This window comes from Gigantopelta aegis, chromosome 9, assembly GCF_016097555.1.
Source record: "Gigantopelta aegis isolate Gae_Host chromosome 9, Gae_host_genome, whole genome shotgun sequence".
NCBI classification, from domain to species: domain Eukaryota; kingdom Metazoa; phylum Mollusca; class Gastropoda; order Neomphalida; family Peltospiridae; genus Gigantopelta; species Gigantopelta aegis.
In genome coordinates this window covers 202,501-253,953 of record NC_054707.1, presented here as the reverse complement: position 1 = coordinate 253,953, position 51,453 = coordinate 202,501, and the positions used below count along the sequence as shown (strand labels likewise).

The window sequence follows — 51,453 nt, the reverse complement described above, 5'->3', positions numbered from 1 at the left end:
CTGGATAAAAATCCCAAGCCTCGACTGGGATCCGAACGCAGTACCTACCAGCCTGTAGACCGATGGCCTACCACGACACCACCGAGGCCGGTTTCTAGTTAATTAAGTCATGACTGCATGGAGGATGTTAACATATGGCTGAAGGTGAGGAGTTATGTACTCCACTACAGGGAGACAGTCATGTGTCTTTGTCTACATACTTTGTGTATAATACCTTATTTATATTTTGTAAACATGTCTTGTGTGTTGGTCAGAAATTTGAGACCAGTGGTTAGGGTGGGGGAGAATTCATTGGAATGTGACTGGCGGAATAAAGTCTAGTCCTGGAATACATTTGACAAATTATGTATTTAACTATAAAAAATTGCAGGACACCCAAGTTGCATATATGAATAATGACATGAATTTATTTCACAAAATTAAACTAAAATTGACCAGTTGATTTTAAAACTGACAGTTGGCTAATTTGGTTAGCTCTGAATTATTCCACTGGACGACCCACTAAAGATTTAACCCTTTCAGGTTCCTCGTGGTCACGTCTGGCTGGAAGGCGACAATAAAGACAACTCAACGGACTCACGGACTTACGGACCAGTTCCCTATGCTTTGTTACGCAGCAGAGTTTTCTTCAAGGTTGGTATAATGTCTGGGTCGTGATCTGAAGTGAAGGTGTTAAAAAAAGATATATTTGGTTAAAGTATGTTTTGTTTAATAACATCATTAGAACACATTGAATAATGACTGGGGCGGGATGGAGCCCAGTGGTAAAGTGCTAACCTGATGTGCAGTCGGCCTGGGATTGATCCCCGTCGCTGGGCCCATTGTAGTGGTCTCGAGCGAGGCCGGTTACAAAATTTGGTTTGTTTAATAACACCACTAGAGCACATACCCAATAGCTCATGATCAGTACATCAGAGAATGTGCTCTAGTGGTGGTGTTAAGCAAATCAAACTTTAATCATTTCCCCAAAGGCTGTGGTATGTGCTGTCCAATCTGTGGGAAAGTGGATGTTCATGATCCCTTGCTGCTAATGCAAACATAAGCATACAAGACAGGGCACAAGGGGGTACTTGAGCAAAACCTCAAATTCGGGCAAAACGTATACAGATATTCTAGAAAAATGTGCTAACCTGAGACCTTTTTACCATGTATTTCCATCATTCTACCCTCAAAAGTAGTTGTAATCCATGTAAAAATGCATAGTGATTCCTTTGCAACCCTATGCTAGTAATGCTAATATGAATAAATGAAGATTCGGGCATTTTCGTTTAATTCGGGCAAAAGCCAGTCTGCCCCATACAAAAATGTGCACCTGTATACCAATGAAAGTAAAGTTTGTTTTATTTAACGACGCCTCTAGAACATATTGATTTTTATCTTATCATCGGCTATTAGACGTCAAACATATGGTCTTTAAGACGAAACCCGCTATCACCACATATGCTACTCTTTTATGACAGGCAGCAAGGGATCTTTTATTTGCATTTCCCACAGGCAGGATAGCACAAACCATGGCCTTTGTTGAACCAGTTATGGATCACTGATCGGTGCAAGTGGTTTACACCTACCCATTGAGCCTTGCGGAGCACTCACTCAGGCTTTGGAGTTGGTATCTGGATTAAAAATCCCATGCCTCGACTGGGATCTGAACCCATGACCTACCAGCCTGTAGATCGATGGCCTAACCACGATGCCACAGAGGCCGGTCCTTTAACCAAGGATTACTAATAAACAAAATTGCATTAGTGGTGTCGTTAAACAAAACAAACTTAACTTTAACAGTTTTAACTTGTGTGTATTCTTCTTACACAACAAAATCTTATTTTTGAAAACAGCACATTTCATCATTTAAAATGTTTATTACCGTATGTCTGTAAAGAGTGTTTTTTTAACTGTAAGTACTACTGTTTATTTAAATGTTTGTTTCAGATCTGGCCACCTAAGGACATTGGTACTGTGAAGTTCTGTCCAGATGAAATGAACTAACAGTGGTGTGTTACCATGAAACACGTATTACTGTACCATATATACACAAACTATATAAACACCTGGGATGTATGGCCACTGTGACACTATTGTGCACCATGGTGGTACTTGGTGGAGATATCATTGGGTTACAGTCCCCCACCCCACCCCACCCCACCCTCGGATATGAAAAAGTGCTTGTAGTTTAAAAGTGCTGTTTTGTCTACATGGAGTTAGCCCTATATTAGTGCTGTTTTGTCTACATGGAGAAGGCCCTATATTAGTGCTGTTTTGTCTACATGGAGTTAGCCCTATATTAGTGCTGTTTTGTCTACATGGAGTTAGCCCTATATTAGTGCTGTTTTGTCTACATGGAGTTAACCCTATATTAGTGCTGTTTTGTCTACATGGAGTAAACCCTATATTAGTGCTGTTTTGTCTACATGGAGTTAGCCCTATATTAGTGCTGTTTTGTCTACATGAGAAGGCCCTATATTAGTGCTGTTTTGTCTACATGGAGTTAGCCCTATATTAGTGCTGTTTTGTCTACATGGAGTTAGCCCTATATTAGTGCTGTTTTGTCTACATGGAGTTAGCCCTATATTACTGCTGTTTTGTCTACATGGAGTTAGGCCTATATTACTGCTGTTTTGTCTACATGGAGTTAGCCCTATATTAGTGCTGTTTTGTCTACATGGAGTTAGCCCTATATTACTGCTGTTTTGTCTACATGGAGTTAGCCCTATATTACTGCTGTTTTGTCTACATGGAGTTAGCCCTATATTAGTGCTGTTTTGTCTACATGGAGTTAGCCCTATATTAGTGCTGTTTTGTCTACATGGAGTTAGCCCTATATTAGTGCTGTTTTGTCTACATGGAGTTAGCCCTATATTAGTGCTGTTTTGTCTACATGGAGTTAGCCCTATATTACTGCTGTTTTGTCTACATGGAGTTAGCCCTATATTACTGCTGTTTTGTCTACATGGAGTTAGCCCTATATTACTGCTGTTTTGTCTACATGGAGTTAGCCCTATATTAGTGCTGTTTTGTCTACATGGAGTTAGCCCTATATTACTGCTGTTTTGTCTACATGGAGTTAGCCCTATATTACTGCTGTTTTGTCTACATGGAGTTAGCCCTATATTAGTGCTGTTTTGTCTACATGGAGTTAGCCCTATATTAGTGCTGTTTTGTCTACATGGAGTTAACCCTATATTAGTGCTGTTTTGTCTACATGGAGAAGGCCCTATATTAGTGCTGTTTTGTCTACATGAGAAGGCCCTATATTAGTCCTGTTTTGTCTACATGGAGTTAGCCCTATATTAGTGCTGTTTTGTCTACATGGAGTTAACCCTATATTAGTGCTGTTTTGTCTACATGGAGTTAACCCTATATTAGTGCTGTTTTGTCTACATGGAGTTAACCCTATATTAGTGCTGTTTTGTCTACATGAGAAGGCCCTATATTAGTGTTTTCCGATGAATATTTCTCCCCATTTCACAATTCCCTGAGTTATTTTAGTCTTACAGATTCTACCCGGCATCGAAACAAGCACACTGCGGGATTTAGCTAGACACAGTGGGGCATTCAGCTAGACACAGTGCGGTATTCAGCTAGACACAGTGGGGTATTCAGCTAGACACAGTGCGGTATTCAGCTAGACACAGTGCGGTATTCAGCTAGACACAGTGGGGCATTCAGCTAGACACAGTGCGGTGTTCAGCTAGACACAGTGGGGCATTCAGCTAGACACAGTGCGGCATTCAGCTAGACACAGTGCGGTATTCAGCTAGACACGGTGCGGTGTTCAGCTAGACACAGTGGGGCATTCAGCTAGACACAGTGCGGTATTCAGCTAGACACAGTGGGGCATTCAGCTAGACACAGTGCGGTATTCAGCTAGACACAGTGGGGTATTCAGCTAGACACAGTGCGGTATTCAGCTAGACACAGTGCGGTATTCAGCTAGACACAGTGGGGCATTCAGCTAGACACAGTGCGGTATTCAGCTAGACACAGTGGGGCATTCAGCTAGACACAGTGCGGGATTCAGCTAGACACAGTGGGGCATTCAGCTAGACACAGTGCGGCATTCAGCTAGACACAGTGGGGCATTCAGCTAGACACAGTGGGGCATTCAGCTAGACACAGTGCGGTATTCAGCTAGACACAGTGGGGCATTCAGCTAGACACAGTGCAGTGCGGTATTCAGCTAGACACAGTGGGGCATTCAGCTAGACACAGTGCGGTATTCAGCTAGACACAGTGGGGCATTCAGCTAGACACAGTGGGGCATTCAGCTAGACACAGTGCGGTATTCAGCTAGACACAGTGGGGCTAGATTCAGCTAGACACAGTGCGGCATTCAGCTAGACACAGTGCGGTATTCAGCTAGACAGTGCGGTATTCAGCTAGACACAGTGCGGTATTCAGCTACACACAGTGGGGCATTCAGCTAGACACAGTGCGGTATTCAGCTAGACACAGTGGGGCATTCAGCTAGACACAGTGCGGCATTCAGCTAGACAGTGCGGCATTCAGCTAGACACAGTGCGGCATTCAGCTAGACAGTGCGGTATTCAGCTACACACAGTGCGGTATTCAGCTACATACAGTGGGGCATTCAGCTAGACACAGTGCGGCATTCAGCTAGACAGTGCGGTATTCAGCTAGACACAGTGCGGTATTCAGCTAGACAGTGCGGTATTCAGCTACACACAGTGCGGTATTCAGCTAGACAGTGCGGTATTCAGCTACACACAGTGCGGTATTCAGCTACACACAGTGGGGCATTCAGCTAGACCGTGCGGTATTCAGCTAGACACAGTGCGGTATTCAGCTAGACAGTGCGGTATTCAGCTACACACAGTGCGGTATTCAGCTAGACAGTGCGGTATTCAGCTACACACAGTGCGGTATTCAGCTACACACAGTGGGGCATTCAGCTAGACCGTGCGGTATTCAGCTACACACAGTAGACAGTGCGGTATTCAGCTAGACACAGTGCGGTATTCAGCTAGCTACACACAGTGCGGTATTCAGCTAGCTACACACAGTGCGGTATTCAGCTACACACAGTGGGGTATTCAGCTAGACTAGACAGTGCGGTATTCAGCTACACACAGTGGGGTATTCAGCTAGACACAGTGCGGTATTCAGCTACACACAGTGGGGTATTCAGCTAGACCGTGCGGTATTCAGCTAGACACAGTGCGGTATTCAGCTAGACACAGTGCGGTATTCAGCTACACACAGTGGGGTATTCAGCTAGACACAGTGCGGTATTCAGCTACACACAGTGGGGCATTCAGCTAGACACAGTGCGGTATTCAGCTAGACACAGTGCGGTATTCAGCTACACACAGTGCGGTATTCAGCTAGACAGTGCGGTATTCAGCTACACACAGTGCGGTATTCAGCTACACACAGTGGGGCATTCAGCTACACACAGTGGGGCATTCAGCTACACACAGTGCGGTATTCAGCTACACACAGTGGGGCATTCAGCTAGACACAGTGCGGTATTCAGCTAGACAGTGCGGTATTCAGCTACACACAGTGCGGTATTCAGCTACACACAGTGGGGTATTCAGCTAGACACAGTGCGGTATTCAGCTAGACACAGTGCGGTATTCAGCTACACACAGTGGGGCATTCAGCTACACACAGTGTGGCATTCAGCTAGACACAGTGGGGCATTCAGCTAGACAGTGCGGTATTCAGCTAGACACAGTGGGGCATTCAGCTAGACAGTGCGGTATTCAGCTAGACACAGTGGGGCATTCAGCTAGACACAGTGGGGCATTCAGCTAGACACAGTGGGGCATTCAGCTAGACAGTGCGGTATTCAGCTAGACACAGTGGGGCATTCAGCTAAACAGTGCGGTATTCAGCTAGACACAGTGGGGCATTCAGCTAGACACAGTGGGGCATTCAGCTAGACACAGTGCGGTATTCAGCTACACACAGTGCGGTATTCAGCTAGACACAGTGCGGTATTCAGCTACACACAGTGCGGTATTCAGCTAGACACAGTGCGGTATTCAGCTAGACACAGTGCGGTATTCAGCTACACACAGTGCGGTATTCAGCTACACACAGTGCGGTATTCAGCTACACACAGTGCGGGATTCAGCTAGACACACTGCGGGATTTAGCTAGACACAGTGGGGCATTCAGCTAGACACAGTGCGGTATTCAGCTAGACACAGTGGGGTATTCAGCTACACACAGTGTGGCATTCAGCTACACACAGTGCGGTATTCAGCTACACACAGTGCGGTATTCAGCTACACACAGTGGGGCATTCAGCTACACACAGTGTGGCATTCAGCTAGACACAGTGGGGTATTCAGCTACACACAGTGGGGTATTCAGCTACACACAGTGTGGCATTCAGCTACACATTGGCATTCAGCTAGACACGGTGGGGTATTCAGCTACACACAGTGTGGTGTTCAGCTAGACACGGTGCGGTGTTCAGCTTGACAGTGTGGTATTCAGCTAGACACAGTGCGGTATTCAGCTAGACACAGTGCGGCATTCAGCTAGACACGGTGCGGTGTTCAGCTTGACAGTGTGGTATTCAGTTAGACACAGTGCGGTATTCAGCTAGACACAGTGCGGTATTCAGCTAGACACAGTGCGGCATTCAGCTACACACAGTGTGGCATTCAGCTAGACACAGTGGGGTATTCAGCTACACACAGTGGGGTATTCAGCTACACACAGTGTGGCATTCAGCTACACATTGGCATTCAGCTAGACACGGTGGGGTATTCAGCTACACACAGTGTGGTGTTCAGCTAGACACGGTGCGGTGTTCAGCTAGACACGGTGCGGTGTTCAGCTTGACAGTGTGGTATTCAGCTAGACACAGTGCGGTATTCAGCTAGACACAGTGCGGCATTCAGCTACACACAGTGTGGCATTCAGCTACACACAGTGTGGCATTCAGCTAGACACTGGTATTCAGGTAGACAGTGTGGTATTCAGGTAGACACAGTGCGGTATTCAGCTAGACAGTGTGGCATTCAGCTAGACACAGTGTGGCATTCAGCTAGACACAGTGTGGCATTCAGCTAGACACAGTGTGGCATTCAGGTAGACCTACACTAACACTGCAGACACCAAGAGTGGACTGATATTGGGACTGTACGTACAAACAACATATATACTCCTCACAAATAGTTAAGCAGCAACCACTAAAGTATGAAAATAACATATTATTCTGTAAATGATTCCATGTGGTATTAAACTTCACCATACTGCTTAATGTGTGGCACTGTGTTTCATATTGGGTGGCAAGAATGTTCACTGAAAACTGGCACAGATCCAGCAGTATAGGTGGGGGGGGGGGGGGGATCACCTTGTTCACAATAAATTTTTGTTTTCTTTTTCACTTAAAAGTGCATTTACCACTAATATACAACTTCCATTTAAGTGGTTGCATGTAGACTCCACCCCTTCACCATCCCTGCACCCCCTCTTTCCCACCCATGCACTTTGAAAATCTACAGCCACATACTTTTGATTTTTAAATAGTCATGAATATGGCCACCCACTTGCGACAAACTTCCCAACACTGGAACATAACAAACACTGTACATACAGTAATGTTAATATGTACACTAGTACCTGATTTTAGGAAACACTTTATAGTTGAGATTATTAACTCTCAACACACATCGTTCCATTACCAATAGAACTGTCATTTTTTATGTTGGAATTTTTAAATATTTTTTTTTACAATAAAATATTTCATTGTTTACAGCAAATGTTTTGTATTATGTTGAACTTTGTTAAACATGCTCATTCTGGAACTATGTTGATAAAAATAATGCTATATTTAACGTGTTCACATTTTCTCTTCCTCTATTGGTTTGGACCAAGAGTGGATGAAGAAAAACTGTAATGTTATTTAACAAGATTGTATTGTTGCCATTTTAACAGTTAAAGTTTGTTTTGTTTAACTAGATCACATTGATTTATTAATCAATGGCTATTGGATGTCAAACATTTGGTAATTCTGACATATTGTCTTAGAGAGGAAACCCACTACAATTTTTCCATTAGTAGCAAGAGATCTTTTATATGAACCATCCCACGGCCTGAGAAATAGCCCAATGAGCCCATCAACAGGAATCGATCTCAGGCTGACCATACATCAAGTGAGTGCTTTACCACTGGGCTACATTCCCCCCCCCCCCCCCCCCCCATCAACAGGGATCGATCCCAGGCTGACCGTACATCAAGTGAGTGCTTTACCACTGGGCTACATTCCCCCCCCCCCCCCATCAACAGGAATCGATCCCAGGTTGACCGTACATCAAGCGAGTGCTTTACTACTGGGCTACATTCCCCCCCACCCCCACCCCCCCCCCAACAGGAATCGATCTCAGGCTGACCGTACATCAAGCGAGTGCTTTACCACTGGGCTACATTCCCCACCCACCCCCATCAACAGGAATCGATCTCAGGCTGACCGTACATCAAGTGAGTGCTTTACCACTGGGCTACATTCACCCCCCCCCCCCCCATCAACAGGGATCGATCCCAGGTTGACCGTACATCAAGTGAGTGCTTTACCACTGGGCTACATTCCCCCCCCCCCCATCAACAGGAATCGATCTCAGGCTGACCGTACATCAAGCGAGTGCTTTACCACTGGGCTACATTCCTCCCCCCCCCCCTCCCCCATCAACAGGAATTGATCCCAGGCTGACCGTACATCAAGCGAGTGCTTTACCACTGGGCTACATTCCCCACCCACCCCCATCAACAGGAATCGATCTCAGGCTGACCGTACATCAAGTGAGTGCTTTACCACTGGGCTACATTCCCCCCCCCCCCTCTATTTTAACAACTACACTTCCCTGTTACAGACCTTGCTTTTTAAGGTGCGCGGGTGCGATTGCACTTGTACAGCGCACATAATTTCAATCTGATGAGTGAAAAACAGCACACGGCGTACGTAAAATAGATGGGTATATTTATTTCCACTGTTTACAAAAATCAACAGTTTTTATAGCTCATTTAGCTGATAGGAAGGTATTTTTATTAAAACAATAAAAATTAAAAACATGGCAGTGGCTTCCATGCAGTCGTTAAACGGGTATTTCTCTTTGTTGAACAAATCGGGAAATACTGGTTTAATAGACAATTTTTTAGACATACCAGTCAAAATCCAATCGGAGATAAGACTGCCTATTTTATTTATTTTGGAGAGTGATTTTTCACTCGCCTTAGCATATTGAGGTGTGCGATTTTCCACTCGCCTATAATTTTCAAAAACCAAGGACTGCTATTAAATACAATTTCTTGTTTAGATTCATCAGTGTATGTATTTAATGTGTTTCTGGTCATCCTAATGTTTCTAGTCGCTAAACGTGGATTTTACCTTACTATAATTTTGTATGTATGAAAAAAATATATACTCTTCAAAAGAAGAAACGCAAAACCACATTGTCGTAACATTTGGAGAATTGATTTAATTATTGAATGGCGAGTCCGATAATTACCAAATGTTGCAGGATCGTTCACAATTCATTCTAGTCCATTGTGAGTAAGTGATAGGACACACCACCAAGGTCAAGGTCATCTGGAGTCAATACCGGGTGTGGCCTCCGCGTGTGTTGACAACTGCCTGGCACCGCCTGCCCATTGAAGCAACCAGAGTACGGATGACGTCCCGGGGGATGGTGGCCCACTCGGCCTGCAAGGCTGCTGCCAGCTCGGGCAGGGTCTGAGGCTGTGGTTGTCGCTGTCGGAGGCGTCGGTCCAACTCGTCCCATAGATGCTCAATTGGGTTCAAATCCGGTGATATCGATGGTCAAGGAAGGACATTAATGTTGTTGTTCTGTAGGAAAGCCGTTGTGAGACGTGCTGTGTGAGGCCTGGCGTTGTCATGTTGGAACACTGCGTTGGCGTTGGCCATAACTGGAACGATGTGTGGCCGGAGGATCTGGTCAATGTAGCCCTGTGCATTCAGGTTGCCCTGCACGTGGACCAGGTCAGTTCTGCCAGTGTGTGAGATGGCTGCCCACACCATGACACTACCCCCGCCGAATCTTTCCACTTCCTGCACGCAGTTTGCCGCATAACGTTCACCACGACGCCTATACACGCGACATCTTCCATCATGACGTCGGAGCAGAAATCGGGACTCGTCACTGAACCACACCCGTCTCCATCGCAGTTGAGGCCATTGTCGATGAATCTGGCACCACTGCAGTCGGAGTCGACGGTGTTGTGGTGTTAAGATGACACCTCGAACTGGACGTCTGGCACGAATTCCTACCTCACGTAGGCGGTTCCGTACGGTCTGGTCGGATATCCTGCGCAAACCTGGTATTGCTGCGGCTGTGGAGGTGGCAGTAGTCAATCGTTCCCGAAGGTGGCGTACCCGGATGTAGCGGTCCTGCCCGGGGGTAGTGACCCGTGGTCGACCGGATCTAGGGAGGTCACGTGTTGATCCATGTTGCTGGTAACGGTCCCACAGTCTGGAGATGGTGCTTGGGGACACATGGAATGCCCTGGCAACGGCCGTTCTGGATTCGCCTGTGTCTAGTCGGCCGATGGCATTGTTTCTCTGCGGTTCACTGAGACGTGGCATGTCCTGGATTGTCAACTGTCGGCCAGATACAGAGGCCAGGCAAGCGAAAACCCTGCACTTTTATACTGTCGGTGTTCATGTTGCACGTGCAGACAACGCACGTGCAGTGGTGACATGGTTTGCACGTGGCTGCGTTTTTGCGAATATTCACATTTTGAAACTTTATTTTACAGTAGCTGCGTTTTATCGAATGTAACCGTGGGAATGTGTTTGGGACATGTAATGACCTTATATTCACAAAGCATGAACCGGTAGGAAACATAAAATCGGAGTTATAACCCATTTGTACCCTTTTGCGTTTCTTTTTTTGAAGAGTATATATTAGGAAATGGACTGAAGCTTCAGCTAAAATATTTAATATGACCAGAACCAAAATGGATATATAGATACTAATATTCTAAACAAGAACATATATTTAACATGTATATAATTTTGGTAGTTTAAAAAGGTTCGGTTCATAGGGAAGATGTTAGTAATGGCAGCAGATGACTGGGGTCACAGGGGCTATCTCCCACCACCACCCCACATTTTCCCTGCTACTGTGCTCACCAGGCTGGAAATGCTGTATTTGTACACCTGAAATTCAAAATGTTTTTGAGGGAGCATGCCCCAAATCGCCCCCTACTTCACCACCCTACACCCCCGCCCCCAGGACCCGTTTTTAAGAATATTATGGAGACTTTAACCAACACTAACAACAGAAAAGGACAAATAAACACAGAGTATCAAAATATCATTTTATTTCATATAATATGGTGTTGGTTTTAAAGAAATAAAATTTTCTAACATTTTGCAAACATTAATAAAGGCTAAAGAAAGCTGTGAAAGGAGATCTGTAAGAATGATGGTAAATACCCATTTCACCAATACATATGTTACAGATATATATATATGAATTAGAAACTGACAGATAAAATATGTAAATATATCAAATAAAAATGTTATGTTTTATGTGGGGTTTTTTAATTTAACGACGCACTCGACACATTTCATTTACGGTTATATGGTGTCAGACATATGGTTAAGTACCACAAAAGTATTGAGAGAGGAAACCCGCTGTCACCAAGTCATGGGCTGCTCTTTTCGATTAGCAGCAAAGGATCTATTATATGCACCATCCCACAGACAGGATAGTACATATCACGGTCTTTGTTACACCAGTTGTGGAGCACTGGCTGGAACGAGAAATAGCCCTATAAATTGTAAGTATACACAATTTTATACATGGTTTTCATTTCTTATTTATTATCCATATTGTTAAAAAAATATCTTGGTTCATACCAAACAAGTTGAGTGATATAAATAAACTGAAATGAATTACGGGTACGTAATAAATAGGATATTAAACTTGCTACCATTTCGTATCATGTTTATGTCCCTCGTGAAACAATTATCAATGTCACTCACTAAAGTTTGTGACAGCTGAAACTTGCTTCACTTGGGACATATACATTATATAAAATGGAAGCTTGTTTAATATCCTATAAATATTACACGTTTGTTGTCTGCAAACACACTGAGATGACATAATGATGAAGTTGTATGTTGGCTTGTGCAGTAAATAAGAAAGCAAACCCTATGTGTTAAATACTGTGTTAAATGCATACCTTTTTTATCATCACACTGATGCAATAATCAAACCCACTGTATTCTACTACATACCAAAATGCCATGTATCAATTTTAACAACACTAAACAAATTAATTAAGCCTAACTAGTTCATCACTTTCTGCCACTTCCAAATGATGCGGCATTGGGTCTGTGTGTTTGTTTATCTTTGTCTAATACAGGCCTCCGAGAATTGAAAAAAAAAAAAAATATATATATATATATAAAAAAGATAAAGTAATGTACAAGGAGTAAAACATTTCATCACAACCTTACTAACTTGGAATGTACTGAAATGACTAAGTACAGCTTTCAACTAGTCAAAGCATTTTAATAAGTCATCTGATTATCATACTGAAAAGCTACACATATAGTTGTAAACATAAAGAAAAACTACACAAATTTATGGAAGCTCTTAGTTTTATAAAATATTATAGAACAATAGAAAAATTTATTTTAGGGTACAATGAAGACCGCTTCACAGAAAAATGGGGCGTTTTACCTCTTTAAAATTAATACTTTAAATAATAATAATAATACATCCATCAATTCCACTAAGTTTATTTTTATGCTAAGGGAAACATCCTTTCAGCTGGAGATAAAACATTTCCTTAATTTTCTTACTAATATAACTGTCCTGCATGACACTGCCAATCCCTATTACATAATATTTTTTATTATTATTATTTTGCAATGTTATTTCTTCTAATAAAATGTCTAATATTTATTATGTATGTGTGTGTGTAGTATACCCAAACCACGTGGGTATATAACACGGATGTAAATGTGGCATTTCATGGAAATAAACTTTTGAAGAAAAAAAAGTACAGCTTTCAAATGTAAAATATCCTTGGTAAATAACTCATTATGCTGAAAGATCGAAATTTGAGTGAGTATTGACAGTTAAAGGCACTAATAAATAGTCACAAGTACAATATTTTGCTATTTTTACATTTATTTGTAACAAATAACTAGAAATTAAGTAATCCCATGCATAATCTTTGTATAAATAACTTGTGGACATCGGAATTGTTTGTGCTTATGTGCTGTATAAACAGATTATGTTTGTGTTGTTTAACGACACTACTAGAGCACATGGATGTATTAATCATCGGCTGGATGTCAAATATTAGTAGCAAGGGATCTTTTTATATGCACCATCCCACAGACAGGATAGCCCATATAATGGCCCTTGACAGTCCAGTCGTGGTGCAGTGGCTGGAACAAGAAATAGCCCAGTGGGTCCACCAACAGGGACCCAATTTCTGACTGGTATATCAAAGGCCATGGTATGTGCTGTCCTGCCTATGGGAAAGTTGATATAAAAAATACTGTATGATATCCATTAGTTGGCGATTGATTAAGGAAAACAAACTTTAATCATTAATTGTCTGTTAATGATAAAATGATAGGATGACTATTTTAATTGTCTGTTAATGATAAAATGATAGGATGACTATTTTAATCATTAATTGTCTGTTAATGATAAAATGATAGGATGACTATTTTAATTTCTTAAAATATTATTTTTAACTACTTTATACACTCTGACCTTTAAAAACAGACAACTGTCTGCATTATTAGATGTCCAAGATTAAAGTCGTCCCATATCTTCGAGCCTGTATAAACAGAAGGTTAGGTTAGGTGTTTCTATTATGCACTGAATATGATATCATTATATAAGGAAGTAATCAGGTGTGGTGGATTTAGGTGACAAGCCAAGTTCTCCTTAATTTTCCTCCAGTTTATCAACACCGACCAACTTTACTGTGTTAAAGTTATGTCCCCTTCCCTATTTAAAAACCCTAGACCCCCCCTGCCTTATTCCCCACCATTTACTAGATACCCACCTTATTCCAGATCCCCACCCTATCAGAGACCCCCACCTCATCCCAGATTCCCACCCTGTCAGAGACCCCCACCCTGTCAGGGACCCCCACCCTTTCCCAGATCCCCACCTCATCACAAATCCCCACATTAGCCTAGATCCCCACCTCATCCCAGATCCCCACATTAGCCTAGATCCCCACCTCATCACAGATACCCACCTCATCACAGATCCCCACATTAGCCTAGATCCCCACCTCATCACAGATCCCCACATTATCCCAGATCCCCAAATTAGCCTAGATCCCCACCTCATCACAGATCCCCACATTATCCCAGATCCCCACCTCATCCCAGATCCCCACATTAGCCTAGATCCCCACCTCATCACAGATCCCCACATTAGCCTAGATCCCCACCTCATCACAGATCCCCACATTAGCCTAGATCCCCACCTCATCACAGATCCCCACCTCATCACAGATCCCCACATTATCCCAGATCCCCACCTCATCACAGATCCCCACATTAGCCTAGATCCCCACCTCATCACAGATCCCCACATTAGCCTAGATCCCCACCTCATCACAGATCCCCACCTCATCACAGATCCCCACATTAGCCTAGATCCCCACCTCATCACAGATCCCCACATTAGCCTAGATCCCCACCTCATCACACATCCCCACATTAGCCTAGATCCCCACCTCATCACAGATACCCACCTCATCCCAGATCCCCACATTAGCCTAGATCCCCACCTCATCACAGATCCCCACCTCATCACAAATCCCCACATTAGCCTAGATACCCACCTCATCCCAGATCCCCACATTAGCCTAGATCCCCACCTCATCACAGATACCCACCTCATCACAGATCCCCACATTATTCCAGATCCCCACATTAGCCTAGATCCCCACCTCATCACAGATCCCCACCTCATCACAGATCCCCACATTAGCCTAGATCCCCACATTAGCCTAGATCCCCACATTATCACAGATCCCCACCTCATCCCAGATCCCCACCTCATCCCAGATCCCCACCATATCCATGTCTATAAAGCTGTTAGAACAGCGAGTTAGAAACTGGATTATAGTGTGAGCAAACTTGTGTACATTACATCAATTTAAACTCTTCTTTTCTCCGGAAATATTCTTCAAACCGAATTACTGCATATCTGAAAGAGAAAAGAACAAAATGTTGAATACTTTTCACAACAGTACAGGTCTAAAAAGGTGGATGAGATGGGCAGTTGCATCCGGCAGTACAGGTCTAAAAAGGTGGACGAGGTGGGCAGTTGCACCCGGCAGTACAGGTCTAAAAAGGTAGACGAGGTGGGCAGTTGCACCCGGCAGTACAGGTCTAAAGAGGTGGACGAGATGGGCAGTTGCACCCAGCAGTACAGGTCTAAAGAGGTGGACGAGATGGGCAGTTGCACCCGGCAGTACAGGTCTAAAGAGGTGGACGAGATGGGCAGTTGCACCCGGCAGTACAGGTCTAAAGAGGTGGACGAGATGGGCAGTTGCACCCAGCAGTACAGTTCTAAAAAGGTAGACGAGGTGGGCAGTTGCACCCGGCAGTACAGGTCTAAAGAGGTGGACGAGATGGGCAGTTGCACCCGGCAGTACAGGTCTAAAGAGGTGGACGAGATGGGCAGTTGCACCCGGCAGTACAGGTCTAAAGAGGTGGACGAGATGGGCAGTTGCACCCGGCAGTACAGGTCTAAAGAGGTGGACGAGATGGGCAGTTGCACCCGGCAGTACAGGTCTAAAGAGGTGGACGAGATGGGCAGTTGCACCCGGCAGTACAGGTCTAAAGAGGTGGACGAGATGGGCAGTTGCACCCGTCAGTACAGGTCTAAAGAGGTGGACGAGATGGGCAGTTGCACCCGGCAGTACAGGTCTAAAAAGGTGGATGGGGTGGGCACCCAGCAAACACATCGCTTCCAAAGAAAGTACTACAGTAACTGTTTGTGTTCACATGGAGCACACCCAATGCTACTGTGCCCCGATTCTTTTTGGTAATGTTAAAAGTTTATTTTGTTTAATGACACTTCTAGAGCATATTGATTAATTAATCATCGACTATTGGCTGTCAAAATTTGGTAATTCTGACACGTAGTCATCAGAGGAGACCAGCTACATTTTTCCATTAGTAGAATGGGATCTTTTATATGCACTTTCCCACAGACAGCACATACCATGGCCGTTGACCAGTTGTGGTGCACTGGTTGGAACCAGAAAATATTGTTCACAACACCTACAATTAAGAAAATTACCATGACAAATAATTTTTCGTGGAAAAATAGTGTCCACAGCAATTTTACCATTAACATGTTTGCAACTCTAGATTGTAAGTAATGATGAGTTTATTTGTTTTGTTTTCTAATATGCTGTAAGACACACAAATGTGTCAGTGTCAGAATATATTTAATGCGATATAGAATTAAACTTATTTTCTTTAATAATGGCATAATTTCTGGGGGGTTTTAAAATTATTATTAGGCCACTGGGCACCAGAAAAGGGTTGTATATTTTGCCAATATAAATGACGAACAAATTGTGATTAAACTACAGGGCTGTTAGCAGTCGCTCAGTCGCCCACTGGGTCACCATCGATTTTAGGGTCTGGTGAGTATGGTACCAGTTGAAAAAAGAAAGACATTGAAACTGAACTGAAGGTAACAAAACACACTGCGTCCGTGTTGGTGCGAACTACAGATCTGGTAGCAGAATACATAGCACATGCTCTATATTTTGACAGCGCTAGACTCGGCTTCATTGGCTTTGGGTCAGGTCTTTTTAAAAATAGAGCTCAAAACGTACTGAAGAAACTGCATGCATTTCTAAAATCTGGAAGTTGTCAGCTTATTGGAATGGACTGGATACACCATAATTATCTAGTAGAGCTACTATTTGACAATTGTTATTCAATGTTATGGTGAAAAGGAATAAAATATAATTAGCGTACATTATTCCGGTACAAAATTAAACTCTTGTAGTTTGAACACACTAACATGAGCGCATGTGCACATATACAAATAACAATGACATTTTTCATTACTACAGGGCTTATTCCAAAGGTCAGTTAACTGATTGTTGTTGTTGGTATTTTTTTAAGTTTAAGTGATTTCCATGAAATAAGAACTGATCTAAAGTGACACGAAGACTTACATGATGACATAACCGTCCAAATATTATTGTAATAAACATTAAGTACATTTGTTATGCTTTGTAATATGATAACTAAGTTACATCGTATATTTTGGTCAAATGTTTTGTTTTGTTTTTTATGGGGGGGGGGGGGGTTCACAGATTTATTTTTCTTTTGATATTTATTTTATTAGTAACCTTCTACTGTAGCATTTACAATATTCACATTAAACATACACGTGTGGGTTATTCGTCTATAGGAGGGCAGCCACTCCCGAGAAAATCCTTTACTTCAGATTTTACCCTTACATCCCCATAAAGAGGACTGTCACCCCATACTAGTTTTATATACTACAGCACGCGCAGTTCTACCTTTATTGTCGTTGTACTGCATTTTTTTTTTTCACTTCAGAGGCAATGCAAGTAAAGCTGTATTATTTGGCTGTTCTACTATTTTGTCTTCACCCCTGTTGGTATGGGGTTAAAACTTAAAATGTTTTTATATGAATTTTAAATTTATTCATGAAGTTACATGCCAATTCGTCAGTTTTCTTTTGACTATATACAGTGTTCAACAAAGAACATTCTAGTTTTCATTTTGGCTGTGCAGTTAAATTTCAATGTGATAACTGGAGGGCTAGTTGAATTTGAGAAGGTTCAGTGAGATTTTTCTTCAACTGGCCCTGCTGGTGACTATGGTTTCCATGTTCATTTTCAACCTTGAAACTATTGGAAAAATCTCTCATCATCTCAAATATCTCATCATCCGGCCAACCATAACACATCAAGTGACTTGTAGGAGTGTATGTTGAACATTTTACTGAAAATAAAACACCCATAACACACCATAGCCACGGTTCAACAATGTATACGCTGTCACCCCCCATCCCACCTGCAATACATGTGCTATGAACAATCAACATAGTTCAATGACCTAGTTGAAACTTGCTTAATGCATTGCGTTGCGTGTCATTTTAACTTGCTCATATACCACGGAGATTTCGAGCATGGGACAATTTTGATTATTACAGCCTAAAAATTTATGGTGGACGTTATATAATTTTTGTGAGGTTGGTAAGGGAAGTTGGGCCCCAGCCACAGGAAGTTAATTATTGGTTGGGGTATGGAGGGGCATCCATCGATTTTGGAACATTGGTGTGACCCACCAGAGGGGGGGGAAGAGGAGGGGGGAGGCACAGGCCCTCGGACAGACTAACACTCCCTACAACCGAAACCGCCTACTCCTAAGCACCCCTAGTGTCTGCTGGAGTACCCCCCACACAAGACCCCCCCCCCCCAGCTGATCTAACTGCCGTGCCCTCTAGTCTCGATGCCCCTCAAGATTGTTGAAAAAGATCCAATGTTGGTGCCACTAGGAGAGCGGCAAGATCCATCGTTGGTATTGTCCAGGAAGGGAGGGTTTTTAGGAAAGTTAAGCGTCTGGTGAGCTGTGGAGAGCGAAACGTATTCTGGCGATCCCGGAGAGCAGAGGCGCCTCTCTGTCAAGCAAGAGAACAAAAAATTTACGTAATTCATAAGACGCTGTCACCACTTTAATGTTTAAAAACCGAACGGAAGGGGGGGGGGGGGGGTTGAACAAGGTAAAGTACCAGGTCTTGCCCGTCGGCATAGGTGCAGCATACTGCCCTATTGAATAAAAAAATTCTTTTTATTTCAATGTATAATAAAAACAGGATAAAATATATAACAACTTATTAAAAAGAGCACGCTTTGTAAACGTTAATAATTTTAAAAAACAATAATACCAAACTATTAATTAATTAATTATATACAATATATGGTGAAGCCAGCGAGCGGGGAGTATATTACTGCCAGGTAACCCGGGCTCGCGCTGTCGGTAGTCAAATTAGCCACTGGCTAATTTTTACAAAAAATGGCTAATAAAATTTGCAAGTGGCTAAAATTTTGGCTAAGCCATTTTCTGTCTTCTGATGTCAACACTCAAACATAATAATAATACCAAATATTCAATTAGCGTAGGCCTAATAGCGATCTCGCGACCAGTAACAAGAAACGATGTCATCCAGAATACAGCATGGGCCTAATGAAGTTTGCTTATTTTAAAGGGACATTCCTGACTTTGCTGCATTGAAAGATGTTTCCGACTAATAAAATATTTCTACAATTAAACTTACATATTAAATATATTTTGTTGTTTAGTATATCAGTGTCTGTATATTCAATATGTTTCTGGTCGTCTTAATATTTATAAGAAGCCCAAACTGGATTTTGTCTTGAAATAATTTCGTACGTACGAAAAAAAGATATTTTAGGAAATAAAATGAAATTTGATCTAGTACAAATATTAGAACGATCAGAAACACGTTTAATATACAGCCACTAATATTTTATGCAGAAAAATATATTTGATATATATATTTACATTCGTCAAAAAGTCTCTGTTAGCTGATAACATCTTAAAAACTGCAGCAAACTCAGGAATGTCCCTTTAATAAACACGGTTATTAATTTTAACGGCATGCATTCAACATGTATAAAATCAAAGTCTGTAACGTGTTATTTTAACTTTGTAAAGTCTTTGGACCAAAGTAATAAAAACAGACCGACAATGCGTGTCAATTTGAATACACATGCCAGTTCAGCCAGACCGAGCGAAAAGAAAACGTTCGCTAGACTGGTTTGTGCGCTTCACAGTTAAACCAAATGGACACGACAGACACCAATCAAATAGTTCGCGAATGTTAGGAAGAACGTTCGTTGGCTGAACTGAGGAAAGTTCTCGGCACAAATACGTCAGGCTTCAGTCAGCTGACACCCACGTGTCAAGAGACATTGTTGCGGACATTAAACAATACGATTACAAAGGAGTAAATCTTGGATGTAAATTTGTAGAAAAACAATACTTGTTCGCAGCAATGAATACCTAACTGCAGTTTCGGTTATTTCTTTGTCTTTGTTAATTTCGTACCCATGGTCGAGAGCACGCATGCAGATCGCGATCGCGGGAAATGAACATGCGGTATTTATACAAATTGCAGTTCAATGTACACTGAATAAAATTAGTTTACAATAATCATATTTGTTAGATATAGATTTGTAAGACTGTGAGGTGAAATTTAATAAGTTAGCTGGATTTTAAAAAGACCGTAACTTTTTTTTTTTCGGGGGGGGGGTGGGGAAGAGTATTATTGTTTTTTTAATAAATGGAATATATACGTCAGCATTCTTTGCCTAGGTATTTTACAAGCAGAAATCACAAGCATTTAACAATTATGAAATTGTTAGGGGTGGGGAATTGATGGGTCACTTTAAAAAAAAAAAGCAAACCTGACATAAAGATAGCTATTTCAAGAAATAATGAGCTCTATATTAAAAAAAAAAAAACACTCAAGTTTTTTATTTGGGGAAAAAAAAGGAAGAAAGAAAAAACAACACCCTCCATAAACATTCTCCCACCCACATATTTCTGTATGATTGTTAATTTAATGTCATAGGCCTTAGAAGTGGGGGTGGGTGTATGGGGAGACCCCCCCCCCCCACCCCAGCTGAAAAATCAAAGTAATATATTAACTGCCCCTATCCCCATTGCTGTCTTTGATTTTGATCAGGTAATACGGTTTTGTTATTCAGATTTATTTCAGTTTGTACACAATTAGCTGAAAAAGATGCATTTTCATATTCATATATAAATACTCTATACAGTACTAGGTAAAACAATTTTGGCTAAAGCATTTTCAATATGGCTAATAAAAATTCCATTTGGCTAATATTTTGGCTACAGGTATTTTTGATCCAGGGTGAGCCATGGGTAACAATCGCCCCCTCGTACAAACCTGAAACTGACACTTTCATACACTTACTTACAACACCAACAACACAAACAATAAAAAAGATTTACAACCGATAAAAACAGTATATATAAACATATATTTTAATATATAATAATTTTATTATTAAATGTAATGTATTTACAAAATATTAAAAAGTTTTTTAAAAGTCGGATAGAAAAGTTAAAAATCTAGTTAATAATAATAACCTGCCAGGGGCGAAGGTGCAGCAGATTGTAAGGGAGGAAAAGCAGGTCAAGGCCGTGACCTTAAAACCAGACCAAAAAAACCTGGTAATTTACATGTAATTTAAATCATGTCCGATGGCGCTAAGATTCAGATATTTAGTAATAACGGTGCAGTTACTCTTTTATTATTTACTTTTAATCTGTTTTCAGCTCACAAAGTATATTTTATTTTTCACAATAAGGAAAAAATACATCTTCAACATAAACATCCAAAATAGTCCACGGCAAATGAAAATGCCACAGAGAACGTCAACCGTCAACTCCACAGGGATTGGTTTATGATGCTAATACTGGAGCTAGTGCAAAAGTTGATGTTGTTGAGAATAACCTATATCTCGTCTTTTGACTTTGTTAGGTATAGACAATGAGAGACATATCGGAGTTTTGATAGCGGGTTTCTTCCCTCGCTTTCTAGATCGAATGTCACAATTACCATGATGGACAGCTAATCACTACTGCATTTTAAAATAATCTATGTTAAACAAATGTTGTTTTCCTTTCACATTTTAAAAAACAAAGAAGCAAACAGACTTTTGTTTATTTAAAAACACTCACCCAAGATAGTCGAAGTCGATTTTGGAATATTTGGCCTGTAATAACGCCCAAGTTCCCCAGAAATAATGTGATGCCTGAAATGAAAAATAACAAACTTGTTCACTACAACTGTACAAGTACATAGTGATTACACAACATATATGGCTATTGAAACCTTTTAAATTCAGCGTTTCCAGATAGAGTTGGGTGTGTGTGTGTGTTATTTCTTATTCTGTGATGCCTGTAATTTGTGATGCCTGTAATTAAAAAAGGTGCTTCGCTATCAAAAGGGGCGGATGCTGGATTTTGTAAGGGAGGGGGGAGGGTTCACAAAATTCTAAAAAAGGCAATTTGAGCTTGTCGATGGTACATGAGCCGAGCTCCCACAGAGAGAGATCTACTAGGCGTTCAGGGGTGGGGGGATAACATGAGTCGAGCTCCCACAGAGAGAGAGATCTACAGGGGGTTCAGGGGTGGGGGCATAACATGAGTCGAGCTCCCACAGAGAGAGATCTACTGGGGTTTCGGGGGTGGGGGGATAACATGAGTCGAGCTCCCACAGAGAGAGAGATTTACTGGGGGGGTTCGGGGGTGGGGGGATATCATGAGCCAGGCTCCCACAGAGAGATCTACTGGGGGTTCGGGGGTGGGGGGGATAACATGAGAGCTCCCACAGAGAGAGAGATCTACTGGGGGTTTGGGGGTGGGGGGATAACATGAGCCGAGCTCCCACAGAGAGATCTACTGGGGGTTCGGGGTGGGGGATAACATGAGGAGAGCTCCCACAGAGAGAGAGATCTACTGGGGGTTCTGGGGTGGGGGGATAACATGAGGAGAGCTCCCACATAGAGAAAGAGATCTACTGGGGGTTCGGGGTGGGGGATAACATGAGGAGAGCTCCCACACAGAGAGAGAGATCTACTGGGGGTTCGGGGTGGGGGATAACATGAGGAGAGCTCCCACAGAGAGAGATCTACTGGGGGTTCGGGTGGGGGGATAACATAAGGAGAGCTCCCACACAGAGAGATCCACTGGGGGTTCAGAGGTGGGGGGATAACATGAGGAGAGCTCCCACACAGAGAGATCCACTGGGGGTTCAGAGGTGGGGGGATAACATGAGGAGAGCTCCCACAGAGAGAGATCCACTGGGGGTTCGGGGGTGGGGGGGATAACATAAGGAGAGCTCCCACAGAGAGAGAGATCTACTGGGGGTTCGGGGGTGGGGGGATAACATGAGGAGAGCTCCCACAGAGAGAGATCTACTGGGGGTTCGGGGGTGGGGGGATAACATAAGGAGAGCTCCCACAGAGAGAGATCTACTGGGGGTTCGGGGGTGGGGGGGATAACATAAGGAGAGCTCCCACAGAGAGAGATCTACTGGGGGTTCGGGGGTGGGGGGGATAACATAAGGAGAGCTCCCACAGAGAGAGATCCACTGGGGGTTCGGGGGTGGGGGGGATAACATAAGGAGAGCTCCCACAGAGAGAGAGATCTACTGGGGGTTCGGGGGTGGGGGGATAACATAAGGAGAGCTCCCACAGAGAGAGAGATCTACTGGGGGTTCGGGGGTGGGGGGGATAACATGAGGAGAGCTCCCACAGAGAGAGATCTACTGGGGGTTCGGGGGTGGGGGGGATAACATAAGGAGAGCTCCCACACAGAGATCCACTGGGGGTTCAGAGGTGGGGGGATAACATGAGGAGAGCTCCCACAGAGAGAGATCCACTGGGGGTTCGGGGGTGGGGGGGATAACATAAGGAGAGCTCCCACAGAGAGAGAGATCTACTGGGGGTTCGGGGGTGGGGGGATAACATGAGGAGAGCTCCCACAGAGAGAGATCTACTGGGGGTTCGGGGGTGGGGGGGATAACATAAGGAGAGCTCCCACAGAGAGAGATCTACTGGGGGTTCGGGGGTGGGGGGGATAACATAAGGAGAGCTCCCACAGAGAGAGATCCACTGGGGGTTCGGGGGTGGGGGGAATAACATAAGGAGAGCTCCCACAGAGAGAGAGATCTACTGGGGGTTCGGGGGTGGGGGGATAACATGAGGAGAGCTCCCACAGAGAGAGATCTACTGGGGGTTCGGGGGTGGGGGGATAACATAAGGAGAGCTCCCACAGAGAGAGATCTACTGGGGGTTCGGGGGTGGGGGGGATAACATAAGGAGAGCTCCCACAGAGAGAGATCTACTGGGGGTTCGGGGGTGGGGGGGATAACATAAGGAGAGCTCCCACAGAGAGAGAGATCTACTGGGGGTTCGGGGGTGGGGGGATAACATGAGGAGAGCTCCCACACAGAGAGAGAGATCTACTGGGGGTTCGGGGTGGGGGATACTCCCAGGAAATGTTTTAAATACACTGATGCACTTGTTGGAATGAGAAATAGTCCAATGGGTCAACTGACGGGGATCGATCCTAGACTGACTACACATCAGGCAAGTGCTTTAGTAGTAGGCCATGTTCCGCCCCACTAGTGAACAAAGGGAGATAAATATTACTGATGAACAAAGGGAAATAAATATTACTGATGAACAAAGGGAGATAAATATTACTGATAAACAAAGGGAGATAAATATTACCAGGGAACACAGTTGGACGTTCAGATGGAAATTTCGAACTTCTTCATCCGTCACCTCACAGCAAGATGGCTGTGTTAATTTCTTGTAACATTCCAGGTAGGTTCGTATCCATGACAACTGGTACTCGTCGTTAGGGTACAAGTTATAATCAATCTCGTCAATACCTAAACGAAACAAAGAAGCATGAAATACACACAGACTATAATTTATAATGAAAAAATAACATGGACATTATAATTTATAATACATGAATAAACAAAATATAAAATAATTTATAACTGATGCAAAATACACAATTTATAAAGAAAACTCAAAATACACACTAATATATAACGCAAACACAAAATGCACAATAAAGGTAAACTGATAATCATTTATATCAAATGGAAAATAATTTACAGTAAAAAACCCACAAATAACAACACAAATGCAAAATGTAATTCACAAGTAACCGACTCATTTACAGTTACCGTAGTAATAATAGGATTCTTATTTTAGTAGTGGGAATCGGTTGGAAATTCATCATTGATTATGGGTTGAAACTGATTTGTACTAAATGTTAAAAGTTTGTTTTGTTTAACGACACCACTAGAGTACATTGATTTATTAATCATCAATTTTTAATTATAAATCAGTTAAAATTATATAAACTTAAGAAAGATTTGAATTGTCAGGACTAAGCAGCTATTGTTGTGTTTACCAGAGGGACCCCACAGATCACTGATTTCACATTTAATACATCAGTTTTCTTTATTTACATACGAAAAACAAACCCAAATCAAAACATATTTACATCAATTCCAAGCTGTAGTAATAATTACAGTTAACATTTTACACGATAGTCAATTATGGATTTTTATAATCGATAATCACATCAGTAATGCCTAACTGATCATTTTTATTTTTTTTAATCACTAGAAGATCACTATCTTATGTTTATGTTCCAATTTTAAACTATGAATGAATGAATGTTTAACGACACCCAAGCACAAAATATATATTGGCTATTGAGTGTCAGACAATGGAACACAAATTAAAATGTGTGAACAAAAGAAAACTGAATATAAATGGTGTTTTATTCTCAAAGAATCATATTTTATAGACATTTAAACTATATTTTCATCCACAGTCTCCTATAGTACTAACCTGCATATTCGTTGAAGTGATTGCCAATGTCAAAAGCTTGAAAATTGTAAAAACAGTATTCATAATCAATGAAACCAATTTTATCTGAAAAATATAACAGTATTGGTAATCAATAAAATATAGAAACATCACCAATGTTTAAAGATACCAACAGTATACAGTAAACAAACAAAAAATTACTAGAATTATTTTACAATCATTTTGAAAGAGATTCTAGGTGCCATTATTGTGAGAAAACAAAATGTACCCAAGTCGCTTCCACTGACAAAATGATTAGTTCCCTCCCAGTCCAACTGGATGGGAGTACTGGTTTCTTCTCCATCTGTCTGTTATCTGTCCATTTTTCCAACAACCCCCCCCCCCCCCCCCCCCCCACCACACACACATACACACACACAATGCCTCAACATAATGAGCTGACACTTTGTGAATAGCTTTATCATGTACAGTTACACATCAAGTTTGACTTCCATGAAGATTTAAATTACCCGTTTTTGACAGTTATGGTCTCCGGACTCTGATATATGAAAACGTTTTGGGCCCGGTAGGGGACATGTATTGCTTTAGCAATACTTTCAGAATACTAGTTTTAAATATCCTGTGTGTTTTGTTAGTGATTTTAATTATTAAACTGATAGTGCGAAAACATCAATTTTAATCCAGTTTCAAATAAGTTCCTTCTAGCAGTAGAAATGAAGGAATGTTTTATTTAACAACTAATCAACACATAATTAGGGTACAGTGAAACCCCTCTAAACCGGACACCCTTGGACCAAGAAAAATGTCCGGTTTCAAGAGGGATCCGGTTTAGAGAGGTTAAGTTCTGTCCTGGTTTTCTTAAAGGGACTCTGTAAAAGTCCGGTTTTGAGGGAATACCGGTTTACAGAGGGTCCGGTCTTGAGAGGTTTTACTGTAATATGGTGTCGGACATATGGTTAAGGACCACAGAGATAGTGAAAGAGGAAAGCTGCTGCCACCACACAATGGCTACTCTTTCCAATTAGTAGCAAGGGATTATTAATATTAATCAATGCAGTATTCCACAGACAGGATAGTACATATCACAGCCTCTGTTAAAGGAATGCTTAAGCAAGGCTTTTGGACTGGTGTGCATATACAACGATACATAATGCACATTATTGCTTAATATCAACAAGTATAATTGTATAGTTAATTAATAAAACGGTTAAATGCGACGGCTATTATATATAACAGGCGCAGCCATTTTGTACCATCCCAGTGAATACGCACTCTGGCAAGCTAGTGGTTACGTAATACCTAACGTGTCACATCAAGTCTTCGAACTCAAGAAACAAAACATACCTGATTTTTGCGGATGCATCGCAATGTTCTGTAATAATATTCATCCCATAACACAGCAACGTGTAGGCTATATGTGGTTTATTTTTCAATACAAAATAAACCACCATTGTCAAAGTGTTGAAATAACTATTATATTTTGTATATAAATTAACCCATGTACTGAAATAATAGTTGGAGTGTTTTCTTGCTTAATTGGTCTTTTCTTTCCATGGCCTGTACCTGTGGTTCTTGATTGGCAGGTGTATATTTAGACGGTCCCTAGACACTGTGTCTAGACACACTAAAAAGACGTGCCTCTTTTATGAAGATCACAGGGTATTGTGTGATAACCTCAAATCGTAATGGACTTTACCAGCTTTATTACTGTAAGTAATTCTGTAAAACCCTCGATTAAGTAGACTTTCCCATCTAAAATGACAAAACTGACCAATTACGTAGTCCCAGAGAAAAGAAAATTATCATTTGGGTATTGTGAGTGGTCATTTTTGCTCAAACGTACCCTACCAATAGGCCTAATAATATGCATTTTTTCTTTGGATTTTTAAAAAAACAAAACAACTATAACGCCATTTCGTTATACTGATGCAAACTGAAATATATTTAAATAGTTTATTATACTATCAAGTCATTTATGTTGTTTTACAAGTCAGGTTGATGAAAGCGAAGTGCCTTGTCGTAACTTAGAGCATTTGTTTACACTGTGCATAATAGAGAAGTTGGACCTGAGCTGACGTCACTTCGCTCCAAGCTATACCACCGGACATCACAAAAACGAAACAAAATGGCTGCCCCCAGTTAGCAGGAATAATCAAGTTTTTTTATTAATTCTAAAATTACGCGTTTTTCATTTGTTAAAGTGTCAGTATGTCTTGGTGGTCTGGGTATGCATCTTTCCAACACATAAGGCTCTTGTTGGAGTTTAGTCTACCTTTAAACCAGTTGTGGAGCACTGGCTAGAATAAAAAATAGCCCAGTGGGCCCGCCAATGGGGATCAGTCCTAGACTGACCAATCAGCCAATACACATACCAGCGATCAGCCAATACACATACCAGCGATCAAGCAACACACATACCAGCGATCAGCCAACACACATACCAGCGATCAGCCAACACACATACCAGCGATCAGCCAATACACATACCACCAGCGATCAGCCAATACACGTACCAGCGATCAGGCAATACACGTACCAGCGATCAGGCAATACACGTACCAGCGATCAGGCAATACACGTACCAGCGATCAGCCAATACACGTACCAGCGATCAGCCAATACACGTAACAGCGATCAGGCAATACAGCGATCAGGCAATACACATACCAGTGATCAGCCAATACACATACCAGTGATCAGCCAATACACGTACCAGCGATCAGGCAATACACGTAACAGCAATCAGGCAATACACGTAACAGCGATCAGGCAATACACGTAACAGCGATCAGACAATACACGTACCAGCGATCAGACAATACACGTACCAGCGATCAGACAATACACGTACCAGCGATCAGACAATACACGTACCAGCGATCAGCCAATACACATACCAGCGATCAGCCAATACACATACTAGTGATCAGCCAATACATATACCAGTGATCAGCGATCAGGCAATACACATACCAGCGATCAGGCAATACGCATACCAGCGATCAAGCAATACGCATACGATCAGGCAATACGCATACCAGCGATCAGGCAATACGCATACCAGCGATCAGCCAATACGCATACCAGCGATCAGACAATACGCATACCAGCGATCAGACAATACGCATACCAGCGGCTTCGTCGTAGACGATGTTCTGTAGCAACAAGTCGTTGTGAGAGTAGACCACGGGACAGTCCATTTTCTCGAGGCGGGACCGCAGGACATCATACTCTTCCTGCACAGCTTTCTTTGAACCCAATTTTGTCTGAAATCTATGAAACGTATCAATCACAGACAGAGAATTTAGTCAAAGAAAACATGGATGAATTAAAACGGTATGTTTGTCTCGTTTAATAACATCGCTACAGTACACTGATTCATTGAATGGCTATAGGGTGTCACATATTTTACAATTCTAAGAAAACATGCCACATTTTTCAATTAGCATCAGGGTATCTTTTATATGCACTTTTCTAAAGACAGGACAGCACATACCACAGCTTTTGATATACCTCTCGTGGGGATGGGAAAATCTAGTTGATCCTGACTGAGCTAGGTCTCACCCCTTATTAATGATGTACATGCAGGGCTGGCATTATCCTAAAATTTTCAATTGCCCACCGGGCAAGTAACTCTCAATTATCACTTGCCAACAAAAAAATTAACTAATCCCAAAATGTAAGCAGTTTAAATCAAAATTTAAACTCTATTTGTCAAACAAGTTCATATCATACAAAACACTTGTAAGCCCTGTATCACTAAATATGTTTTCTACCTTATTTTAGAATAATCATAAAAAATATGCTACTTTGTTTGTTTTGTTTATGTTTTTGTTTTTTTGGAGGGGGGCGGGGGGTTATAACGGATGAGTGTACCAAAGAGATCTTTTGTTTTTAAATGATAAAAAAAAAATTCATGATGAATTCTCCTTGTAGAATACAGGACATTGCATTTCAGGTTTTTCTTATAAACACCAGCGTTTGTAGTGCAGGGCACTCATTAGCAAATTTAAAATGGAGGGGCAATTTTTTATGTTGTTTGTGGAAGATTTATTTTGTTAATGATGAAAGTACTTCAATCGGGATTTAGTGATGGTAAGTGTATGGTAAGTTATACATTTTTTGTTTGTGTGTCCATTTGTCGCACTATTTCAGTTAAGAAATGGTTGAAACATGGTGCCACAAGTTTTTGAATACCAGCTATATATATATATATATATATATATATATATATATATATATATATATATATATATATATATATATATATATATATATATATAAATATATATATTTAGGGTATGTAATATTGGGATGTAGAAAGAATCACACTTTCTATGTCACTTCGGACTACGGTGTTTGGCGCTCTCGATGTGAGCCCGACACAGTCGGAGACTGCTTAGATCCTGTTACAAATTTTCCTGCACACGCCTACTCACAGTTCTTTAACAATTAGTCAATTAAATGTTAATTATATGTACATTGATACATCAATTTAATTGGGAAACAATGCGAAAATTTGCAGATGAACAACCTAATTTTGTAATACGAAACACTGCTATGTTAGTGAAAAATAGACTGTGCTGTGGGAATTCCGACCTATTTTTACGTCACACATGTGTTGCGCGAGCTCACACAGATAAAGCAAAAACTAACTTTACAAAGAGTCTACTTATCCATTTTGGTAACATGCTAGATCATAACGTTGTAAACAGCTTTTCCTCGATCCTTCAATGCACCAAAAACTGAGTGAGATATAACTTTTTTTACTTGCACCACCAACCAAAGTCTGTGAACAATCTCACGGTCTTGGCCAAGCTTTGAAATGGTGGACGACGCTTGCTGCAGGCTACGGAATTACAAAAATGGCAAGTGTAGGCTACAAAAGGGATAAAGAGGCAGTTTGTGTTCAGAAATTTTGGTTGCCCGGCGGACAACTGAATTGTAATATTTACTCGTCCGAGTAAATTTTTACTCGTGCGGACGAGTACTTTTGGCCAGCTCTGTACATGTATTACTAAAGAATTTTAATAGTTAAACATTATCAGTAAAAACAAGTGGGTGAGATTGTTAATTACAAAATTAAATGAACCGAGTTTGTTGCCATTGTTGAGACATTGCTGACCAACAGAAATGTTTTATTAACTATAATTACATATTAAATGATTTTCACTAGTTCTGTATAAACTATCAGTGGCTGTATATCAAGTGTGTTTCTGATCATCCTAATGATACATTCCTAATGGATGTTTTTCCGTAGGTATGAAATTATTGAGAGACCACACTATGAAAACAAATAGATTATTCAGGCTGAGTCTGTGACCTACATTTTCTGTTTCTCAGGATCTGGAAAGCTGTCTGGACAGAGGCTGAAGAAAATATCCATCTTCTTAAAGAAAAACAAGACTTTCTTCCCATCTCCCTCAGGTCCATTGAGTGAATGGAGTTTGGCCATTTCTTGAGCTATCAATCTGAAAACAATAAACAATAAGCATGCAGCAAATTTAGCTTGATTCTGTGCTTGCTGTACAAATCCCTGAATTTGGTTCAGAAGCAATAGATTATGAGCCATAATCCCAAAATATCTATGTTAAATTATATTTATGGTTCTGGAGGAATCCTAGAAAACAATCCATAAATACAATGTCTGACAAGTGAATAGTTTTAGTCGTATCAATAGGTTACTGAAAATATAGCAAATATGAAGTTCTCAAATAACATTAAATGTGAGTGTAGAAACTGTGATGTAATATACAATATATTAACCCAATGTGTATGTAATACATATATTACATCAATGTGTGTAATACACAATATACTACCCCAATGTATGTGATACATGCATTACGCCATTGTGTGCAATACACAATATATAACCTCAATGTGTATGCAATACATATATTACGCCATTGAGTTTAATACACAATATATATCCCCAATGTGTATGTAATACATATATTATGCTATTGTGTGTAATACACAATTATATAATCCCAATGTGTATACAATACATTTATTATGCCATTGTGTGTAAAACGTAATATATGTATATTACCTCAATGTGTATGAAATACATTTATTACACCCTTGTGTGTAACACACAATACATTACCCTAGTTTGTATGCAATACATTTATTACTCCAATGTACGTACTACACAATACATTACCCCAATGTGTATGTAATAAATTCTTTACTCCATTGTGTGTAACACACAATACATTACCCCAATTTATATGTATACACAATACATCACCTCAATGTGTATGTAATACATTTATTATGTCACTGTGAGTAATACACAATACATTGCCTCAGTGTGTAAGTTATAGTGTTCAAAATAAGTACTTGTCCATTTGTCCAGACAAGTGAGAATCTATTTGGACAAGCAAAATGTGCCTCGGTGGTTATTCAATGCAATCTCAGTTTGAGCAATCACAATCATCATCCTGGTACTTGAACAAAACAAACCATTTATTTGGACACGTGAAAATATTGGCTGACAAGTAGATTTCTAGATGTATTTGTGCGCTGGACTTGTAAACAAATTTGCTCATTTCTATCACTGTTATATATTGATTACACCACTGTGTGTAATACACAATATATTGCCCCATGGTGTATGTTATACATTTATTACGCCACTGTGTGTAATACACAATATATTGCCCCAGTGTGTAAGTTATACATTTATTATGCCACTGTGTGTAATACACAATATATTGCCCCACGGTGTATGTTATACATTTATTACGCTGCTGTGTGTAATACACAATATATTGCCCCAGGGTGTATGTTATACATTTATTACGCCACTGTGTGTAATACACAATATATTGTCCCATGGTGTATGTTATACATTTAATACGCCACTGTGTAATACACATTATATTGCCCCAGTGTGTAAGTTATACATTTATTATGCCACTGTGTGTAATACACAATATACAGGTGTGCAGAAATAGAAAATATTTCACTAGTCCTCTGGACCAGAACCAACTAAAATTTACTAGCCTGGCATATATAATGACAAAAAATTAAGGACATTTGGTAAGTGATCAACATCATATAACAAACGAAAACAAGACCCAGACCTTGACTGACAAAAATCAATACATTTTTAAATACTCTGGTAAATACTAAGTTTTCACATTTCTTTTATATAGATTTACAAAATTCAAGTGACATCCTGAAAGAGTTTAACAGAACAATCTATTCAGAACACATCGCGGATTCAATGCAAAGACAAAATATGTATAGAACAAATTAAATTAGTCAGTCAGAAAAAGACAGATTGCCCGTTGGACTTGTAGTTGCATTTTGTATCTAGTCCATCAGAATTTTTACTTGCATTTGGCGACCGGGCGAGCACTTTCTGCAGCCCTGGTATATTGCTCCAGTGTGTATGTAACACCAATTTAACATACTTCCTAATATTTTCATCATGGATGGCCATTTTCTGTGTGAGTGGTTTCCCCTTGAGATAGCCGTATGCCATGCCATTATCGAACGTACAGTACATGGGGGCAGAGAGCCCTGCTTGGTGGAGAATATTGAAAGCTTGTCTCTCAGCGCTGCGGTCGGTGAAGAGTTCCGAACTTTCGCCGTAAATCCGAATTAGAACAATGTCGTCTGGCTTCTCCGGGAGGTAGCAGCCCATCAGGAAGTTAGAGATGCCTGCCGTGAAGTACTGGAAAGAAAGCAGTCAAACAGTATTTATTGATACCTTATAGGCTCAATATCAGGGTTAATCAACAGCCAATACCTATATTAAGTACTGAAAAGAAAGCAATATATATCAACTGTATTACAGGCTCTATATCAGGGTTAATCAACAGCCAATACATATATTAAGTACTGAAAAAAAAGCAATGTATATTAATTGTAAAAGCCCCAAATTATTAAACCTTACTGCATCTGTTATTACGCGGTCAAAACACATACCATTTGCAACACACAACACACACACTACTGCAGAACAAACAACAAGATCTTTTGATCAATGTAGTCAAAGTTCTCAGTTCAAAACAAGTCTATTGATCAATGTAGTCAAAGTTCTCAGTTCAAAACAAGTCTATTGATCAATGTAGTCAAAGTTCTCATCAACAACAGTTCTTGTTTATGCATGGCAGGCTGGAATGGCAGCGGGAATTGCACACCAATCTGGCTTTGAAGCATTTACATCGATTTGTCTGACACCTCTTACTTCCAGCACAGTTACATCTTGTGAAACCTTGTCCACCGCATCTTGACTCCAGTTGCACAACTTGACACAGGGAAATTCCTTATCTGTACAGACATCATCGGGTGAATACAATGTCGTAGCACACACATCGAATTGGTTTCTTGATTACTTTCGATCCAATATTCCTCCTTTTACAGCAATTATGTACAACTCGTTCTCACTGCACTCTGTCACAACTCCAATGATGTTCCTAGGATCTGCACGTCCTCTGTCAACTGAAGGAATGGGCACTGTCACATTGCTTTTGATTTGCACACTAGAAAACACAATGCGACTTCGTTTGACCATTCTCTCTGCCTGCTGGAACTGGGCATCTCTGGCACTCTCTCTCTGCAGCCTAATTTCCTCCTGACGTATAGAGATGGGTGAGACTGGTACAGGTTCTGCTTCCTCGCTGGATTGCTCGACTGGGTTTGGATGGGATACTGCAGACAGGAGGTCAACTTGCGCTCTGGAACTGAAGTCCTTAGACAGGATTGGTTTGACGACAATTCCCTTGGTAGTTGTCCGTTTCTGTTTTCTCTGGCACTCGATGCACATGGACTTGAACAAGGTAATAGCATCCTGGGTGATGTTGGCATACTTCTTGTTGATCTCCTTGATCATCTTGTCTCGTCCTCCATGACCAGTAGCGATGTGGGCACGCTTGATGATGTCAACGGTCTCCTCGATGGTAGCGAAGTACAGTGGATTTTCCTGACACAGTGATTTCTTGGGTGCCTGGGTGGCTTCCAGCAACTCGCCAACAGTCTTAATGTATTCGTCCTTAGGTAGCAAGATACACTTATTCTCTCCATAACTCGTGTACAGCGAACGCCTGAAAGTCTCCTCTACATCCATTTTGCTAGTGACAGAGAACACCATTCACCAGGATATTTATACCTACCAATCAAATGAAGCCAGTCAAAGGAAATTAGCAGCCTAAATCAAGCATTGTTTTTCCAACTAATCCCATCTGCATCCTAGCAGGTTGGCACATCTTGATTGTGCTCTACAGACAGGATTAGTTAAAACAGCAGTGGTGGATTATACAGATTAACTGTAACATTGTCTATGAAATGATTTAACAATGAACATGTACATCAAAGGTATTGTGACCAATCAAGGAGAACTTGGACTACATTGATCAAAAGACTTGTTTTGAACTGAGAACATGGACTACATTGATCAAAAGACTTGTTTTGAACTGAGAACTTGGTCTACATTGATCTAAAGACTTGTTAATACCATTCTGCACGTTTCAGGTAATCTGTATAAATTAGTGAAGTATATTTCAGGTAATATGTATATTACCTGATTTTTTTCAGCTAATATACATATTACCTGATTATACAGATTAACTGTAACATATATAGACAGTTTTCTTCAATGGGATACACAAGTTGACAAGGTATACAAAGCACTAACTTCAAAAATAACTCTGCTAGCAAAAATAAAGAAGTATCTTCCTCTAAACATTAGAATAGTGTATTTTAATGCTTATATTCAACCATTATTCGATTACTGCTTGACCATATGGGGAAATTGTTCTAAATTAGACTTAGAAAGAATAAATAAATTACAAAAAAGAACAGCACATATTATTTTTGACAAATCACCTGATGATCCAACTGATTTACTTTTTCATGAACTAAAGTGGTTAAAAATAAACAGAAGAGTCAAATATCAAAAAGCCATTCTTGTATATAAAACACTAAACGGACTTACTAATCAGGACCTCAGAGACCTGTTCAATCCAATATCATCAATTTATGAACTTCGCTCCATTGACGATGGAAATATGTTAGCTCCCCGACCAAAAATAGAGCACTACAAGAAATGTTTTCAATTTTCTGGAGTCGGTATCTGGAAGAGTTTATCTAATGATGTTAAAAAATGTACTAGTTTAAATATACTTAAGAAAATGTTTTACAAACACTTCTTAGAAACATGATTGCTCTACTACATAATTATGTCTTAATATCTTGTATGGTTGTATATATTGTACATACATGTATGGTTTTCTTAGTTTTTATTTTTAATAATTAATATGATTATTGTTATTATTATTATAATTAGTAAGAAGGCCTCAGAGGAGAATAGTCTAGAACTAACTGAGTTATCTTCTATAAATAAAGATTTTATTATTCTTCTTCTTCTTATTATTATTGTTTTACAGGCTCTATATCAGGGTTAATCAACAGCCAATACATATATTAAGTACTGAAAAAAAAAGCAATGTATACTCTTCAAAAGAAGAAACGCAAAACCACATTGTCGTAACATTTGGAGAATTGATTTAATTATTGAATGGTGAGTCCGATAATTACCAAATGTTGCAGGATTGTTCACAATTCACTCTAGTCCATTGTGAGTAAGTGATAGGACACACCACCAAGGTCAAGGTCATCTGGAATCAATACCGGGTGTGGCCTCCGCGTGTGTTGACAACTGCCTGGCACCGCCTGCCCATTGAAGCAACCAGAGTACGGATGACGTCCCGGGGGATGGTGGCCCACTCGGCCTGCAAGGCTGCTGCCAGCTCGGGCAGGGTCTGGGGCTGTGGTTGTTGCTGTCGGAGGCGTCGGTCCAACTCGTCCCATAGATGCTCAATTGGGTTCAAATCCGGTGATATCGATGGCCAAGGAAGGACATTAATGTTGTTGTTCTGTAGGAAAGCCGTTGTGAGACGTGCTGTGTGAGGCCTGGCGTTGTCATGTTGGAACACTGCGTTGGCGTTGGCCATAACTGGAACGATGTGTGGCCGGAGGATCTGGTCAATGTAGCCCTGTGCATTCAGGTTGCCCTGCACGTGGACCAGGTCAGTTCTGCCAGTGTGTGAGATGGCTGCCCACACCATGACACTACCCCCGCCGAATCTGTCCACTTCCTGCACGCAGTTTGCCGCATAACGTTCACCACGACGCCTATACACGCGACATCTTCCATCATGACGTCAGAGCAGAAATCGGGACTCGTCACTGAACCACACCTGTCTCCATCGCAGTTGAGGCCATTGTCGATGAATCTGGCACCACTGCAGTCGGAGTCGACGGTGTTGTGGTGTTAAGATGACACCTCGAACTGGACGTCTGGCACGAATTCCTACCTCACGTAGGCGGTTCCGTACGGTCTGGTCGGATATCCTGCGCAAACCTGGTATTGCTGCGGCTGTGGAGGTGGCAGTAGTCAATCGTTCCCGAAGGTGGCGTACCTGGATGTAGCGGTCCTGCCCGGGGGTAGTGACCCGTGGTCGACCGGATCTAGGGAGGTCACGTGTTGATCCATGTTGCTGGTAACGGTCCCACAGTCTGGAGATGGTGCTTGGGGACACATGGAATGCCCTGGCAACGGCCGTTCTGGATTCGCCTGCGTCTAGTCGGCCGATGGCATTGTTTCTCTGCGGTTCACTGAGACGTGGCATGTCCTGCATTGTCAACTGTCGGCCAGATACAGAGGCCAGGCAAGCGAACACCCTGCACTTTTATACTGTCGGTGTTCATGTTGCACGTGCAGACAACGCACGTGCAGTGGTGACATGGCTTGCACGTGGCTGCGTTTTTGCGAATATTCACATTTTGGAACTTTATTGTACAGTAGCTGTGTTTTATCGAATGTAACCGTGGGAATGTGTTTGGGACATGCAATGACCTTATATTCACAAAGCATGAACCGGTAGGAAACATAAAATCGGAGTTATAACCCATTTGTACCCTTTTGCGTTTCTTTTTTTGAAGAGTATATATCAATTGTATTACAGGCTCTATATCAGGGTTAATCAACAGCCAATACATATATTAAGTACTGAAAATAAAGCAATGTATATTAATTGTATTACAGTCTCTACATTGGGGTTAATCAACAGCCAATACATATATTAAGTACTGAAAAGAAAGCAATGTATATCAACTGTATTACAGTCTCTATATTGGGGTTAATCAACAGCCAATACATATATTAAGTACTAAAAAGAAAGCAATGTATATCAACTGTATTACAGTCTCTATATTGGGGTTAATCAACAGCCAATACATATATTAAGTACTAAAAAGAAAGCAATGTATATTAATTGTATTACAGGCTCTATATCAGGGTTAATCAACAGCCAATACATATATTAAGTACTGAAAAGAAAGCAATGTATATCAACTGTATTACAGGCTCTATATCAGGGTTAATCAATAGCCAATACATATGCTGTCTGTTAAGCTATCTTGGTATTACCGGAGCCACTTGAAACCTGCAGTGTCTGCCAGGTGATCACTGTCTATGTGGATTCATACACCCAACAGACACACTCGTAACTACACCCGTGAAGTGGGTGACACTGTCTATGTGGATTCATACACCCAACAGACACACTCGTAACTACACCCGTGAAGTGGGTGACACTGTCTATGTGGATTCATACACCCAACAGACACACTCGTAACTACACCCGTGAAGTGGGTGACACTCTGTGTATGTGGACATACCCTCAGCAAACACTCGTAACTACACCGTGAAGTGGGTGACACTGTGTATGTGGTCATACCCCAGCAGACACACTCATAACTACACCGTGAAGTGGGTGACACTGTGTATGTGGTCATACCCCCAGCAGACACACTCGTAACTACACCCGTGAAGTGGGTGACACTGTGTATGTGGTCATACCCCCAGCAGACACACTCGTAACTACACCGTGAAGTGGGTGACACTGTGTATGTGGTCATACCCCAGCAGACACACTCATAACTACACCGTGAAGTGGGTGACACTGTGTATGTGGTCATACCCCCAGCAGACACACTCGTACCTACACCCGTGAAGTGGGTGACACTCTGTGTATGTGGTCATACCCCCAGCACACAATCGTAACTACACCGTGAAGTGGGTGACACTGTGTATGTGGTCATACCCCCAGCAGACACACTCGTAACTACACCCGTGAAGTGGGTGACACTCTGTATGTGGTCATACCCCCAGCAGACACACTCGTACCTACACCCGTGAAGTGGGTGACACTGTGTAGGTGGTCATACCCCCAGCAGACACACTCGTAACTACACCCGTGAAGTGGGTGACACTGTGTATGTGGTCATACCCCAGCAGACACACTCATAACTACACCGTGAAGTGGGTGACACTGTGTATGTGGTCATACCCCCAGCAGACACACTCGTACCTACACCCGTGAAGTGGGTGACACTCTGTGTATGTGGTCATACCCCCAGCACACAATCGTAACTACACCGTGAAGTGGGTGACACTGTGTATGTGGTCATACCCCCAGCAGACACACTCGTAACTACACCCGTGAAGTGGGTGACACTCTGTATGTGGTCATACCCCCAGCAGACACACTCGTACCTACACCCGTGAAGTGGGTGACACTGTGTAGGTGGTCATACCCCCAGCAGACACACTCGTAACTACACCCGTGAAGTGGGTGACACTCTGTGTATGTGGTCATACCCCCAGCACACACTCGTAACTACAACGTGAAGTGGGTGACACTGTGTATGTGGTCATACCCCAGCAGACACACTCATAACTACACCGTGAAGTGGGTGACACTGTGTATGTGGTCATACCCCCAGCAGACACACTCGTAACTACACCCGTGAAGTGGGTGACACTGTGTATGTGGTCATACCCCCAGCAGACACACTCATAACTACACCCATGAAGTGGGTGACACTGTGTATGTGGTCATACCCCCAGCAGACACACTCGTACCTACACCCGTGAAGTGGGTGACACTGTGTATGTGGTCATACCCCCAGCAGACACACTCGTAACTACACCCGTGAACTGGGTGACACTCTGTGTATGTGGTCATACCCCCAGCAGACACACTCGTAACTACACTCATGAAGTGGGTGACACTCTGTGTATGTGGTCATACCCCCAGCAGACACACTCGTAACTACACCGTGAAGTGGGTGACACTCTGTGTATGTGGTCATACCCCCAGCAGACACACTCGTAACTACACCATGAAGTGGGTGACACTCTGTGTATGTGGTCATACCCCCAGCAGACACACTCGTAACTACACCGTGAAGTGGGTGACACTGTGTATGTGGTCATACCCCCAGCAGACACACTCGTAACTACACCATGAAGTGGGTGACACTGTATGTGGTCATACCCCCAGCAGACACACTCATAACTACACCGTGAAGTGGGTGACACTCTGTATGTGGTCATACCCCCAGCAGACACACTCGTAACTACACCCGTGAAGTGGGTGACACTCTATGTAGGTGGTCATACCCCCAGCAGACACACTCGTAACTACACCGTGAAGTGGGTGACACTGTGTATGTGGTCATACCCCCAGCAGACACACTCGTAACTACACCTGTGAAGTGGGTGACACTGTGTATGTGGTCATACCCCCAGCAGACACACTCGTAACTACACCCATGAAGTGGGTGACACTCTGTGTATGTGGTCATACCCCCAGCAGACACACTCGTAACTACACCGTGAAGTGGGTGACACTGTGTATGTGGACATACCCCCAGCAGACACACTCGTAACTACACCGTGAAGTGGGTGACACTGTGTATGTGGTCATACCCCCAGCAGACACACTCGTAACTACACCGTGAAGTGGGTGACACTGTGTATGTGGTCATACCCCAGCAGACACACTCGTAACTACACCATGAAGTGGGTGACACTGTGTATGTGGTCATACCCCCAGCAGACACACTCGTACCTACACCCGTGAAGTGGGTGACACTCTGTGTATGTGGTCATACCCCAGCAGACACACTCATAACTACACCGTGAAGTGGGTGACACTGTGTATGTGGTCATACCCCCAGCAGACACACTCGTAACTACACCCATGAAGTGGGTGACACTGTGTATGTGGTCATACCCCCAGCAGACACACTCGTAACTACACTGTGAAGTGGGTGACACTGTGTATGTGGTCATACCCCAGCAGACACACTCGTAACTACACCGTGAAGTGGGTGACACGGTGTATGTGGTCATACCCCAGCAGACACACTCGTAACTACACCATGAAGTGGGCGACACTGTGTATGTGGTCATACCCCCAGCAGACACAGTCGTACCTACACCCGTGAAGGGGGTGACACTGTGTATGTGGTCATACCCCCAGCAGACACACTCGTAACTACACCCGTGAACTGGATGACACTATGTATGTGGTCATACCCCCAGCAGACACACTCGTAACTACACCCGTGAACTGGGTGACACTGTGTATGTGGTCATACCCCAGCAGACACACTCATAACTACACTGTGAAGTGGGTGACACTGTGTATGTGGTCATACCCCCAGCAGACACACTCGTAACTACACCGTGAAGTGGGTGACACTGTGTATGTGGTCATACCCCCAGCAGACACACTCGTAGCTACACCCGTGAAGTGGGTGACACTGTGTATGTGGTCATACCCCCAGCAGACACACTAGTAACTACACCCGTGAAGTGGGTGACACTCTGTGTATGTGGTCATACCCCCAGCAGACACACTCGTAACTACACCGTGAAGTGGGTGACACTGTGTATGTGGTCATACCCCCAGCAGACACACTCGTAACTACACCGTGAAGTGGGTGACACTGTGTAGGTGGTCATACACCTCTGTGAAGTGGGTGACACTGTGTAGGTGCTCATACACCTCCGTGAAGTGGGTGACACACTGTGTAGGTGGTCATACACCTCCGTGAAGTGGGTGACACTGTGTAGGTGCTCATACACCTCCGTGAAGTGGGTGACACACTGTGTAGGTGGTCATACACCTCCATGAAGTGGGTGACACTGTGTAGGTGAACCCTGTAATGCCTCGGACCTCCAATAAGATCTGTTCCTACATTTCACAGGGGGCGGGACATAGCCCAGTGGTAAAACGTTCTCTTGATGTGCGATCAGTCTGGGATCAATCCCTGTCGGTGGGCCCATTGGGCCATTTCTCACTCCAGCCAGTGCATCACTACTGGTATATCAACGGCTGTAGTATGTGTTATCCTGTCTGTGGGATGGTGTATATAAAAGATCCTTGCTGCTAATCGAAAAGAGTAGCCCTTGAAGTAGCAACAGCAGGTTTCCTCTCTCAATATCTGTGTGGTCCTTAACCATATGTTCGATGCTGATATAACCGTAAAAAAAATTGTTGAGTGCATCGTTAAATAAAACATTTTCTTCCTTCCTTCCTACATTTCATAATCCACACCATGACTATAACAACTCAGTTCTATAGAGCTTGTCTAGATTGCATTCCACACCATCACTATAACAACTCAGTTCTAGAGAGCTTGTCTAGACTGCATTCCACACCATCACTATAACAACTCAGTTCTATAGAGCTTGTCTAGACTACATTCCACACCATCACTATAACTACTCAGTTCTAGAGAGCTTGTCTAGACTGCATTCCACACCATCACTATAACAACTCAGTTCTAGAGAGATTGTCTAGACTGCATTCCACACCATCACTATAACAACTCAGTTCTAGAGAGCTTGTCTAGACTGCATTCCACACCATCACTATAACAACTCAGTTCTATAGAGCTTGTCTAGACTACATTCCACACCATCACTATAACTACTCAGTTCTAGAGAGCTTGTCTAGACTGCATTCCACACCATCACTATAACAACTCAGTTCTAGAGAGCTTGTCTAGACTGCATTTCACACCATCACTATAACAACTCAATTCTAGAGAGCTTGTTTAGACTACATTCCACACCATCACTATAACAACTCAGTTCTATACAGCTTGTCTAGACTACATTTCACACCATCATTGTAACAACTCAGTTCTATAAAGCTTGTCTAGAATACATTCCACTTCATCACTATAACAACTCAGTTCTATACAGCTTGTTTAGATTACATTCCACACCATCACTATTATAAATTGGTTCCAGAGAGCTTGTCTAGATTACATTTCACACCATCACTGTTATAGCTCAGTTACAGAGCTTGTATAGACTACATTCCAAACCATAACGAGTACATCTCAGTTCTAGAGAGCTTGTCTAGACTACATTCCACACCATAACGAGTACAGCTCAGTTCCAGAGAGCTTGTCTAGACTACATTCCACACCATCACAGTTCAGTTACAGAGAGCTTGTCTAGACTACATTCCACACCATCACAGTTCAGTTACAGAGAGCTTGTCTAGACTACATTCCACACCATCACAGCTCAGTTACAGTGTGTGTATAGACTACATTCCAAACCATAACGAGTACATCTCAGTTCTAGAGAGCTTGTCTGGACTACATTCCACACCATCACAGTTCAGTTACAGAGAGCTTGTCTAGACTACATTCCACACCATCACAGCTCAGTTACAGAGCTTGTATAGACTACATTCCACACCATCACAAGTCCAGCTCAGTTCCAGAGCTTGTCTAGACTACAATCCACACCATCACGAGTCCAGCTCAGTTCCAGAGAGCTTGTCTAGACTACATTCCACAACAACACAGCTCAGTTACAGAGAGCTTGTCTAGACTACATTCCACACCATCACAGTTCAGTTACAGAGAGCTTGTCTAGACTACATTCCACACCATCACAGTTCAGTTACAGACAGCTTGTCTAGACTACATTCCACACCATCACAGTTCAGTTACAGACAGCTTGTCTAGACTACATTCCACACCATCACAGCTCAGTTACAGAGCGTGTATAGACTACATTCCAAACCATAACGAGTACATCTCAGTTCTAGAGAGCTTGTCTAGACTACATTCCACACCATCACAGTTCAGTTACAGAGAGCTTGTCTAGACTACATTCCACACCATCACAGCTCAGTTACAGAGCTTGTATAGACTACATTCCACATCATCACAAGTCCAGCTCAGTTCCAGAGCTTGTCTAGACTACAATCCACACCATCACGAGTCCAGCTCAGTTCCAGAGAGCTTGTCTAGACTACATTCCACAACAACACAGCTCAGTTACAGAGAGCTTGTCTAGACTACATTCCACACCATCACAGTTCAGTTACAGAGAGCTTGTCTAGACTACATTCCACACCATCACAGTTCAGTTACAGACAGCTTGTCTAGACTACATTCCACACCATCACAGTTCAGTTACAGAGAGCTTGTCTAGACTACATTCCACACCATCACAGTTTAGTTACAGAGAGCTTGTCTAGACTATATTCCACACCATCACGAGTCAAGCTCAATTCCAGAGAGCTTGACTAGACTACATTACACACCATCACAGCTCAGTTACAGAGAGCTTGTCTAGACTACATTTCACAATGTTCATAAAACACTGAAAACATCTAAAGAGTCTGTTTGACTGAACACCTCACACAGTCACTGAATTATCACAACAGGTAACTCATATTTTTTCAAGAATGTACGACACGGCATAACCACACAGGGGCAAAACACACAACTTCACATGCAATTGCCTACCTTGGCTGTTCCAGCAGATGCCTTTATCTCTGATCAAAAAGGAGATGGAATTTATTGGTAATTTTTGAAGAACTTTTCTCTTTTTTTAACTTAATCTTGAATTAAAAAAATCAATAAACAGATTCTAGTTGGTGCAAGTATATGAGGTTGGACATTGACAAATATAACAAGAGGGTGGGGCAGCAGACCCCAACATCTGCAGGCACTAGTTCAAAGAAAGTAATTTTAAGCTTCCCTTAGAATGCTAATTAAAAAACTTAAACAATAGAATTAAATATTAATGTTCAATATTGAAATATGGCTTCCCACATAAATTACATTAGGGGGGCAATTAAACACTCGTCTGAACAATTTCATAGCGAGGTCTGATCCAGTTAAAAAAATATATATAAAAAAAGCAAAGAAAGTGATGGTCTGCTCAAGCTAGAGACTATGGACAGTTTTCAGCCCTTCATCTCACTGGGTACAGCACTGAATGTTTTTCAGACAGAGAACAGTGGTTTTCCTTCAGAGTTTTGATTAGCGACATTTCTAGTCAATTGAAAATTGTAGCAACTATTGTTTTATGTTTTAAAATAGTGTAGTGATCTCTGAAACTTGCATAGCGAATTATGTTCCTTGATAGGAAGGAAGTCAGAGTACTCGGGCTAAATACATTTCAAGCCTTTTGAACAGTGTAACATGGAAAAGTGGGTGGTGTGCCATGACCTCTTACTATAGGCGTCCTTTTTAACACTGCTAACGCCCTCTATACAGGAGGTGTCCTTTTCAAATGTTGCAATTGATAAAGTAATGTAATGGAAAATGAAACGAAACTATTTAAAGGCACTCAGTCACCGATGATTGACCTAATTATTGATCCAACAAAGTATTATATGACAATATATACATTTGATTTTTACCTAAAAGTACTTTATTGAACCATCTACATAACCACCATATCCCATTTATTATTGATATTTTATAAAAAAAAAATTGAATTATGGGTACGGTCCATAATTCTGAGAAAAATAACGGCTATTTGGAGAGCAGATGTGTGACGTATTATTTTGAGTCACGTGACGGGCATCCCCCGAATAACCACACTGTCAAAACGATTCACCAAGCTCGTGTAGCGAGAACGCTTGACCGTCCTCTGCGACGTAGGGTAAATTGAAAAACAATAAAAATGAAAAGAAGTTATTAAAAATTAATAAAAATATGTACTGAGTAAGCTTATACATTAATTTATTTTAGTAACAGAAGCATTTAAAACACTGACAATCCCAACTAGTTAGGCCTTTGCATCTATATACATGTAGGTAAATTTTCGTCAGTCGTATGCGAAAAACTCTAAACATCTGGATCACAAACACCATTTTCCACCTTGTCAAACTCATTATTATGCAAAATATGCCATAACAGCTGACTTGGGATATAGGAATTGTTACATTTTTAAAGAATATTCTGAACTAGACGGTGTTTATACACAATGTGACTATATATACGACGGCCGTGTATATAGCCTCCGCTAACAAGGGCTGGCTATATTCACAGGAAAAATGTATATAGGCCGTAAATAAGTATTTGATTGATCCATATTACTGAACCATCTGGAACAGGAGGACTACATACTAAGTATTATACATACTAAGTATTGTACAAACAGTGCGTTGTCTGATCAGGGTAGAGGAGAGGATTGTATATTATATGAACCATCTGGAACAGGAGGAATACATACTAAGTATTATACATACTAAGTATTGTACGAACAGTGCGTTGTCTGATCAGGGTAGAGGAGAGGATTGTATATTATATGAACCATCTGGAACAGGAGGACTACATACTAAGTATTATACATACTAAGTATTGTACGAACAGTGCGTTGTCTGATCAGGGTAGAGGAGAGGATTGTATATTATATGGCAGACCCTTTTGTATATGTTTTCCATAGACATATGAATAGTGTAATATTACCCCTACAGTGCCAACAACAAATTAATAATAATAAATTAAAAATAATAATAAAAAAAAGTAATGAATGAATAAATAAATAAATAAAAATTACAAATTATCAGCTGCTGAGGTAGATTATCTGAAAGAGAAACCAACTTCGGACAGTACACAAACAAACAACAGGGCTTGAACGTGATAATTTTTCACTGATTGCAATTCTGAGGCTGCTTACCTAAATTTTGTAAAAAGTTAATTTTACCGCAAATAAATATGCTTAAAAGGTTATTTTGCTGTATTTAGTCATATTTCAAATGTGCAAAATTGCATGGGGCAATAAACCTCAAAATACATATTTTTTATACCAGTAATGCTGAGACCACTCCCGGGTCCCCCTCTAAATTTATGTAATGTTTCTGTAACAATCGTCCTCACCCACCCTACTGCGACATTATAATACATGTCATGATAATAATTAATAATAATAATAATAATAATACACAATTATTTTACAATTACTATTATTATTATTAGCCTACTACTACCTTTGTGGGGTAGAGGGGGCAGTTTTTTATCGGGGGGGGGGGGGTAGGTGGCTATAAAATACAAGATTAACATGTGTGCACACACACACAAACGGCAGGCTGAACTTATCCCTGCACGTAGAACTGGATTCAACTGGGTTAAGAGGAAAATAGCCACACAGTTCCCCCCCCCCCCCTCTCCCCTAACCCTCACCCAAACCCGAATCCTAACCCCCTAACGGTAACCCTAACTAAAAATAATAATGGGGGTACCGGATGGATATTATACTAGTGCTGTTAATATATTTTTTTTTCTTAAGAAAATAATTATTTTATATTTATCGATACAATTTATATTTTAATTTTATTACTAATGTTAGTGAAAGTACTTTTTAAAACAATGTTCTAATACCAATGGGATACACCACGGGTAAAATCAAAGGGACCGACACCAAAGCGTGGTACAATAATTAATATGAAATATTGCTTTACAGAGATAGACATTTTCAGCAAAAGCTGACAAGCCCCCATCCCTCCTCCATGTAACCCTAGACCCGCCCTAGCCGGCTAAGTCGGCAGTGATCGCAGTCGGACTCGTGCAGGGGCGTAGGCTTGGGGGGGGGGGTCATCCCCCCGCTGAAGCAAATGGTCCGCTTTCAGTACTAAAACATACAGGTTTATAAATATGGAGTTTCGGGTGGTGCAAAAACAAAATAGAAAAAGGTCCACTTGGTTCATATTCGACCCCCCAATTCCCCCCCCCCCCCCCCCCGGTCCAGACCACGCTACGCCCCTGTCATGTGTCGCGAGGCAATGTGCATTCCCGGATTTTGCGCGCATTACCTTGATCTTGATGTCTTTCGCTGGCCATGTCGACTTCAGTTTGCAGACGAGTTTCACTGCGTCGTCCTCCGGTGTCTCTAGTTTGATGTTGATGTCGAAGTGAGGGATGTCGGTCGACATGTTTCACACTCGCCGTGTCGACTGCTGCCTCGTCTAAATTCACACAACACACCGTCACCAATCGAAATATTTCGTCTATTTCCGTAACAGTGTCTTAATTTCCAATCGGAGATTCTCGCAACTATTCGCGAAATATGCGAGGAGTTCCGAATGAAAAGTGAGCGGGTAAACTAGTGTGCATAAAAGCTTGTTTGATGGAGCGACCTTCGTTGTTTGATTATTCATGGGAAGATTTAGACGGGATGAATTGGGTGACTAACCACACACTTTGTTTGGACTAGCAATGAAAACTATAAATAGCAAAAGTGTACCACAATTGTATGCAATAACCCACCACGGGCCAGTGAGTCTTGCACTCTAAATCTAAAGACACACCGACCTTAGGGGAAAGTGCCTAAAATGCACCCCCTTAACATTGATGACATATACATCCCGAAAGTCTGTGTTTATAACCACAAACTATGACAGCCGATTTAATTAATAATCATGTTTGGATCCTGGGAATTATACGTGTATATTATTTTCTGTTCTTAATTAATGACAGAAAAATAGGGTTAGGCATAAAGTGGGCCTTTTGTGGACACTGTTCACAAGACGCACCCAATCATATTATGTATTACTTCAATGGTCACAAAAGGCCCACTCTAGGCTCTCATCCCTTAAACAACACTTAACTCATATTAGACATCAGTAAACAAGACGTGTTATTGTAAATTCATTTGGCAATAAAAACTTGTAACATTTAACGTTTCCTGGTCGTATATTTACTGATATAAGTACATTTGCGATTTAACAACACAAGTCACACACACACAAAAACCCCATTGCCACATGCTTCATGACTGGCACTGTAGCCGATCTTCTGTCGGTGGATGACTGTACTTCTCTTGACAGTAAATACAAAAATATGCAGACGTTGCTTCCTTACCATCTTCATACCCCTTACCTACACTTGCTCCAAAACGTGTTATGATTCTTGTCCAAGCAGAGGATCCACCCCTGGTGACTAATTTTCTTTTTAGTCTTTTCCTTTCTCGTACCATAGCTCTTGCTGCCCCAATACGACTTGCTTCTTGTTATTCGTCTCCCTGACCCCCTCTCCATACCTCTTTTCCTCAATGTAACTTTTTCAGTTAATGCCTGGGCATGTTTATTCCTTCTACGTGATTCGGCCTTAAGAATTGGAAAACGTGCTAGCATTTTCCGTTTGATTTGTTGAGAGTTTTGTAATGGTGTACATTCTATCACGGTTACCTCCTACCGTCCTACAACCTGTTCCACAACACCAGCATCGTGACCAGAGCCCCTTACACCCACTACAGTGTGCTCATTTCCACCACTGACTGAACATGACCTAAAACAGCCTGTTGAAGACTGAAAACGGCCTTCTCCCTATTTTCTACAGTGAGTTCTGGTACCATCACGTTATGTCCAGTCATCAGCGTCTAAGTTTAGTAGGCTATGTTTAACCGATTTTAGATAAACAATCAACATTTTATGTTATTTAAAGTTCATGTAAATACTAATTAACAACTAAATCACACCAGCTTAATATGTTTATAAAACGCCCACCTCTGGTCTTAAAACGCACACCCACTGTGCGTTTTAGGAACATCAGACGTGTGCGTTTTGAGCACAAGCACGCTTTTAGTTTAGAAGAGCGTTGCTTAAATATGGAGACTCATTTTACTTGATTTATTGCAAAAATATGCACAAAAGAGATTGCTTATGACGGACATCCTTTACATTATGTACTATCTATAAAAATTTGTTAGATATCACACTTTGAAATTATGGAAAAATAGTAAGTAAAAATATCAAATTACATTTCTGTTTCTTGGTTAGTGCCACTACTTCTTTAGCTATCAATATGCATTGCACAAGGTCACAGAACACGTGGACAAAACATTTATGACATAATTACAACATCAAGCTTTTGGAAAACGTGCGAAAATGGTAGTGGGCTTCTTAGGCGCAGTGGGCGTTTTAGGCACTTTCCCCTAAGACGTCGTACAATCACCTGCGATGGGTGAATTTCGGGTCAATCTGATTAAAATTAGCTCTACTCGTTATACATGTAATAGTGGAGCTAATTTTAATTATATATACTACTCAAAAGAATTTAAGGGTCAGACGATATTTTCGACAATATTTTCTGAATGTCAATTATATTAGCTAGACCATAATGTCACGCATAGTATTGTTCCATTTTGACGAAAGTGGGTCTAAGCAACCCATAAATGAATTAAAATCCACTGTCATTGACACTGTCGACTAGTTCTAATGGCGAAAACATGCTTACATTTGCACGTAAATTAGGGCGAAAGCGAAAGGTCTGCTAAGTGCCCATAACTTGCTTTTTCACAAAGCGCTTCATTTGCACGCTTTGCACGTGTATTCCATGTTCCCAATGCTGAATTTCCGTATAATTGGAGCTTGCGTTCGTGTACGGTGCACACTCCAAATTCGACAATGGTACGACTTCAACTGACTATCGAAGATCGAGGAAGGGCTATTGCTTGGCTTCAGGATGGCAATACGCAAAGAAATGTTGCTCTGAGACTTGGTGTCAGTCAGAGTGTCGTTGGCCGACTGTGGCAACGGTACCAAGCAACGAATTCTGTTCGAAATCGTCCACGTTCGGGAAGACCCCGAAGCACTACAAATAGAGAGGACCGCTACATCACCAATATGGCTCTACGTCAACGCACAACCACTGCACGCCGATTACGTGACAATCTGCGGACTGCGACTGGAACTCGAGTGTCTGATCAAACCATACGCAATCGTCTGAGAGCCAATAATCTACGCTGCCGTCGCCAGGCTGTTCGATCACCACTCCTACCACGTCACAGAACGGCCAGACGTCACTGGTGCACGCTTCATCTGCGGTGGCAACGTGTTCAGTGGGGTCGAGTGATGTTCACTGATGAGTCCAGGTTTAGTCTCCAGTTCAACGACGGTCGGGTTCGTGTCTACAGACGTCCTGGGGAGCGCTTCGCTGACGTTAACGTTAAACAACGTCACCGGTTCGGTGGTGACAGCGTCATGGTGTGGAGCGGCATCTCTATGGTGTGGAGCGCCATTCAGATTGCCATCCACCACATAGAGGGGGGGGGTCCTGTGGTGGATGGCAATCTGAATGGAATCCGCTATCTGAATGAGATTATCCGGCCGTTGGTTCTCCCAGGCCTTCAGTAGATTGGCGGCGGGGCAGTTCTGCAGGATGACAATGCCAGACCCCACCGCGCCAGGGTGGTAACGGACTTTCTCAGACAACAAGGTATCGCCAGGATGGATTGGCCAGCATATTCGCCTGACTTGGCCCCAATAGAGAACGCCTGGGACGAATTAGGCAGAAGAGTTCGGGATAACCATGCCCCTCCGGCCAACCTTCATGATCTGGGTCAACTTCTTATGGAAGAGTGGCAGGCCATTCCCCAAGAGTTCTTCAGACGTCTGATCAACAGCATGAGGCAACGATGTGTCGAGTGTATTCGCGCCAGGGGTGGATTCACACACTATTAAACGAATGTTCTAATGTGTAAAATCCATGTTTGACAACCTTTAACTTTGACAGCATGTCATGTGACTTTCTTGTATACAGTGACGTTTATTTGTGGTTTTTTGTAAATATGGAACAATAAATTAAATTTTTGGTGTAGTTTACATCATCAATCTAATACACTCTAAAACTTATTTGGTTATACATTTTTGACCCTTAAATTCTTTTGAGGAGTGAATCGTGCGTAATCGCACGACGTCTTTGCGACATTTGGTAATGTTCAAAAACCTGGCTGCGATTCCCAGGATTGTATACAGGTATCGCACGACTTCGTGGCTAATCGTACATTTACCAGGAAATATTAACTAAAGACGTCGCATGACCTTCCCACGATGTTGTGCGATGGTCGTG

The 51,453-nt window shown here is 41.8% G+C and overlaps 2 protein-coding genes across 2 annotated transcripts in view; one reads left to right on the top strand and one right to left on the bottom strand.

The window, feature by feature from the left end:
• The window catches only part of LOC121380689 (mitochondrial inner membrane protease subunit 1-like), a 9,164-nt gene extending 7,178 nt beyond the window's left edge, over positions 1-1,986 (top strand). The window contains exons 4-6 of the mRNA XM_041509635.1: positions 255-270; positions 523-633; positions 1,930-1,986. Of these exons, the coding sequence (XP_041365569.1) occupies positions 255-270; positions 523-633; positions 1,930-1,986 (184 nt within the window). The remainder of the gene's footprint in view (positions 1-254; positions 271-522; positions 634-1,929) is intronic.
• Positions 1,987-11,651: 9,665 nt separating this feature from the next.
• LOC121380678 (ethanolamine kinase 1-like) lies at positions 11,652-47,704 on the bottom strand. Its single transcript, XM_041509617.1, has 9 exons — positions 47,418-47,704; positions 32,895-33,157; positions 30,795-30,938; positions 28,598-28,740; positions 25,489-25,572; positions 24,343-24,506; positions 21,785-21,858; positions 15,141-15,197; positions 11,652-13,806 (listed from the first exon to the last, which is right to left on the bottom strand). Exons 1-9 carry the CDS (start codon positions 47,535-47,537, stop codon positions 13,782-13,784), a joined length of 1,074 nt encoding a protein of 357 aa, XP_041365551.1. The 5' UTR covers positions 47,538-47,704; the 3' UTR covers positions 11,652-13,781.
• Positions 47,705-51,453: the final 3,749 nt, after the last annotated feature.

Bases quoted from the DNA above. Each gene is read 5' to 3' on its own strand.
- LOC121380678 (XM_041509617.1), bottom strand. From the start codon at position 47,537: ATGTCGACCGACATCCCTCACTTCGACATCAACATCAAACTAGAGACA. The intron at 25,573-28,597 runs GTATGCGTATTG...TATATTTTTCAG, and splicing joins CGTCTACGACGAAGCCGCTG to ATAAAATTGGTTTCATTGAT. The intron at 15,198-21,784 runs GTGAGTGTTTTT...TTTCTCTTTCAG, and splicing joins ATCGACTTCGACTATCTTGG to ATATGCAGTAATTCGGTTTG.